Consider the following 58768-nt stretch of genomic DNA (forward strand, 5'->3'; position numbering starts at 1 on the left):
AAGTAGACATACAGATGGTGGAAAAGCACACGAAAAGATGCTTTACATCACTAATAATTAGAGAAATGCAAGTCAAAACTACAATGAGGTATCACCTCACAGGGGTCATAATAGCCATTATTAAAAAATCTACAAACAATAAGTGCTGGAGAGGGTCTGGAGAAAAGAAAACTCTCCTAAAATGTTGGTGGGAAAGTAAACTGGTATAGCCAGTAAGGAGAACAGTATGGAGGTTCCTTAAAAAATTAACAATAGAACTACCATATGACCCAGCAATCCCACTACTGGGCATATATCTGGAGAGAACCATAATTCAAAAAGATACATACACCACAATGTTAATAGCATCACTATTTACAATAGCCAAGACATGGAAGCAACCTAAATGTCCACCAACAAATGAATGGATAAAGAAGTGGTACATATATACAATGGACTATTACTCAGCCATAAAAAGGAATGAAATAATGCCATTTGCAGCAACATGGATAGACCAAGAGATTATCATATTAAGTGAAGTGTCAGACAGAGACACTAATATCATGTGATATTACTCATATGTGGAATCTAATTTTTTAAAAATGATATAAATGAAGTTATTTACAAAGCAGAAACAGACTCACAGATATAAAAAACAAACTTATGTTTACCAAAGGGAAACGTGGGGGTGCAGGATAAATTAGGAGCCTGGCATTAACATACATACACTACTATTTATAAAATAGATAACTCTACTTAATATTTTGTAATAACCTAAATGGGAAAAGAATCTGAAAAAGAATGAATACATGTATATGAATCACTATGCTGTACACCTGAAATGAATACAACATTGTAAATCAATAAAAAAAAAGATCAAACCAGATTACAATTCAAGGAACTATGCAGTTTAAGATAATATGATTTATGTTTTGGTTTTAGTAAATTAATAAACTGGAATCTCATGTTTAAAAAACCTTATATAGTTTTTAAAATTCCTCACGAAATAAGTTAAACAAGTAGTCCTGAGTAGGTGGTTTGGATAAAGTTTAACACTGAGAACTATAAACATAATACATTTCTTGTTGATGACTAAATTATATCACTAACTTTTTAAAATGAGCATATCTACACAGTAGAGCTTATTTGCTCTGAGAATATACTACTTTGTCTTTAAGCTTGAACAGAGACTTCTTGACTTCCTTGTTCCTCAGTGTGTACACCACAGGGTTCAGAAGGGGCGTCAGCACAGTGTAGAAGACTGACACAATCCCATCTACAACCTCCTTGGAGCCTGGCCTCAGGTAAATGAAAACACAGGGAACAAAGAAACAAAGGACCACTATGCAGTGGGAGGCACAGGTCTGAAAGGCTCTGCATCTCCCCTCTGAGGTGTGGATCTTCAGGATGGAACGGACGATGGACACATAGGACAGCACTATCAGGAGAAAGCAGCCCAAGGCCACCACCCCGATGTTGACAAAGATCACCATCTCGATGGCAGAGGTGTCTGCACAGGCCAGTTTGAGGATGGGTGGTGCATCGCAGATGTAATGCTGGATCCGACTGGGTCCACAGTAGGGCAAACGGAAGGTCAGTGTGGTCTGGACAGCAGACTGCAGAGAGCCACTGAGCCACGTGGTTGTGGCCAGGAGGGCGCACATTCTCCCACTCATCATGCTGGTGTACCTGAGCGGGTAACTGATGGCCAGGTAGCGGTCATAGGACATGACGGTGTAGAGGAAACACTCGGTGCTCCCCAGGAAGTAGAAGCAGTAGAGCTGGGCCACACAGCTGTGAAAAGAGATAGCCCTGCCTCCTGGGGAGACCAGGGTCATCAGCATTTTGGGCACAGTGACCGTGGAGAACCACATGTCAATGAAGGACAGGTTGGTCAGGAAATAGTACATGGGGGTGTGGAGGTGGGGATCCACCATGATCACCAGCAGGATGAGGAGGTTCCCTACCACCGTGAGGACATAGACCACCAGGAAGATTCCAAAGAGGAGCGTGTCCAGCTCTGATGCATGGGGAAGGCCCGTGAGGATAAATGTTGTCACTAGGCTCACGTTTCTCATTTCACTACACTTTTGGTCTCTCTGTGGGAATACAAAGGGCACCCAGCACTTAACTGAGAACCCATTCTCTCTATAGAAACTGCATCATACATGCTACATAATTCTAGAGTTATACTCGACTTCACTTATTACATAGCTCCTTTGAAAAAGGAGATAAAATAATCTTCTCTTTCTCTCACACACACACACAAACACAGAGGCACACACAGGTATATGCCAAAAAAAAGTAGGAGAAATCCACTGTAAACTCTTATTGGTGTATCATAAATACTACTAACTTAGCATCACAAAACAATGCAAATTTTCTATCTTATACTTTCTGTGGCTTACATCAGCTGAGTACTCTGCTCCAGGTCTCACAAAGTTGAAATCAAGGTATCACGTTCATTTGTAATCTTATCTGCAGCTCAGGATCACCTGCCTCAGTGAAGGTGTAAGTACAAAATAAGATAAATATAAAGTACTTAGCAAGTACTTGATAAGTACTCAATAAATGATAACAAATTATATGCAGCTGTTGCCCTGCTTTTAAAAAAAGCGTAGATATAGATATATGGACAGAGACAGGCAGAGAGAGAGAAAGAGAGAGGAAGAAGGAGGGAGGGAAAATAAATAAATTCTCATTGTGCTATAGAGACTTCTCAATTTCAAATTTATAACTTTGAGGAAGATTTCATCACTGGTACTGGTAATGGTATTGGTATTGGTACTAATATCACTACCTGCTTATATAGGAAATAATCTCAGAGCAGATTAAGAATCTAAGCTCCATACAGAATTCCTACAGTCTCCCATATGATCTAGAAAATACCAAGCCTCATACACTGATGGCCTCAAACTTGTCTTATGTTAGGCTATCCTTTATAAGGCTCTAAGAACATAAAGTTCATATGTGTTCTCCCAACCACAATCCACTAGGTAAGGTATGATTTCTAACATTCATATTTCTACCCTAAATATCAGAATATTTTTATTATTTGGCTTTTTTAGAGATGATATCCCTCCCCCCATCTTCCAGTCCTCATACTCATAAATTCAGGCAATGTCCTCATAAGAGAAGACAATTCCATCAAGTATGTGATTCTTACTTAAAACCTACTACCTGTGACAAGAAAAACAACCACTTTAAGAGAAAAGGGCTTCTGTTAGCTTAACATCAAGAAATTTGGAATTGTGTACAATGGAAAGTGAGACAGAAGTGTTTGTAATTTAATCGAAAATACTGTTGAGTTCAGAATTGTTACCATTTTCAAGGGAAGATTCACCAACATGAGAGAAATGAGGTTGTCTGCTAACAACGTCCATACAAAAGTGTATTCTATATCTAGACAATGTGGCTTAAGCTACATTAAAGCTATATTCTTCAAATGAAAGAGTAAATAACAGAGACAATTACCCCAGTTACCTATGTGGATATCAGAACTCAAAAAATGGAACAAATGTATCTCTAAAATTTCTACTGTACCAGTGGGATTCCATCACCAGGATAAATCACATTTAGATTAAATAAAGTATGAAATTTTTCATCAGGCGAATTCCAAGGTAGCCTGAGACCTAAGGCAGGAGTATCAATCAGAGGTATCAATATTTGACTTGTCTGTCCTTGTCATAGCAACTTAGTCCCTATTCATAGGTTCTGATACTAACTGTATATACACAGAGATGTATATGTTGTGTATACGTGTGTGTGTGTATATATATGCAGTATCTGTGTGTATGTGTGTGTATATATATAGAGAGAGAGAGAGAATAAAAATAGAGAAGAAAAACAGAGAGACAGAGAGTGAAAGAGACAAAGAAAGAGACTTGATAACCACATTTAGAAGGAAGTCTAACAATCCCCAAATATCTTATCTCTAAATGGAATTTTAAGCAGGGAAGCAAGGGTAAATGAGAGAAATCGTCCTTTCTAAGAACTCACCTTGCAGTATGTGATTCATTTCAAGATAAAACTCATTTGTGTTTACCTCTCACCCCGTCAAAATGTTTAACTTTCTACATGCTATGTCAAGGCACTTATTTTCAAGTTACTACTCAAAGAGCTGGTATACCTGTGATTGCTTGTTGAGAAAGAATGGTTCATTTCTCTTCAAGGACTCAACTAATTGAAGGGCAGAGAATAGAAACTAACATAGACAGGCAGGAGACTAACTTGATTTAGTTTCTCAGGGAATAGGGTTACTCTTGGGTCTTCAGGTTCCCTGGATGATCAGAAAAACAACAGAAAGGGACTAATTAAAGGGTTTTTTTTTTTTAAATCACGCATATATTTCCCTATGTGTTTGTTACTTGAACATTCCTGAGAAGAGTTCATGTCTTTCTGGAGCTAGTAGTTTTCCCTAAGAGGAAAGACAAACTCAGTGACCCTATTCCCTCATCAGTGATGCAGATAAAGTTACAACTGCTTATTCTCAACTTAAAATTGCCCAGAACCCAGAAATGATCATCTGTTTGTATTCTCCATCTCACTTCTCACTCTCTCTTCTGCTGTATTTTAAGGTGACTTAAATGAGCTAAATTTCCAAACATTTTTTTACAGCTGAACTTAGGTATAATTGTGGTAGTTTTTATTACATTTGTTTACATAATGATATTTTAAAGAAAATAAACAAAGAAGCCAATCACAAAAAATGATATATTGAACTAAATTGATTGTATTTTAAAATATAAATTTTGCAGCTAACTTTCTTTGATCATATGTAATAAAGCCAGAGCTTAATAACAATACTATAAGTAGAGAAAACAAAACAGTTGGGAACTTAAACCAATTTCCTAAATACCACTTCAGTTAATCAGATAATTACAACTATAGTTCCTAATTATGTAGAAAATAATAACATCATTCTATCCTATCTAAAATAAAATTAAATACAAATGAAGTAGAGATTTAAATAAAGGGGGAAAAACTCAAAGCACTAAGATAATATATAAATAAAACCTGAGAATCTAAGGAAAACTTTCATAATAACTTTTGATATCTGGTATGGTGAATCTTCTAGCTTTTACTTCCCTAGATTATCTTGGCCATTTTGGGGGCCCCACTCCATTTGAATATACATTATAGGGTCCATGTGTGTACAGAATAAACTGCTGGGATTATATTTTGAATTGCAGTAAATCTATAAAAAATTTGAGGAGAATTGGAATCTAAAATCTTGTCTTTCAAGCTATGAGCAATTTATAATCCTCCATTTCTTCAACAACTTTTATATATCTCTCAAAAATGTTTTGTAATTTCTATTGCTGTGGTCTTATACATCTATATTTACATTTATATCCAGGCCAAGTTTTCTTAACCTCAACATTATCAACATTTTAGGCAAGATGATTTTTGGGGAGCAGGTGGTGCTTTTCTGTGCATTGTGAGATGTCTATCAGCATCTGTGACCTCCAGTCACTAGATGCCAGTACTTGGGACAATCAACAATTTCTACAGACATTTTCAATGACAGTTGAGAACCACTGATCTAGATATTTAATAAATATTTGATTTTTATTTTGAACCTATACATACATAAACAAATGGGCACAAATTATAAATGCATAAGCCATTTTTACATGTAGTTGTAGAGCACAGATTCTCATTGCTGTATAGGAACCCATTGTGTGAATATACCACAATTTATTTTTTCACTCAACTATAGATAAGCATTTGAATAGCTCCCAATTTTGCCTACTAAAAATAGTGCTGCACACTATTTACAATAGCTAGGACATGGAAGTAACCTAAATGCCCATCAACAGATGAATGGATAAAGATGTGGCATATATATACAGTGGAATATTACTCAGCCATAAGAAGGAATGAAACTGAGTTATTTGTAGTGAGGTGGATGGACCTAGAGTCTGTCATACAGAGTGAAGTAAGCCAGAAAGAGAAAAACAAATACCGTATGCTAACTCATATATATGGAATCTAAAAACATGGTACTGATGAACCCAGTGACAGGCCAAAAATAAAGATGCAGATGTAGAGAACAGACTTGAGGACAAGGGCGGGGAGGGGGGAGCAGCAAAGGGGAAGCTGAGACAAAGTGAGAGAGTAGCATTGACACATATACACTACCAAATGTAAAATAGATAGCTAGCGGGAAGCTGTTGCATAATCCAGGGAGACCAGCTTGAGGATGGGTGATGACTTAGAGGGCTCTGGACCAGGCCGCTTAGGGAACAGGAGGCTGTCTGTGGCTTGTGGCTTCCTCTCTTTCTTAGGATGTGCTGATGGCTAGGTTAAAGACTAATGTTTTCAATTCTGGCTTTAAAAATAAGTGCATAACACAGGGAGATCAACTCCATGATGAGTGATGGCTTGGAGGGCTGGGATAGGGAAGGTGGGAAGGAGTCGCGGGAGGGAGGGGATATGGAGATATATGTATAAATACAGCTGATTCACTTTGTTGTACAGCAAAAACTGGCACAGCAGTGTAAAGCAATTATATTCCAATAAAGAGCTTAAAAAAATACTGCTTAAAAAAAAAATTAAAATATATGTTTTGTGTATGTGTACATATGGGATTTTCTTTGGCAATCTATATATTATACATTATACATTAGATATTAGATATGTCTTCCTTTTGGATACACATTTGGATTTGTATACACACACACATACATTTCTATCAGATATATACCTAGCAGTGGAATTGCTGAGTCACAGGGAATATTTACCATTAGTTTTAGTAGATTCTGCCACACACTTTTACCAGTTTATTCTCCCAGTAACAGTGCTTGAAATTTCTTGTTCTTTCACACATGACCATCATTTGGCATTGTCTGTCTTTTTCACTTTGGCCCTTTTAATGGGTGTGAAGTAACATTTTATCATAGTGTAATTTTTATCTTCCTGATGAAAAATGAAGTTGAATATCTTTTAACTATTTGACTTTAGATGATATTGTGAATGTTATCTTTTTGAAATTTCATTACTATTTTTCATTCTTATGTTTATCATTTTGTTCTTACAAAGCCACATTAAGAGAGTGAAAGGCAGTCTGCAGAGTGAGATATAATATTTGTAATACATACAACTGAAAAGAACTTAGATTCAAAATAAGTTGTGCCTACAAATCAATAAAAAATAGGGGCCCCTCTCAGATTAGAAAACTAAGCAAATATGGATCAGCAACTCACAGCTAATGGTTAAAATGGCCTTGAAATTTGATTAAACTCATTACTAGTCAGTGAAATGTCAAATAACGTGAAGAGTTACTAATTCATACTCATCAGATAGACAAATACTGAACACATCTCTTGGTGGCTTGGATGAAGGAAAAAGCTTTATCTCACATATTGCTGGTATAAATATGAATAGTCATAAGAAAGCAAACTGACAATAGTTACTGAATTTATATATATATATATGTATATATATAAGGTGTGCAGAACCATGACCCACAGAAGCGTGGCGATCGTTGTGCCATTTTTATAAAGCAAACAATAACAATGTGTATATTATTGGAGCACAGAGAGAGTAGTAAAAGGAAAAAAAATCATATTATTAATCATACTGAGGAGTGGCAGTGACAAAAACAGGAAAAATATTTTTAAAGATTGAAAATAATAACATGACATGTATGATATAATCTAACTAGTTTATAATTATATACATATATATATATATATATATACATATGTGTAAAGAAACCAGAAAATAAAAGGATTGGATATTGACCTACTGATCTGCAGGGATGTTTATAATATATATTTTAAGAGAAAAAAGCAAACTAAAAGAAATGTATATTTTAGTTAAAACACACCCCCACATGCACATACCATGTAAAAAGAAACTCAAAAAAGCCAAAGAATCAAACTTGTAAAAGGAATAGGAAACATGAAAGGCAGGCAGAATTATTGAAAATCATGCCTAATAAATATCTTGTGAGGGTCCATTGCTGTCTCCATGCAGCTCAGCTCCACAGAGGGCCCACCATCACCACCAACATAAACCCCACAAAAGCACTGCTGGTCTGCTGTTAATCCTGCCTTTCAAAATTCTATTTTGCCAGTGCTGTCATTGACATCATCTGAATTCATCCTCCCTTGTATGTGCTTGTTATTGCTGCTTGCTTCTGATCCAAAGTCTAGGTTGATATATCTTACTGGTCAAACTGGGTCCCATACCCATGTTCTATATTTGCTAAAGTGAAAGAGAAAGCATCTGGTATTTTGGCTTCTATAAAGAAGGAAGTCCCATTTACAGTAAAAGAGTTTAAAAGATATATGGTCAAAATATATGAATAAAGAAGTACACCAATAAAGATCCATGGCAGTCCACCTCACTGACCACATATCAGGTGTAGACACCCTTCCCCTCATATTTACGCACATGCATTGTCAACACCTAATACAATGCCACTTTATGCCTCTCGTTACTCACTTCAGAGAGGGAGCCATTCCAATCTGGAGTCTCTAAGTGATGTCAATTCCATCTCTGGTTTTGAAGTAATCTAACTCAACATTGTGTGACCTATGGACAAAATGATAAAGCTATCAGTAACCCATCTCATATATAATAATGGAGTGAGTAGAGGGGAGAAAATTAAAACACATAAATATATACATGCCAAAGCAATGTAGAAAATACATGGAGGAGATAGAATGCTAATTTTGCAAATGGTTAGGAGGTAACACCTAATATTAATGACTCTGTCTTCTTCAACACTTTTTTTAATCAGGAAAATTAGCATGCTGGTGTTGCCGAATGAATCAAGCCATTATTTCTGCAAAACACAAACATGGTTTGATCTTGCCAAATTAGGTTGCAGTCATTTACTATTCATTTTTACTTCTGGATAGAAATAAATGCAGAAGCATCCCATGGAATTACCTAGATTCACTCTCTGGGTAAGGAAGAGGGCAAAGTAGAAAATTATTGCCTTATGGGTTACTACAAGTACTTTAATAGGGAGACAAAAGCAAAGAATTCTACAATGCTGTGCTTGTATGACAGGCCATATATTTTCCATTGTGCAGTGTGCCAAGAAAATGACAACTTGGAGAGCCCCTCCATGTGAAAATAGGAATGTCATGGGAAGTCACGGCCTTCCTCCTATACCAGTACCTCCTATAAATTATTGAAACTATCTATTTCATGCTTCAGGAGTAAAATGAAATAAAAGAAACTCCAACACAGTACAAGCTGATCTTCTTGAACTTTATCAAAACTGGACCAGATTTTGCAGACTAGCTGAACTCACCCCAAGGCAACTACATTACCAGAAATGTCACTGAGGTGACATTTTATTTGTTTGCATAGGTTTTTTCCCACAATATAGTACACATATGAATTTGCAAGGCCTTTAAAATATCTTCTATTACCTATTCACCAGGTCTTTTCAGCAAGATCGTATAATATAGTCAACCAACGCAATATCCTGTAAGTTTGTGAGGGGACAAACCACTCCAGATTTAACTGTTACACAAAAATATGATCCAAAAGAGGACCTGTCACACAGGTGACAAAAACATAGCTTTGAAAAAAACATGCAAGATATAGTGAAAGATCTTTCTTTAAAAAACACAAAAAGGGTAGAGAGTAGAGTGGCCAAGATGGTGGAATAGGAGTACTATTGATCAGAATGACCTGAAAACTAGCAGAAAAAATTTTCTACAACTAAAGATATAAAGAAGGAACCACAACAAGATGTGTAGGAGGGGTGTAGACCCATACCCTCTGATAGGCAACCCATCATGGGAGCATAATCACATTGCAGAGGTTCTCCCCAAGGAGCAACAGGTTCAAGCCCCACATCAGGCTCTGCAGCCCAACGTCTTGCACCAGAAAGATCAGCCCCCAGAACATCTGGCTTTGACGGCCCCTGGGACTTGCTTTCTGGAGCGTTACAGGGCTGTAGGAAATAGAGACTCTGCTCTTAAAGGGCATACACAAAATCTCACATGCTCCAAGACCTAAGGCAGAAGCAGCAACTTGAAAGGAACATGGATCAGACCCAAATGCTGATTTTGGAGAATCTCCTGGAGAGGCAGGAGCAACTGGGACTCACCCTGAGTACACAGTTGCTGGTGGCAGTCATTTGGGGAAGCTCACTCTACCATGAGGACACTGATGCTGGCAAGTGAGCATTTTTTAGTCCTTTCTCTAATTTATTAGTGGCTGGGACTTGGCACTTCTCATTAGCTGGTTGACACCACTTCTGGCCAAGCATCCAGTTTCACTGGGACTCAGCCATACCACCAGCAGGTCGTCAGCAGTTGTAGGTCCCTATGAGCCCCCAAGCTGCCCTAGGACTCAGTCCTGCTCAGCAGAAGGCCAGGAACCCAGCCCTGCCAAGCAGCTGGCTTACACCAGTTTCTGGCCTCTAGAAACCTGGCCAGCCACCTTGGCACACAACTCCACCCACCAGAAGGCTGGCACTAGCCCCAGGACCACTGGGCCCTGGCCCCACTCATTAGCAGACCAATACCAGCTATGGGACTCCGGGCTTCCAGTCAGCACCCCAGTATCCAGTGCAGCAAACCAGATGTTTGACATTAGTCTCAGGACCCTGCCTCACCCATTAGCAAGGAAACTACAGCCCCAGGACAACCCTGGCCCTGGTGCAACCCATTAGCATGGTGACACCAACTCCAGGACACCACAGAATCTGTAGCCAGCTGCCCTGGCACCTGGTTCTGCCCACCAATGAGCCAGAAGCACTTGCCCAAGGACAATCAAGGGCCCACAGTCAACTACCTCATGAACTGGCCCTGCCCACCAGTGGCCAGCAGTTTCTACTCAAGGTAGGGGCTGCCAACCAAGAGAACCTGGGGCCAGTCATGTATACAAGACCACCCACAGTAATCAGTCCATCACAGCAAAAGGACCCATGCACCCCACATAGGGGGCACCCTTAGAGCATATAGCTCTGGTGTCTGGAGGTGCTTCTGGGTCACAAAGCACATCTACTACAAAAGATCACTTCTTCAAGATTAGGAAACAAATCTATCAAATACATGGAAATAAAAATAGCAAGTTACACAAAATGAGACAACAGAGGAACTCCACCAAATGAAGGAACAAGATAAAAACCCAGAAGAACTAAGTGAAGTGGAGATAGACAATCTACCTGATTGTTAAAGGTAGTGATTCTAAAGATGTTAAAAGCAGTCTGGAGAAACCTGGATGAACAGAGTGAGAAGTTAGAAGTTTTACAAAAAAATTAGAAAAGTTAAAGAATAACCAGAGATAAAGAATCCAATAACTAAAATGAAAAATTCACAGGAAGGAATCAACAGTAAATAAGATGATACAGAGGAATGGGTCTGTGAACTGAATGACTGATTAGTGGAAATCACTGAGGTTGAACAAAAAAAAAAATCTGAAGACACATGAAAACAAAACAAAACATAAAAAAACATAATCCAAAAACCTATGGAATGCAGTGAAAGCAGTTCTAAAAGGGAAATTTATAGCAATGCGAGCCTACTTCAGGAAACAAGAAACTCTCAAAACACATTCTAACCTTACAAGTAAAGGAACAAGAGAAAGAAGAACAAACGAAACTCAAAGTTACTAGAAGGAAAGAAATCATAAAGATCAGAGCAGAAATAAATGAAATAGAGACTGAAAAAAGTAAGAAATATTAATGAAACTAAGAGATGGTTCTTTGAAGAGATAAACAAAATTGATAAATCTATAGCCAGGCTCAAGGGGAAAAAAAAGAGATGGCCCAAATCAATAAAATTAATAAAATCAGAAATGAAAAAAGTTACAATCAACACCACAGAGATGCAAAGGATCATAAGTGTTTACCACAAACAATTATAGGCCAATAAAATGGACAACCTAGAATAAATGGACAAATTTCTAGAAATTTACAGTCTCCCAAAACTGAACCACAAAGAAATAGAAAATATGAACAGACCAATTCTCAGTAATAAAATTGAATCAATAATAAAACAATCCCCCAAAAAATGAAGTCTGGAACTAGATGGTTTCACAGGTAAATGCTACCAAATATTTAGAGAAAAGTTAAATACACATATCCTTCAGAAAGGATTCCAAAAAAATTTCAGAGGAAGGAACACTTCCAAACATATTCTCCAAGGCCAGCAACGCCCTGATACCAAAATCAGACAAAGATATCACACATACACAAAAAAATTCACAGGCCAATACCGCTGGTGAACATAGATGCAAAAATCCTCAACAAAATATCAGCAAATTAAGTCCAACAATATATTAAAAGGATCATATACCATGATCAAGTGGGATTTACCCCCAGGATTCAAGGATGGTTCAACATCCACAAGTCAATCAATGTTATACACCAAATTAACAAACTGAAGAAAAAAAAATATGATTACCTCAATAGATGCATAAAAAGCTTTTGATGAAATTCAACATCTATTTATGCTAAAAACTCTTAACAAAGTGAGTACAGAGTGAACATACATTAGCATAACAAAGGTTATATATGACAAGCCCATGGCTAAAATTCTCAAAGGTGAAAATCTAAAAGCATTTCCTTAGCACAATCCTTTTTGACCCACCTCCTAGAGTAATGGAAATAAAATAAAAATTAAACAAATGGGACCTAATGAAACTTAAAAGCTTTTGCACAGCAAAGGAAACCATAAACAACACAAGAAGACAACCCTCAGAATAGGAGCAAATATTTGCCAATGAAGCAACTGGCAAAGGTTAATCTCCAAAATATACAAGCAGCTCCTGCAGCTCAATATCAAAAAACCAAACACCCCAATCCAAAAACGAGCAGAAGATCTAAATAGACATTTCTCCAAAGAAGACATGCATATGGCCAACAAAGATGCTCAACATCACTAATCATTAGAGAAATGCAAGTCAAAACCACAATGAGGTATTACAGCACACCAGTTAGAATGGCCATCATCAAAAAGTCTAGAAACAATAAATGCTGGAGAGACTGTAGAGAAAGAGGAACCCTCCTGCACTTTTGGAATGTAAATTGATACAGACACTATGGAGACGAGTATGGCAATTCCTTAAAAAACTAAAAATAGAACTACCATATGACCAGCAATCCCACTCCTGGGCATATACCCTGAGAAAACCATAATTCAAAAAGATACATGTACCACACTGTTCATTACAGCACTATTTACAATAGCCGGGACATGGAAGCAAACTAAATGTCCATCAACAGATGGATACAAAAGAAGATGTGGCACATATATACTATGGAATATTGTTCATCCATAAAAAAGAAAGAAATTGAATTATTTGTAGTGAGGTGGATGGACATAGACTCTGTCATACAGAGTGAAATAAGTCAGAAAGAGAAAAAGAAATACTGTATGCTAACACATATGTATGGAATCTAAAAAAACAGTACTGATGAACCTAGCGGCAGGGCAAGAATAAGACATAGAAACAGAGAATGGACTTGAGGACACAGGAGGGGGAAGCAGAAGCTGGAATGAAATAAGAGAGTAGCATTGACATATATACACTACCTAATGTAAAATATATGGCTAGTGGGAAGCTGCTGCATAGAACAGGGAGATCAATTAAATGCTTGGTGATGACCTAGAGGGGGAGATAGGAAGGGTGGGTAGGAGGCTCAAGAGGGAGGGGATGTGGAGATATATGTATTCATATAGCTGATTCACTTTGTTGTACAGTAGAAATTAACACAATATTGTAAAGCAATTATAATCCAATAAAGATCTGAAAAAAAAGCATTTCCTCTAATATCAGGAACAAGACAATGATGCTTACCTCATAATTTTATTCAACATAGTATTGACAGTCCTAGCCATAGCAATCAGACAAGAAAAATAAAGTCATCCACATTGGAAAGGAAGAAGAAAAACTGTTGCTGTCTGCAGATGACATAATACTATATACAGAAAATGTAAAAATGCCATCAAAAAGCTTCCAGATCTCATCAATGAAATTGGTAAAGTGGCAGGATACAAAGTTACTACACGTAAGTTTCTGTTGTGGTTCTATACACTAACAACAAACTGTTAGAAAGAGAAATGAAGAGAACAATCCCATTCAAAATTGCATCTATAAGAATAAAATATCTAGGAATAAATCTAACTAAGGAGGTGAAACATCTGTACTCTGAAAACTATAAGTCACTAAGAAAAGAAATTGAAGATGACACAAACAAATGGATGGATATATTGTGCTCATGGATTGGAAGAATTAATATTGTTAAAATGAGCATACTATCCAAAGCAATCTACAAATTCAATGAAATCCCTATTAAAATACCAATGGAATTTTTCACAGAACTAGAACAAATAATTCTAAAATATACATGGAAACACATAAGACCCCAAATAGACAAAACAATCTTAAGAAAGAAGAACAGAGCTGGAGGAATCATGTGCCCTGATTTCAAACTATACTATAAAACAACAGTTATCAAAACACTATGGTATAAAAACAGATACATAGATAAATGGAGCAGAGTAGAGATCTCAGAGATGAACCCACAATTCTTTGGACATCTAATCTATGACAAAGGAGACAACAATATGCAATAGGGAAAGGACAGCCTCTTCAATAAATGTAGGGAAAACTGGACAGTTACATGCAAAAGAATCAAATTGGACTTCTTTGTTACACCACAAACAAAAATAAACTCAAAATGGATTAAAAAGTTAAATGTAGGACCTGAAACCATAAAAGTTCTAGAGAAAACATAGGCATACACTCTTTGACATTGGTTAGGAATATATTTTTGGATATGTCATCTTAAACAGGCAAAACAAAAGCAAAAATATACAAATGAAACTATATCAAACTAAAAAGCTTTGCACAACAAAGGAAACTATCAACAAAATGAAAAGGCCACCTCCTGGATATAATAAGTTATTTGCAAACAATGTATCTGACAAGGAGTTAATATCAAAAATATACAAAGAACTCATACAACTCTACATTAAAACAGCAAACAACCTTATTAAAAAATGGGCAGAGGACTTGAATAGACATTTTTCTAAAGAAGACATGCAGATAGCCAACAGGTACATTAAAAGGTGCTCAACAAGAATAATCATCAGGGAAATGCAAATCAAAACCACAAGGTATTGCCTCTCTCTTGTTGAATGGCTATTAAAAAGACAACAAGTAACAAGTGTTGGCAAGGATATGGAAAAAAAGTAGCATTCCTACACCTTTAGGAGCAATGTATATTGGTGCAGCCACTATGGAAAACACTATGGAGATTCTTCAAAAAATTAAAAATAGAACTATTATACAATCCAGTAACTCCACTCCTAGGTGATTTACCCAAAGAAAATGAAAACATAAATTCAAAACAATCTATGCACCTCTATGTTCACTGCAGCATATTTACAATACCAAGACAAAGAAACAACCTAAGATTGTTTCCATCAATCAATAGATGAATGGATTAAGATACATACACACATACACACACACATATAATATATATATACATATATACACAATGGAATATTAGCTATAAAAAAGAAGGAAATTTTACCATTTGCAACTACGTGGATGTATACGTGGACTTGGAGTTTTCATTATGCTAAGTGAAATAAGTCAGACAGAGAAAGACAAATACTGTATGATTTCACTTGTATGTGATATCTAAAAAACAAAACAAATGAACAAAAGTAAAAGAGAAACACAGTCATAAATATAGAGAACAAAATGGTAGTTGCCAGAGGTGAGAGAGTGGGGCACGGGGAGAGAGAAATAGGTGATGGAGATTAGGAGGTATAAACTTCCAATTATAAGATAAATGAGCCACAGCTATGACATTTACAGTGTGGGAAATACAGTAAATAATTATGTGATATATTTGTGAGGTGGCAGATGCTAATGTGATGTATCATGGTGATAGTTTGAAATGTACAGATATATCTAAGAACTATGCTGTGCACCAGAAACGAACATAGTGTTATAGGTGAATTATACTTCAGAAAAACACAAACTCATAGAAAAAGAGATCAGATTACTGGTTACCAGAGACAAATTGTTGGGGGACAGGTAATGGGATGAAGGTATTCAAAAGATAGAATCTTTCACTTTCAAGATAAATATATACCAAGAATATAATGTATAACTTGACAAATATAATTAATACCACTGTATGTCACATATGAAACTTGTTAGGAAAAAAATCTTAAGAGTTCCCATCACAAGTAAAAAGCATGTTTTTCTTCTATTTCTGTAATTTTGTATACGAGGTAATGGATGTTCACTAAACTTATTGTGGTAATAATTTCATGATGTATGTAAGTCAAATAATTATGCTGTACACCTTAAACTTACCCAGTGCTACATGCTAATCATATCTCAATAAAACTGAAAGGGAAAAAAATTAAAATAAAATAAAATGAAACAAAATGACGTGATCTAAAAAAATGCACACCAGCAATGATTTAAAATAAATAATTAAGGCATATTAAAGACAAAACATATTTAACAATTATTTATTGACCTACAGTTTGCCCAGCACCATTTCGGAACTATAAGTTCCTCTATCATCACAGTTAGGTGAGCCCATATAATGCATCTGCATAGCCTTGTGTGGGATTTTATCCACTAACTAAGCAGTATGTCCTTTCACTCCTGGAAAAGTCCATGTCCTCTGCAGAACTCAGTTTTTTCAAGTACAAAATGGGGGTGTGCTCTAGATCACTCCGTTAAAGAGCTCTCCAACTCTAATCTATATGTGTTTGATTTTTAAGGGATGGCCAAGTTTTTCATATTCCATCTAGCTTAGTCTCCTCTTTGCATATTGGATGATCTACACAGGGCTGCCTGATATACTGCTGCCTATCCTAGTGCAACTTCCTAGTAATTTACCCTTTCATTCTGTTAAATTCAAAGGGCACTTTTATAATAATTAATATAGTGACATTCATGTAGCATCTTTGGCTTTAAAGTTCATGCATATTCCAAACCCAATACTTCTACAGGATAAGTAGATATGGCAACATTATCTTCAACACATAAATGAGAAAACTAAAACCAGAGAAATGGAGGGAATGATCCTTCCTGACGCCTGGTCAGTACGTGTCCTTCATAGGATTCTCTGCTACAGGGACACAACAAGCAAATAAGCAAACTTCCTGAATAGCCATAGCTCATGCTGTGCTGTTAACAAAGCCCGCTGAAACTTATTTCCACACGAGTTAATTGCCCCTGGAGGGTCAAGCAGAAGTGATGTCAGCCCCTCGCCCCCACCTTATGGGGACTAGAGGAGGGATGAGCCTACTTGCTAGAAAGGCAGACTCCAGAGGTCAAAGCCTAGGGAGATTGCTGCCAATGTTTTCAAAAAGGCTAAAAAGAGGAGGGGTGAGCCTGGAAAAGTGTACCAAAAGAGCACAGTGCCAACACCAAGCAGGGGATGTCAGAGGAGGAGACCAGGGAACCTGCTGAGCTCAAAAAGGAGTCTCCATAAGAAAAGGCAAAGAGCAAGAAGAAACTGAGGCAAGCACCTCACCGTGGCCTCAGGGCAGACTCACATCCAGGTAGTGGCCATCAGCAGAGAACACTCAGGGAGGAAGACAGAGGTGTACTACTGGAACTTCCTCTAGACATATATTTAATAAAAGTATGTTAGAGACATTGGGAACAGGGAAGACAGCCGAGATCTCCTCCTAGCATTATGCTTTACAAATAAGTGGTCGCGGAGGGATGGACCTTATACTCTGCTTACCAAAGGCCAAATTACCTCTCAGTTTTCTGACCCAGGTGAGCTTCAGGGTTTATTTCAAGCCTACTTTAGTTCACACAGGGTTTAAATGGCCAGATAAAGCTAGTAAAGCTAGTATACGGGTACTCATGTCCTTTTCCCCAAGACCACTTGTGGAAACTGCTTCTTTTCCCATTACACAGATGAATATACTACATGCTGATAATATAACGTGGTACTTACTAAATTGTATACACCATGTAACTAGAGCAGTTTTAGGTTGTTAAGGGGTAAACCAGGGGTATTCTTCTCTGTTTCCAGGTGAAAAATGATTATTATTGTGCAGAGAGAGCAATAAATTATTGAAAAAAAAGAATGAGGACTGAGATCCCAAGGCAACAGGGAGACAACAGAAAAATTTATAGTACAGAAGAGAATTGGGGCTAGGAGAAAAATTGATTTTCTGTACTAAGAACAAAATTTTGTGTCAGTTCTTATTGATGTGTAAGAGATTGCTATTTCTTTTTAGGTAAGAATCGGCACCAACTTCTCCTCTCTCTCTCTCTCTTCATTTCTTACAAATGAGAAACCAAGACTAGGCATATTAAGAAATCTGTTCAAAATAATATGGTTAGTAATTGGTGACAGTCTCAGCATTGGAATTCTTATGATTTGGAGACGTAGATTATAAGATGTAACTGATTATTATCATAGGTTAAGTGTCTAGATAATATAGATAATATATCTATATATATAGACATATATATAGATAATATATCCAGACAAGACAGACATAGAGGAATGCATGTACCCAATAAAATGTAAAAATCTTTCTGTACAAGGTATAATTCACGGTGTAGAAGAGCTAGATGTCAGCCACAGCTGCAACCTTCGTCCTTTTGCCTACTAGGAGTCCAGAGGGGAACCAAATTTCATTCCACACTTTCTGAAGCCTTCTGATTCTGGGTGGCCCCTAAATTCTCAAGAAGGTAACACATCATTTTGGATATTTGCCTTCAGTTGGTAAACACACTAGTAGAGCTAATATCGATGGGGAAAAGGTGACGCTAAGAAGGATACACCTTCCATGACCCCTCAGTGTCTGGAAGAGCTCTAAAACTCCCTTAGCCACTTTCCTGATGTCTTCCTTTCACTGTGGCTGATGCCGTCACCAGTAGTCCTGGGAGAAAAGGCTCTTTGTGATACTGCTTCAAATTTGGAGGACTCAAGTCTACTATTGGACAACTCATTGGAAGTTACAGGTTCACGTCAGACCTGAGGCACAAATGCAATGCCTGAATTTTCCTAATACAGAACCATGACACATAGTTGATTGAAAATTAAAGCTAATGTTATTGAGTGTTACTGTGAATTATGTGAATTTATTTAATCCTTACAACAGCCCCATAAAGTAGACACTACGATTCTCTTCATTTCTAGAAATAGGCAGAGAAAGGTAAAATGGCTTTTCCAAAATTACCAATGAATATAAGTGGAAGAGCTAGGATTTTGAAACCAGGTCTGACTTCAGAGGCTATGCTCTTAAGATACAATATATGGTGCTTTACTGAATGGACAGGTGTACAGACAGATGCTTGATGGGTGGATGAACGGATGGATGGATGGATGTATGGATGGATGGATGGATGGAAAGAAGGACCGCATTTATCCAGAAGCAGAGAGAAGAGATGACAACAGGTGCCCTGAGGCTGAGATTTTTTATTGCTTCACTAACCTTAATGCTTTTAAATGGCTTGTGTATTTTTGAAATAGAATTTATTAAAATAAATATTTCTAGTACAATTTCAAATATTCTGAATATTTTATGTTTGGAGTTTAGTCCAGATAGTGCATTTTTTAAAATATACACAGATTTTTACTTGCCAAACTTCCATTGAGAAATATAATTCCAACTCTCAATAAATGAATAATCTGTAACCTAAATCTGTGGAATTAGGATCAGATGTCAAACTGAAGGAACACAACTTAAGAGCCATTTCTTCATAGATTGGTTTAGGTTTTATATGATCGTTCTTTTTTATGACATGAAAATCTCTGTGTAGGATCTTTCCTTCACTCCCCTGAACTATATCCACATAATCTGTCACTTAGGTTTTAACCTTGGAGAGAATAGCTGCTCTCTGGAACCAAGCAGAACCTCAGAATCAGGAGTTGTGGAGAGTATGGGGAGAAAGAATATTTTAGAACAAGAGCTACAGCATTATCTCTCTTTCTGAGATCCTTGTCTGCTACATTTGTGAGTGACATAGAATATATATTCCGTGTCTACAGAATTGAAAAAGCACTGATTTTTCCCTTCTGCTACTTCTTTTGGTAGATGTGAACAGCAAGGAAATGCAAAGTGGAAACCAAACTTCAGTTTCTCACTTCATTTTAGTGGGCCTGCACCACCCACAACAGCTGGGGGTACCACTCTTCCTAGCCTTCCTTGTCATCTATGCCCTCACTGTCTCTGGGAATGGGCTCATCATCCTCACTGTCTTGGTGGACACTCAGCTCCACCGCCCCATGTACTGGTTCCTGTGCCATCTCTCCATCTTGGACATGACCATTTCCTCTGCCATTGTGCCCAAGATGCTAGCTGGCTTTCTTTTGGATAGTAGGATTATCTCCTTTGGGGGCTGTGTAATCCAACTTTTTTCTTTCCATTTCCTGGGCTGCACTGAATGCTTCCTTTACACACTTATGGCTTATGATTGTTTCCTGGCCATTTGTAAGCCTTTACATTATGCCACCATCATGACCCGTATTGCCTGTAACTACCCAGCCATCGGCACCTGGTTGGGAGGTGCCCTCCACTCACTTTTCCAAACAAGCTTCATATTCCGGCTGCCTTTCTGTGGCCCAAACCGGGTAGACAACTTCTTCTGCGACATTCCTGCCATGCTGCATCTAGCCTGTGCTGACACCACCATCAACGAGCTGGTCACCTTTGTGGACATTGGATTCCTGGCCCTCACCTGCTTTGTGCTTATCCTCACTTCCTATGGCTACATACTGGCTGCCATCCTGAGAATCAGGTCTGTCGATGGTCGCCACAACGCCTACTCTACCTGTGCTGCCCACCTCACTGTTGTCATTGTCTACTATGTGCCCTGCACCTTCATTTACCTTCGTCCTGGCTCACAGGAGCCTCTGGATGGAGTGGTAACTGTCTTCTACACTGTGATCACTCCCTTGCTTAACCCTATCATCTACACACTCCGCAACAAAGAAATGAAGGCAGCAATATGGAGGCTGGGAGGTCGCAAGGATGTGCAGCCTCACTGACTCCATGCATCACAGACATGCAGGAAATACTAAAATTTAGGGCACCAGATGGGACACCAGATAACTGGGAAGATTTAGGATGGAAAGAGAAAGAAGGAGTCTTGCAGAGAGTAGAAGACTCCTAGGTATGGAGGTGGGAACCTTGGAAAGTTCCACATTGTAACCTAATTCCAAACATGATTTTCCATGTTTCTTCCTTCAGTAGCAATGGAAATCAACCAAAACAACAGGGATGGCACTTTGCAGAAAAGATCTAAGACAAGTAAAATATCCACATAAAAACTCTTTTCTCTGGCATCCATCTGCATATATATTATTGCTTCTACAAGGGTGAGTCAAAAATTATCTCTACTCTGGCTATAGTAAAACTGTAAATTTTATAGCCAGAGTGCAGATAATTTTTGAGTCACCCTTGTGTTTCCTGAGTTGATACTCATATAGCTTTTGCAAGTTACAAATAATCTTCATGCAAATCATGTGACTTGACCTTGACAACAATTATGTGAAGTAGGTATTATTATTCCCATGTAACTGTGGGAAGTTCAAGGAAATAGGTGGCTTTCCCATACTCCTTACTCTCTGCCTTTTACTTTGATAAAAAATGGTAGATGAACTTGAACTTGAGAGGGCAATTTCACCACAGGTGAGGGAGCCATTACTTGCCCACTGCATCATGACCTGAGTAATTTTGACCTTCTGAGCTTGCACAGGACTCCACTTTGGTAAAATTGAGGTGACTATATCAAGGATAAGGTTTCTTACTCCATACAGACTAGATCTTCCTGCTGCTTTCATGGATATTAATTAAACAGATCATACGAGGTGGTAGAAGAATATGAATCATATTCTGGCATTTTTTTCACAATTGAGTGAGGAGAAGAATGGAATGGGGTATGTACCTGGTTGCAAGAAGATGACTTGAAGCCTGTTTTATTGGTCTTTTCTTTGATAATGTTGTCAGGGTCTAAGTAGGGACCCCTCACTCCCAGGTTATGGGAGACAGGGTGCTAGAGATACTTGTGTTGACATTTCAAATGTACATAGGTGAATATAGCCCAAGAAGTATCATTATATTCTCCAAAATCAATTTCAGTTGTTTAAAAGCTGGCATAATGAAGAACTGATTTCTATGGACCCAAAACCTTCTGAGCCAAAATGTGTCTGGTCAGTGACTTTTCTTGCTGTCTGCTGTAACAGCAGAGATGCAAGGTTGAACATCAAAATATGCACGAATGAGCAATCCAATTCAAAACAACAAAAATGTATTCAGTATAACTCTAAAACTATAACATTGTTGTATATTCTAAATGAGTTTATCATTTTATGAGAAGAAAATACATTTATATATGAGCATATAAATAAAATCTATGAATAGAAAATGAGTAAGAAAATTGGTTTATAATTCAGTGTACAGTAAGTATTGTAGTAGTTCAGGAAAAGGAGTTAGAGAAAGATCATTAGACTTGGGATTTGTAAAGCTGGCATCTTGGAAAGTATAGGATAATCTATGGTTTGAAGGTCTTATAAAATCTAATCACTCAGGAAAAAGGAGTTTTTCATGTTATAGGAACAGTATAAACCCTAAGGATAATCCTAGGAGAAATCTCTAGAGAAGTCTAATTAACTATCTCAGGCAGAGCAGCCCTGGTGCCAGGAACAGGCAGTTACGAACTCTATCTGGCAAAGATAAACAACCGCAGTGCCATGGGCATCTCCGCATCCCATGGCACAAACGGAAGCAGAACTCAATTAATAAGCCTCCTGGGCCAGAACAGAGACCTGGAAGTTGAATTAAAGCAAACATGGGGACTTCTTTTCTCATCAACGCCAATGACACATCATGCACAAAAAAGAAGGGTTACATAAAAACTTATTTGTTGTTTAACTTTTAATAGAGAAATATAAAATATATCTCATTTAAAGTTAAGAAACCAACTCCATAAAGACAGCAAGCAACAAATTTTACTTTACCTTCTATCCACAGTTAAAACAGCGGGAAAGCTGATAAGTGAATTTAAGTCTATCTGAGTTCAGAACTTCAACCCGCCACTAGCAAGAACTATGTAGAATAATATTTTTTACACAACTTCAACTCTTAAGAGGATATTTTGTTTTCAAGTTTGTTTTGAGGTTCTCTAGCCTTAAAAATGAGAAAAAAAAATAAAGCAGAAGAGAAAAAGTAGTTAGTAGTTGGAATATTCCCCTAGTGTTGAAAATAGTAATTAAGAACGTAGCACTATTTAGAACTTAAGTAGTAGGTTGTCTTCTTTCTACCCTGTAGATTCATACATTAAAATTCAAATAGCTCTCTGGCTTCATATTTTAAAACTTAAATAATTGATCCAACTGGATTTTATATTACAGAAAAAAAACAAATTGGAAAAGTATGTTAACTATTTTTTCCCAAATGGCTAGCCAAATGCCACATTACATTTATTAAATATTTGGCTTACACACACACACATATACATGCTTAATATGCTGCCTTTTAAATATACTAAATTATTTTATGTACTTGATCTTACTTCAGAATATCCGTTGGTGTTCACAGAAGAGCAAGCCCACTCTTAGAGTAGAAAGATGTCATAGAGGAGATAAGCTTGATCTTAACCTTCAAAGTGGTTTCACTTCCTCTTTCTCAAAGTGCCATCCAGGAGACAGCAGCATGGGCACCACGTGGAAGCTATGAGGAAGGCAGAATCTCAGGCCCTACTCAGACCTGTCGATTTAGGATTTGTGTTTGAAGAGTCTCAGGGGACTCATATGCACTTTAAAGTCTGAGAAACTTTGGAGATAGTATCCAATAAAGATGAACATCAATTTCTACAAGGTCGAGTAGAGCAAAGTAGGGAGAACTGGTGAAAATTATGGTAAATTTAGGAGAGAGTGGGAAAATGCACTTGAATAGAGAAATGTACTCGAATAGAGAAATGTCATAGGAAAAAAGACTAACTGGATAACAATCAATCAAAATTTAGATACTGTTGAATTATAAACTGAGACTTTTATGTTGCACAGTAAAGAAGCATTTGACGTTGGGTAATTAGCATTTCTAGGAGGGACGAGTGAGACAAACTATTGCAAAATATTTGCAAACAGAATACAACACTACATTAAAGAAAATAATAAACCACAGTCAAGTGGAATGTATTGCAGGAATACAATGTTGTTTTAATGTTAGTTAATCCATTAATATCATATGCCATTATTAATAAATGTAGGGGAAAAGTTCACATGGATATATTTACAGACATTTAACAAGTCTGTGACAAAATTCAACTTCTGTTCTGATCAAAATATTCAAGAAAATACGACATGAGGAAAGTGAGAAATACTTAACATGATAATATATAATAATATTTTATATATGTGTACATACATATATAATGAGACACAGGCAGTTTTTCTTATTTAATTGGAAAACACTCGAGGCATTTCCAATAAAAACAGGAGCAAAGCAAGGTTGCACATTCTCTCTGCTAATATTTAACATTAATTAGATAAAGTAACTATACTCCAATTAAGGAAAAAATCAAGTAATAAAAATAACATTATATTAGAAGAGTTAGCAGGGCTTCCTAGGTGGCTCAGTGATTAAGAATCCGCCTGCCAATGCAGGGAACATGGGTTCGATCCCTGCTCCAGGAAGATCCCACATGCCACGGAGCAGCTAAGCTTGTGCGCCACAGCTAGTAAGCCTGCGCTTTAGAGCCGGTGAGCCACAACTATTGAGCCCATGTGCTGCAACTACTGGAGCCCACATGCCTAAAGCCTGTGCTCCACAACAAGAGAAGCCACGGCAATGAGGAGCCCATGCACCACAACAAAGAGTAGCCCCCACTCACCACAACTAAAAGAAAGCCCGTGCACAGCAAAAAAGACCCAACACAGCCAATAAAATAAATAAATAAATAAATTTATAAATAAATAAATTTATAAATAAATTTATAAAAAAAAAAGAAGAGTTAACTAGTACAATTAGGCAAGAGAAATACATTAGGGGAATATCAGGGGAATAAGAATGGGTAAAGAATAACTAGAACTATCTCCATACACAAATAATAGAGAGTATACCTGGAAAATCCCAGAGAATCCAAAATAAAACTAACTCAAAGAAACCCCTAATAAAGAGGGGTTTAATATACAGAAATCAAAGCCTTCATATACACAAGCAATAAAAGTTAGAACATATATTGGTAGAGAAAATTCTACTTACAAAGGCAATAAAGAAGATTCAATATGTAAAAATAAGTTTAATACAAGCAAAACCCTTATGAGGAAAATTTTAATACCTTCCTGAAAAAGACAAAAGTACACATGAACAAATGTAGACATCCTCTGTTTCTGGATAATGTGAGTTAGCGTTATAGAAATGACAGTTCTCCCTAAATTAATTTATAAATCTGACACAATCCCAATAAAAATAACAAGTCATTTATGGAGTCTGACAAGTTCATACAGAAACACAAACATGTAACAATGTACAATAAAACACTCAAAAAGTAAACTAGGGGAGGGACCAAACCTACCAGGCATTAAAACTTATGCTAAAAACTTTATACTTAAAACAGCGTAATACTGATTCCTGAATAGACCAATAGATATGTAGACTAGAATAGGAAGTCAAGAAATAGTTCCCAGTACTAGTGGAAGTTTATTATATAATAATTATGGCATCTTAATCTCTGTGGTAAAGATGGACTTCTGAACAAATGGTGTTGGGATAACTGGGTAGCCATTTGGGGCGGGGAGGAAAGATAAAATTAGGCCCATAGCTCACCCACCACAGAAAAGAATAAACTGCAAACAGATTCAGAATCTAAGCGTAAAACATGAAACCTTACAAGCAGTAGAAGAAAACATTGGTGAATTACTCTTTAACCATGGTGTAGGGGAATACTTTTGACTCAAAATCCAAAAGCAATCAAAGAAAATAACTGAACATGTAAGTGACTAAATTTAGGTAATGAGATGCAGGTTTCTCACCGTTGGAGAAAGAAATGACAGACAGCAGAAGTGCACTGGATTAGAATTTGGAAGTATCATTATAAATGAATGGCTTTTACATTTTCTGATGATAAATAGATACAGAAATAAATATAGATGCCTGTATTTGGATGAGTTAGTATTCATACATATATTTCCTATTTGTTGAAAGTGCCTAGGAGTAAAGATACGCCATTAGCAATGAGTGTACTTGGAAATGAGATTCTGGTTTCCAAATACAATTCTCCAATAAAAGGGCTCCGTAGAGAAGTCATGGAGTCTAGGTCTGGGGAAAGGAAAATGCAAGAGAAGCCTGGAACATCTTGTTGTACCAGGAAATAAGGACACGTATGAAAAAGATGAAACACGTCAATAAGGTATAGATGACAAACTGAATGAGTTCCAAATGGCCAAAATAGTAAATTTGAATAACAAAATAAATAATTATTACACTGCATTATATTTAATCACAGAATAAAATATATATCCATGAATCTCTACTGATATAAATAATTGAATAAATAAATAAATGGAAGAAGAAAGAGTTCTTCCATACAGAAAAATTCCAATTAATGATATAGAGGACAGAGGGATTTTTTTTTTAATCACCATTAGACAAACAACAAAGTAATAATGTTTCCAGGCCATACATGGATGATTCTAAAATCAGTGAGTGAAAGTTTGAGAAACAGAATATAAGCATAGTCTCCAAGTAGTCTCCCCCAAGATATTTAACGTAGCAAATAAGACATATTGACATCATGTATACCCTGAAATGATGTATCTGGAAAAGGATACCACATCAGTTCTGTGGTATTATGCCAAAAATGCATAATCTCAATCTAGTCGGGTGAAAACATCATACATACCCAGATGGAGATACTTTCTATAAAATAATTGTACTCATCGAAAGGGTAAAAGTCATGAGCTACAGGGAAAGAGTGAGGGACTGTCACAGATTAGAGAAGACTAAGGTCCTGTGCTGGGTCCTGCGAAAGAAAAAGGATATTGAGGAAACACTGGTGAAATTTCACTGTGGTCTGTAGTTGGGTTTACAATATGGTACTAATGCTAATTTCCTGATTTTTATAATTTTACAATGGTTCATAAATTGTCAACTTTAGTGCAAGTTGGCTCAAAATATGTGTGAACTCTTTTTTTAAATTTTTTTAATAAATTTAACCTTTCAAAACAAAAAGGTTTTAAAAATTAGAAGGCATTTAAATATTTTATTATACTCATCCTTGAGCAAGCAATATCTTTCCATTTATTTAAGTTACGTTTTGTATCACTTGGCAGACTTTCCTTCTTTTGATTTACTTCTTCCTTTTTTAATAGCTCATTTTTGTACACCATAAAATTCACCTGTTTAAATATGCAATTCAAGAACTGTTAGCAAATTTACAAATGTGTACAATTATTGCCACAATCCAATTTTAGAAAATTTCTTTCACTTCAGAAAGATCCCTCATGACAATTTGTAGTCATTCCCTGGTCTCTCCCCAGTCCCAGGCATCCACTGATCTTTATTTATAGACTTGTCTTAACAGAACATTTCATAAAAATGGACGCATACAATATGTGACCTTTTGTGTCTGGCTTCTTGCGCTTAGCGTCATGTTTTTGGGTTCTATCCATTTTATAACCTGCATTAGCATTTTGTTCCTTTGTATTCCTGAGTGATATTTCATTGCATGGATATATTTTTTTTAATCTATTCACCAGTCGATGAACAACAAACATGATTGTTTCCAAGCTTTAGCTATTATGATTAATTCTGTATAAACATTTATGTTTACATACACATAAGTTTTCATTTCTCTTGTGTAGATTGCTATGAATGGAAATTCTGGATCATATGGTAAATTCATGTTTAATTTTTTAAGAAACTTCCAAATTGTTTTCCAAAGTGGACTTTATCATTTTACAACCTGACTAGCAATGTGTAGAGGTTTCCATTTCTCCACAACCAATAACACTTATTATTTGTCTTTTTTAAAAATCATATCCATTTCAGTGAGTGTGAAGAGGACAAATCTAAATTTAATTGGTTGAAATACCAGGGATACATATACACAACTTATGCAAAGAACATTATAATACATCCATCTACCCAACACTGGAATGGGTTCTTTTGTAAAATCGGGATTACTCCATTGCTGAATTTGTCCAAGCAGAACCTATGTAATTTTTCATCAGGACCTTCATAGGAAATAACATTGTACTAAATAAGCTAATGAATATGAAGAAATTTAAGGTCATATGCTATGTGTGCTACTCTATCCTAAGTAAAATAATAACTGTCACAAATAATAATATCCCCATTTTAAATTTGATGAATGGAGGAACCAAGAAATTAAGCTCCATGATTGCTCTCTTTCAACTAATGAGTGGTTGACCAGGGATTTAAACTTAAGTTTACAAGCATCCAAATAAACTTGGCTCCTTGCTATTTCTACTGCTTTATCCCAAAAACATTAATCAGAAACTAGATAAGGCATAAGATATTTTCTCTATGTTCCTCTTCAGAAGACATGACATATGCACATGGAACACTAAAATAGTCCAATGCAGTACATGCTTAGGTATTATTAATAGTTATCATCAATACTATATATTTATGAATGAATACACTGGTGTGAGATAAAATATTTATAAAGGGATTCTAGAGGAATTAATGCTCAAACTTAGCCATAGAGAGTAGATTAGTGAAGGTAGAGATGAAAAGAATTCCATTCATGTTCCTAGACGGAATGCTGTGATGAGATCAGGGAGAGACTATGGCAAATTGAGATAAGGCAAACAGCATCCCTAGTTAAGAGGAGTTTCTTCAGGTGACTGCAGGAGACAAAGATTTTGTGATAATAATGGAAACAATCTGCAGATAATTTTGAATATTGAACAGAGAGTCAATTTATGCCTTCAGTAGAGAGGAACAGTAAAAGGGGGAGATAAATTAAATATGTTGTTTTGAGAAGACTGACAAAGAAGTGGAATATAGAAACATTTGATATATTACAGAAGTGAGTGGGAGTTGGGACATAAAACATCTTTGTGTAAATTTAGATATAAAATATGCAGAGGTAAGGTTAGCTAAAATCTATAGGAATTGAAGATACAACAGAAATAAGCAGTTTAAAGAAAATTTTCATATAATACAACATCTAATTAGGTTTAAGAGTTAACAGATTGAAAGAATTGAAGAAAATTTAAGTTTCATTTTAGGCTCAACCACAAAGGGATAGGAAAACATTTCCCTAAAGGCTGAAATAAAGGTTTACAGGAAGAGCATGAAATGTGCTGAACAATTTGTCCTGGTAATTATTCAATCAATTCTCTAAGGCTTCATTGTTATACACTTGAGAGTTGAAATTCTAAAGAACTCCCTCTGGATGAAGAATGGATGGGACTGCTGTGTTCCTGGCTGATGTAACAGAACCCAAATGCTGGGCAAGTCTCCCAGAAGATGAGATACAACTCCTGGATGACACAAGGCAATAAGAACCTGGTCATCCACATCTGCAGTATGGTAGAATAAATTAGGAGAGCAGAGGCATCACAGCTCCGGACTATTTGCAAAAAACATATGCTCCATGAGAGTAAGATTTATAATCCATATTTATATTGCCATTATTTAGGAAGTGCATTTTTCCAAATAATCCTTACAGTTCTTTATGTGCTTCAAAAAGATTGTGGATTCCATATCAAAAGACTCATTTTGAAAGGACAGCAAGAAAACACTAGAAAAGGCCAAAAGAGTGAACTGAACTTGTATACCCTTCTTTCATTTATGAGGTGAGATCAGGATGACATGGACAAATGGCTAATGACATTTCAGGAAAGGCGAATGGCTGTTTATTATGTCTGTTGATGTCAGTTCCCTCCTGTGTGAGAAGATGGTCATGGCGACAGAAGACCCCAACCAGACTGTGGTGGACTACTTCTTCCTAGAGAGTCTGATGTACACAGCTGAACATCCTAGCCTGTTCTTTCTCCTCTTCCTCCTCATCTATAGCATCACTGTGATTGGGAATCTCCTCATTCTTATAACTGTGGGCTCTGACCCTCACCTCTGCTCCCCTATGTACCACTTCCTGGGGCACCTCTCCTTCCTAGATGCCTGTCTGTCTACAGTGACAGTGCCCAAGGTCATGGCAGGCCTCCTGACTCTGGATGGGCAGGTGATCTCCTTTGAGGGTTGTGCTGTGCAGCTCTACTGCTTCCACTTCCTGGCCAGCACTGAATGCTTCCTGTACACAGTCATGGCCTATGATCGCTACCTAGCCATCTGTCAACCCCTGCACTACCCAGTGGCCATGAACAGGCGGATATGTGCAGGGCTGGCTGGGATCACTTGGACCATAGGTGCTGTGCACTCTGCACTCCATACCTGCCTCACCTTCCGCCTATTCTACTGTGGGCCTCATCACATTGCCTACTTCTTCTGTGACATCCCCCCTGTGCTGAAGCTGGCCTGTGCAGACACCACCATGAATGAGCTTGTCATGCTCGCTAACATTGGCATTGTGGCTGCAGGTTGCCTGATCCTCATCGTCGTCTCCTACGTCTTTATCGTGGCGGCGGTGTTGCGCATCCGCACAGTCCAGGGCAGGAAGCGGGCCTTCTCCACTTGCACCTCCCACCTCACAGTGGTCCTCCTGTACTACGTGCCTCCGGTCTGCATCTACCTGCAGCCTCATTCCCGTGGGGCAGGCGTCGGGGCCCCTGCCGTCTTCTACATCATAATCACTCCCATGCTCAACCCTTTCATTTACACTCTGCGGAACAAGGAGGTGAAGCGGGCTCTGCGAAGACTTCTGGGCCTAGGCTCCCAACAGCCTCCAGCAGGCAGCCCACCCACGTAACCTGCACTGCAGTTCTTTTTAATTTGCCAGCCAAGTAAGCATCTATTCCCATATCAAAATGGGAAGGGAACGTAATTCAAGTGGAAATCAGAAAACTGAGTTTCAGCTCCTCCAAGAACTTTCTTCCCCTCCCTTCGACCAAGTGACCAGTTTCAGTGTCTGTCACAAACTTTTTTTTTTTTTTTTTTTTATTATTATTTTTTTTTTGGGGGGTACACCAGGTTCAATCAACTGTTTTTATACACATATCCCCATATTCCCTCCCTTCCTTGACGCCCCCCCCTCGAGTCCCCCCCACCCTCCCTGCCCCAGTCCTCTAAGGCATCTTCCATCCTCGAGTTGGACTCCCTTTGTTATACAACGACTTCCCACTGACTATTTTACAGTTGGTAGTATATATATGTCTGTGCTACTCTCTCGCTTCGTCTCAGTTTCCCCTTCACCCCCCGCCCCCTCCCATACCTCGAGTTCTCCAGTCCATTCTCTGTATCTGCTTCCTTGTTCTTGTCACTGAGTTCATCAGTACCATTTTTAGATTCCGTATATGTGAGTTAGCATACAATATTTGTCCTCTTTCTGACTTACTTCACTATGTATGACAGATTGTAGTTCTATCCACCTCATTACATATAGCTCCATCTCATCCCTTTTTATAGCTGAGTAATATTCCATTGTATATATATGCCACATCTTCTGTATCCATTCATTTGTTGATGGGCATTTAGGTTGCTTCCATGTCCTGGCTATTGTAAAGAGTGCTGCAATAAACATGATGGTACAAGTTTCTTTTGGGATTATGGTTTTCTTTGGGTATATGCCCAGGAGTGGGATTACTGGATCATATGGTAGTTCTATTTGTAGTTTTTTAAGGAACCTCCAAATTGTTTTCCATAGTGGCTGTACCAACTTACAGTCCCACCAACAGTGCAGGAGAGTTCCCTTTTCTCCACACCCTCTCCAACATTTGTTGTTTCCAGACTTTGTGATGATGGTCATTCTGATTGGTGTGAGGTGATACCTCATTGTGGCTTTGACTTGCATTTCTCTGATGATGAGTGATGTTGAGCATCTTTTCATGTGTTTGTTGGCCATCTGTATGTCTTCTTTGGAGAAATGTCTATTTAGGTCTTCTGCCCATTTGTGGATTGGGTTATTTGCTTTTTTGGTGTTAAGCTTCATGAGCTGCTTGTATATTTTGGAGGTTAATCCTTTGTCTGTTGTTTCATAGGCAATTATTTTTTCCCATTCTGAGGGTTGCCTTTTAGTCTTGTTTATGGTTTCTTTTGCTGTGCAAAAGCTTTTAAGTTTCATGAGGTCCCATTCGTTTATTCTTGATTTTATTTCCATGATTCTAGGAGGTGGGTCAAAAAGGATGTTGCTTTGATGTATGTCAAAGAGTGTTCTGCCTATGTTTTCCTCTAGGAGTTTGATAGTGTCTGGCCTTACATGTAGGTCTTTAATCCATTTGAAGTTTATTTTTGTGTATGGTGTTAGGAAGTGTTCTAATTTCATTCTTTTACATGGTGCTGTCCAATTTTCCCAGCACCACTTATGGAAGAGGCTGTCTTTTTTCCATTGTATACTCGTGCCTCCTTTGTCAAAGATAAGGTGCCCATATGTGTTTGGGCTTACTTCTGAGTTCTCTATTCTATTCCATTGATCGTCCTTTCTATTTTTGTGCCAGTACCATACTGTTTTGATCACTATGGCCTTGTAGTATAGTTTGAAGTCAGGAAGCCTGATTCCACCAACTCCATTTTTCCTTCTCAAGATTGCTTTGGCTTGTCACAAACTTTTCATGTGTAAAACCAAAAGGCTGGGGGAATTCCCTGACTCTGTGCTTCCAGTCACTGCAGGGGGCACGGGTCCCTCTGCTTGGAACTAAGATTCCGAATGCCCGCAGGGTGCGATCAAAACAAAAAAAAGAAAAAAAACCACCACCACCACCAACAACAACAAAAACAAACAAACAAAAAATCCCACAAAGGGCTGGATTGGGTGATGCCCAGAGTATCTCCAATATCGAGGTTTTATGTCTCAGAATTGTATGAAATGCTATTTATAGCCTCATTTATTTTAGTAAATATATCTTTTTTACTTTTTATGAAATAATTGTATTAAATATATAATACATATTTTGAAATACTGATAACAAAAATATAGGTATAGACAACCAATTAATCTTTGTCTATGTATCTCCCAGCTTAAGAGAAGAAACCACAGCGTTTAGGATGATAAAATGTAACTATAAGGAGAAAAACAACTTGCCCAAGGTCACTTAGAAAGTGTCATTATCTTTATTCTCCCACTAAAGATGGTATATAACTAAGTGGTAGAAATTTTGAAGTCAGGTGGACCTACCAGTATTCAAATCCTGATTCCACCAGTCACTCAATATAGAATTTTGTGCATATGTTATGATAACTTGGTGTTTCAGTACACTCTTCTAATAGTAAGATTAAAATTAACTACTTGGTAGCATTTTATGAGGACTAAATAATATATTTCTCTGTTAATTGCTTGCTGCAAAATGGATGTTCCTATTTCTTACAAAGCAAACTAAAGAAGTCAAAGAGTGCTTATTATACAAGCTAAGGTTTAAACTGTCTGAAGAATTGACAAAGTCTTGATATCTTCATTAAACACGGAGAAAGCAGCTACCAAAAAAAGAGATTTCTAGACTATGAGGTGACAGATAGCTCAAGGTTCTCTTTAAAGTAGTTTTCCATATAAATAGTTGTGTTGCATTCAAAAAAGTGAATGAATAACTCTAAATTACTGTATGGACAGAAAAGGGCCTTGAATGCCAAGCTAAAGAGTTTAGATTATGCACTAGGCATTTTACCACTTTATTTCTCCTCTTCTTCTATATGCACACCTTCGTCCTGAGAAGTCACATTTTTTACTTGCTAAAACATGAGTTTAAATGAGAAGAGAGCCGGGGCGGGGCGGGGGGGAGGATGACAGGTGGTAAAATGACTAGTTAATAGACTATTATGACATCCCAGACATGAAAGAAAACATTGTTTAACTTGGATGATGTCACTGGAGATGGAGAGGCATTTTACAGAATCATATTAGAGGTGTTTTAAGGGGGGAAAATGAAAGAGAAAAGGGGGGATTGAAAGACTAATAGAACTTGAATAGTAATTATAATCATTTGAATAGTAACTAATCATTTTTGATGCACATACGTTCAAGGCACTGTGCCAGTTGCTTTATCTATGTAAGTCCTCCTTAGAACTATATTTTAAGAGAATACCATTATTTACATTATACAGAAAAGGGAGACTGAGGGAGGTAAAGTAACTTTTCTATGGCCATGAAACCTGTAATAGTTGAAGCCAGGATTTCAGCTCAGCTCTTCAGAGATCACACATTTCGATTATTCAGTAATACCTTAGAAAGAATTAAATCCTGCCCCCAACATTTTTGAACTCCCAATTACATTAGAAGTCTCAAAATCATTTTAAGCAAGGGCAGTTCTCTTTCTGATAAAGATTTCCTGACTTTTGAATAGTACCTAGTCCTGTATAAATGCAGGGTCTGAACCACTGGCATTCCTGGGAGGGAAAAATACATTGGAAATAGAAATAAATGCAGTAAAGAGGCAGCATTCATCAAAAATTCAGAGCTAATCTCCCTTGTTCTAGTATCTCGGCATTATTGATGTATCTGTAGGAAGGCCAGAAGTAGCCCAGCAAACTCTTTGTTCCCATGAAGAGTAGGCTTTAAGCACAGATAGAATATCTGGAAAGCCAAATGTAAAATGCACCATACTGCTAAAACACACTTTGGTCCTGTCCTAGAGCATCCCTCTGTCTTGTCAAATGTCTGCTTTCTTGAAATGATAGGATAAGTAATGGACGAATAATGTAGCTATGCAATCCAGTCATATTATTTCCTTCTTCTCAACTTTGACCTTGACATTTTTGTATGTGTACCCAGTGAGAATCTTTTACTCTTTTGAACTGTACTCCTCCATCTTCATATCTGCTTCTGGCAGACCCAATTCTCAATCTCATTGGTTTATTGTAGGCCTTCATAATGGCACTGATAGAAATCCTGCCTTATATTGTTATTGAATGTTTAATGTGTACACTAGATTGTAAGAACTTTAAGCTAGGAGACACTTTATATCTCATGTGTTCCAAACAAAGGTTAACTCAGTAAAATATTTGTTTAGCCCGGTATTCACAACCTGGAAATAGAACAAGACACATGCACATTTTTCTTAGAAAAGTTATCAAGTCAGAAAATTTGTCTTTTCTCCAGTGGTGGAAGGAGGAAAATTGTTAATCCCAGTTGTTTTCTCCTTTGGGTTTGATTTTTAAATTTCGATTGGTGTGTTTACACTATTACAAGTTCACTTGAAATTTAAAGGGAAAAGGATTAGAGAATTAATTAGTACTGATTAAAATGAAAACAATGCTTGATAGAAGGAGGATAACTACACAAGACTATCATTTTCCCAGCCCTCCAACAATGCCAATAGGAAACAAACATATTTTCTTTATGATGCCAAGTGAACAGGAAACAAAAGCATTATTTGGACAGGGTAATTTGCAGGGAAAGATGTTACAGGAGTGACTAAGTATTCTTACTATTGGTCATCCTATGGCATGCAGCTTCTGAGGGAGGACTTGACCAATACTCCTTAAGATAGAGTATAAAACAAAATTACGATGCATATAATTAGGTGGACTAACTATCCTCATACAACGAAGGACCTCCACAGTAGCAACGACATTCGGATAAGGAGTATGCAACTGATTTATCATTTCTGGCTGTTGTTTAAATAATGTGAAAATCTGTAAAACATGTAGTTGTGTCCTCCCTCACGGGCAGTGCTAGAATTTAATAAAATGGCATTTCTTTAAAAATATTCTGTTACTTAGAGTTTTTATTGGTAAGTTTATATTCACTTTCCATTTTAATTATTACTAATAGTTCTGCTGTGTAGACTAGAATAAATGTCTGAAAACATTAAAACTGGGACAACACAGACTTCAGAGAAGCTATAAGGAGATACTGTCTGCCCAGAATGTTATAGAAATGTGTAAGCTTTGGAGTCAGATGTTCAAGAACCAGTTTTATCACTTTTTAATCGAAGTAGGTTCTCCTTGAGATAAAGATTCTCCAAACTTTGAATTGGAGTAACCAAACTTAGATTATTCTCCATTACAGACACACACACACACACACACACACACACACACACATTCTCAAAAGTTTACTAAATTGTAAGATATTGGGGAAGATTGTATTTTTCCAAAGATGACCACAACATCTCCCATCTCAAAGTATCATAGCTTGTTCCTCCTGAAAACAAGCTATGATACTTTCCCATCAAGAGGTGGGAGTCCATACCTTCCCTTCTAAATGTAGAAGATACTCTGTGACTTCTGAGGCTAGATCATTAAAGGGAAGGCATGGTTCTCTAAGACACTAACTTGGAAGTAGTCATTGTACTCTGAGGAAGGGCGAACAGCTGCATGAAAAGGTATCGAGGTCATGAACCCTTTGCAGCTAAGTCTCCAGACAACAAAGGGTACAGACAGCAGCTGTGTGATAGGCCATCTAGTCTCAGTCAGCCTGCCCCAAGGGAAGAAGAGAAGAGCCTTCCTTACTACACCTGGCGCAAAATGCAGATTTGTGTCTAAATAAGTGATTGGGGGTTTTTTTGTTTTGTTTATCCATTACAGTTTATTACAAGATATTGAATATAGTTCCCCATGTTATAGAGTAGGACCTTGTTGTTTATCTATTTTATGTACAGTGGTTTTTATTTGCTAACCCCTCCCTCCACTTTCCCCTTTGGTAATCATAAGTCTGTTTTCTATGTGTGTGAATCTGTTTCTGTTTTGTAAATAAGTTCATTAAATGTTGAGATGTTTTGTTACACAGCATAAAGTTAGCAGAACACACACAGTTCTCTAGTGCGCATGGCCATGGCTACTAACATATATACACAGACATAGCTACAGTGCCATCCCCAGGTATCTCAAAGGTAACATTGATTACACTTCCAAATAATTTACCTACTGTTCTTTATATTCTGATCCCTCATATATCTTATAGTGACTGAAGAAGTTCCAGAATGACAGAGCAAGGACTTCCAAAAATATATTCCTCCATGAAACTAACGAGAACATTGGTAAAAAGTGTCAAAACCCATGTTTTTTCAGAACTCGAGATTAACTAAGGTCTTGCAATAATCTAAGGAGTATTAAAAAAAAGTTACATCTTAGTAAGATACAGAATTGTGTAGCATTAACTTGCTCCATTCCCATCCCCCTCTCACCAGCTTTATGTAGCTTTGAAAATAAACAACTTTGTAATCAAGGTAGCCATGAAAGTCAACAGCCTAACAACCACCAGAGGGTCAGAATGGGTTTGGAACTGCCTAAAAAGCTCATTGGCAGAGAATTGTCATTATTTGACATAAGACTATACGCATATTTCTCAGCAGAATCCATGCATACCAAGACAGAGTGGGATGGTGTATTCAAAGTGCTGAAAGAAAAAAAAAAAACCTTCCAATTAAGAATTCTATAGGGGGAAGAAAGATGGCAGTGAAGTAGAAGGATGTGGAATGCATCCCTCTCCACAGATGCATCAGGAATACACCAAAAGACGCAATAATTCCCACAGAGAACCAGCTGAACACCAGCAAACGACCTCGGACACCAGAAAGGACTGCAAGGGTCCCGACATAACTGGGTAGGACAGAGGGGAGAAAAAAAAGGAGAAAGAGGAGGAGAAGAAAGGAAAGGGATGGGTCCCATATGCTGGGGCAGGGGGATCTGAAACAGAGGGGAGATTGCCAAATTTGGAGAAATGTCCCTTATCTAACTGGGAAACCCCTTCTCCAATGGGGAATTTCCCTAGGTCAGAAGGGAGGCATTCGGACTGTTCAAAGAGGGTAAAGTGGCTGAGCTATGGCAGACAGGAAAGAGTGAGAAATACACAGCGGGTCCGCACCACAGCTCAGCATGTCCGGACTGAGACGTCGATTCACAGCCGAACAGGGGGTCTGGGAGCAGGAACATGGGAACCAGAGAACTGGTTCAGGGTTAGACACATTGTTGGCAGTGGGGAGACAGACTGTGAGGACAGGAGGGAAGAAATCCACAGCAGAGAGTGCCTACTGTGGAAAGCTGTGCGGCCATAGTGGTGGCTCAAAACTGCTGACTCACAAGCAGGGAGGAGGAGCCGCGGGTGTAGCCTCTCTCTCGGTGCCTGCATTGGACAAAGGAAGGACCCCTGTAGGCCTAGCTAACAGACTCAGGGACAGCAAAGGCCCCTGGGCAGGGCTGGCCTAGAGTGCCTACAGCCGAGAGCCAAAAGCCCGCAGAGTGGCCCAGCTCTGGAGACATTCTGTTTACACCTGAGCCGCCTGCATCCCTTTGCAACAGGCACCGCCACAGCTGACTGAGCCACCATGACCCAGGCAGGGCACATGGGTGGAGAGATAGCAGGGGGGAGGAACTGAAGTTGGAGTTGCTCTCTCGGCCTGAGCTACCCAAGCTGCCATGACCCAGGCAGGGTGCCACTGCTCACTCACTCCCAGAGGAAGGAGACACTATTGTACCCTCTCTCTCCCCACACACAGAAGCTTACAGACAAACAATAAAGGAAGCTCTACTTGTCACAGAAGAATACAAAAAGCCCAAGGTGGGTAGAAGGACATTTACAGCAGAGACCCCAAGGAAACAGAAATATTAGTATTAATTCTATTGATCTGGTCCATTCTGGGGTCAGTTCTAGTTTTTATTTTGTTTTGTTTTGTTTTTTAATTAATTACAATCTTAGTCCTAAGGGATCTACAAGTTTAATAACATTTTTTACTCTATTTTTTGTTTTATATTCTATTTTTATTTTTAGCCTTTTTATATATTTCTATTTCTAGCTAAGTTTTTTGTAGAGCTGACTGTATCTCTCCTACCTTCTTTTCATCTCTATCTTTTATACATTTCCTTTTCATATTTCCATTCACACTACACTCTTCTGGTGCCCTGTCTTCTATTCTTTTTTAGTTTATTTTATCTTAATATACTTATAAACAATATTATCAGTCTGCTTTGTTTCCTTGCTTTACTCTCCAGATGACACACTGCTCTGGTTTTTATTATTAAGCTTTGTCTTCATCATAGTTCTAAGCATAACTGTCTGATTTCATTCTGAGAATCTTCAGTCTGTCTGGTGGTACTCTTGCTCTTTATTATAATTGATCCTAGCTTTCAAAATCTCCCTGGATTTATGTTTGTGTGTGTGTGGTGTTTTGTTTTTTGGGTTTTGTTTGTTTGTTTGTTTGTTTTTGTTTTTCTTTTGTTTTGGTTTGGTTTTGAATTTCTGTTGGTTTTCTCATTGATTCTCTGATTGCATACTGGGGTTCTTCTGTCATGTCTTTCTAGTGCCTTACCTTCTACTGAATTCAGTATTTGTGTGTCTTAACATGTATGTGTTTCCTTGACTTAGTATTTGTTTTACTCAACACTCTGCCATTAGACAGCGGCTTGAACAGTCTTCTTTAAACCACTTTATTGCTGGGACAAGCAACCTCTGAAGTATGGACTACTCGATCAGAAGTCAAGTAGGAGGCTCTGGGGAGGAAGCACTGAAGCCAGGATGCTAGATTACTAGGGAGTCCTCAGACACAGGGAAGATTAACTGCAGAGAATTCTCACAGAGCCTCATATCAGAGCCTAAGACAAGGCTTCGCCCGACTCTCTGCAACTACCAGTGCTGGACACCTCACACCAAACTACAAACAAGGCAGGAACACAAACCCACTCATCAGCACACAGACTAACTAAAGCCATATTACCTCATAGATACCCTAAAACAAACCTCCTGACATGGCCCTGCTCATCAGAGAGAAAAGACACAGAGCCACACATCAGAAAGCAGACACCAGACCACCCCACCAGGAAGCCTACTCAAGACACTGGACAAACACCGCCACAAGGGGCAGAGGGCAAAAACAAGAGGAATTACTACTAGGCAGCATAGGGAAAGGAGACAGCAAATATGATAAATTAGATAAAATGAGAAAAGAGTGAAACACTGTGCAGGCAACGGAGCAGGAAAAAAACCCACAAGACCAAATAAATGAAGAGGAAATAGGAAATGCCTGAAAAAGAATTCAGAGTAATAATACAAAAGATGGTCCTAATCTCAATAACAAAATACCGAAAATACAAGAAACAGTTAATAAGGACTCAGAAGAACTAAAGAGCAAACAAACAGTTATGGACAACAAAATAAATGAAATTAAAAATACTCTAGATGGTATAAACAGCAGAATAACTGAGGCAGAAAAATGAATAAGTGAGTTGGAAGATAGAATGGGAGAAATAACTACCACAGAGCAGGAAAGAGAAAAAAGAATAAAAAGAATAGAAGACAGTCTCAGAGACCTTGGTGACAACATTAAATGCACCAACATTCGAATCATAGGCATCCCAGAAAAAGAAGAAAAAAAGAAAGGGTCTGAGAAAATACTTGAAGAGGTTATAGTGGAAAACTTCCCCAGCATGGGAAAGGAAATAATTAACCAAGTCCAAGAAGCACAGAGAGTCCCATACAGAATAAACCCAAGGAGAAATACACCAAGGTACATATTAATCAAACTAACCACAATTAAACACAAAGAAAAAATATTAAAAGCAGCAAGAGAAAAGCAACAAATAACATATAAGAGAAAACCCATGATAACAGCTGACCTTTCTGCAGAAACTCTGCAGGCCAGAAGGGAATGGCAGGATATACTGAAAGTCCTGAAAGAGAAAAAACTACAGCCAAGAATACTCTACCCAGCAAGAATCTCATTCAGATTTGATGGAGAAATCAAAAGCTTTACAGACAAGCAAAAGTTAAGAGAATTCAGCACCACCAAACCAGCCTTACAACAATTGCCAAAGGAACTTCTCTAGGCAGGAAACACAAGAGAAGGAAAAGACCTACGAAACAAACCCAAAACAATTAAGAAAATGGTAACAGGAACACACAGGTCAATAATCACCTTAAATGTAAATTGATTAAATGCTCCAACCAAAAGACACAGACTGGCTGAATGGATACAAAAACAAGACCTGTCTATATGCTGCCTACAAGAAACCCACTTCAGACCAAGGGATACATATAAACTGAAAGTAAAGGGATGGAAAAAGATATTCCATGCAAATGGAAGTCAAAAGAAAGCTGCAGTAGCAATACTCATATCAGACAAATTAGACTTTAAAGTAAAGACTATTATAAGAGACAAGGAAGGGCACTACATAACGATCAAGGGATCAACCCAAGAAGAACATATAACAATTGTAAATATCTAAGCACCCAACACAGGAGCACCTCAATACATAAGGCAAATGCTAACAGCCATAAAAGGGGACATCGACAGTAACACAATAATAGTAGGAAAATTTAGCACCCCACTTACATCAATGGACAGATCATCCAAACAGAAAATAAATAAGGACACACAAGCTTTAAATGACAGATTAGACCATCTCAACATAATTAATATTTATAGGACATTCCATCCAAAAACTACAGAATAAACTTTCTTCTCAAGTGCACACGGAACATTTTCCACGATAGATCACATCTTGGATTACAAATCAAGCCTTGGTAAATTCAAGAAAATTGAAATCATATCAAGCATCTTCTCTGACCACAACCCCATGAGACTACATATCAATTACAGGAAAAAAAAACTGTAAAAAATACAAACACGTGGAGGCTAAACAATATGCTATTAAACAACCAAGAAATCATTAAAGAAATCAAAGAGGAAATCAAAAAATATCTAGAAACAAATGACAATGAAACCACAACAACTCAAAACCTATGGGACACACCAAAAGCAGTTCTAAGAGGGAGTTTATAGCAATACAGTCCTACCTTAAGAAACAAGAAAATTATCGAATAAACAACCTAACCTTACACCTAAAACAACTAGAGAAAGAAGAAAAAAGAAATCCCAAAGTGAGCAGAAGGAAAGAAATCATAAACATCAGATCAGAAATAAATGAAAAAGAAATGAAGGAAACAACAGCAAAGATCAATGACACTAAAAGCCAGTTCTTTGAGAATATAAACAAAATTCATAAACCATTAGCCAGACTCATCAGGAAAAAAAGGGAGAAGATGCAAATCAACAGAATTAGAAATGAAAAAGGAGAAGTAACAACTGACACCACAGAAATACAAAAGATCATGAGAGACTACTACAAGCAACTATATGCCAATAAATTGAGCAACCTGGGAGAAATGGATAAATTGTTAGAAAATTACAATCTCCCAAGACTGAACCAGCAAGAAATAGAAAATATGAACAGACCAATCCCAAGTACGGAAATTGAGACTGTGATTAAAAATCTCCCAACAAACAAAAGCCCAGGGCCAGATGGCTTCATGGGCAAATTCTATCAAACATTTAGAGAAGAGCTAACACCTATCCTTCTCAAACTCTTCCAAATTATAGCAAAAGAATGAACATTCCCTAACTCATTCTATGAGGCCACCATCACCCTGATACCAAAACCAGGAAAAGATGTCACAAAAAAAGAATATTACAGACCAATATCACTGATGAATATAGATGCAAAAATCCTCAACAAAATACTAGGTAACAGGATCCAACAGCACATTACACAGATCACACACCATAATCAAGTGGGGTTTATCCCTGGGATGCAAGGATTCTTCAATATATGCAAATCAATCAATGTCATACATCATATCAACAAATTGAAGGATAAAAACCATATGATCATCTCAATAGATGTGGAAAAAGCTTTTGACAGAATTCAACATCCGTTTATGATAAAAGCTCTCCAGAAAATGGGCATAGAAGGAAATTACCTCAACATAATAAAAGCCATATATGAGAAACCAAAAGCCAATATCATTCTAAATGGTGAAAAACTGAAAGCATTCCTTCTAAGAACAGGAATAAGACAAGGGTGCCCACTCTCACCATTAATACTCAACATAGTTTTGGAAGTTTTAGTCACAGCAATCAGAGAAGAAAATGAAATAAAAGGAATCCAAATTGGATAAGACGAATTTGTAAAATTGTCACTCTTTGCAGATGACATGATATTATACATAGAAAACCCTAAAGACTACCAGAAAACAGCTAACACTGATTGATGAATTTAGTAAAGTAGGAGGATACAAAATTAATGCACAGAAATCTCTTGCATTCCTAACAACCCAAGAGCAGAAAGAGAATTTAAGGAAATTCTCCCATTTACCATTGCAACCAAAATTATAAAATACCTAGGAATAAACTTGCCTAAGGAGGCAAAAGACCTGTATGCAGAAAACTATAAGACACTAAAGAAAGAAATCAAAGATGATACAAACAGATGGAGAGACATACCATGTTCTTGGATTGGAAGAGTCAACACTGTGAAATTGACTATACTACCCAAAGCAATTTACAGATTCAATGCAATCCCTATCAAATTTCCAACAGCATTTTTCACAGAACTAGAACAAGAAATCTTATGGTTTGTATGGAAACACAAAAGACTCCGAATAGCCAAAGCAATCTTGAGAAGGAAAGACAGAGTTGGTGGATTCAGGCTTCCTGACTTCAAACTATACTACAAGCCTACAGTGATCAAGACAGCATGCTACTGGCACAAAAATAGAAAGGAAGATCAATGGAACAGAATAGAGAACCCAGAGGTAAACCCAACCACATATGGGCACCTTATCTTTGACAAAGGAGGCAAGAATGTACAATGGAAAAAAGACAGCCTCTTCAATAAGCAGTGCTGGGAAAATTGGACAGCATCATGTAAAAGAATGAAATTAGAACACTTCCTAACACCATACACAAAAATAACCTCAAAATGGATTAAAGACCTAAATGTAAGCCAGACATTATAAAACTCCTAGAAGAAAACATAGGCAGAACACTCTATGACATACCTCAAAACAAGATCCTTTTGGATCCACCTCCTAGAATCATGGAAATAAAATCAAGAATAAACAAATGGGACCTCATGAAACTTAAAAGCTTTTGCACAGCAAAAGAAACCATAAACAAGACAAGAAGACAACCCTCAGAATGGGAGAAAATACTTGCCAATGAAGCAACGGACAAAAGATTAATCTCCAAAATATATAAGCAGCACATGCAGCTTAATACCAAAAAAGCAAATAACCCAATCCACAAATGGGTGGAAGACCTAAAAAGACATTTCTCCAAAGAAGACATGCAGATGGCCAACAAGCACATGAAAAGATGCTCAATATCACTAATCATTAGAGAAATGCAAGTCAAAGCCACAATGAGGTATCACCGCATACCGGTCAGAATGGCCATCATCAGAAAATCTAGAAACAATGAATGTTGAAGAGGATGTGGAGAAAAGGGAACTCTCTTGCACTGCTGGTGGGAATGTAGGTTGGTACAGCCAATATGGAAAACAGTTTGGAGGTTCCTTAAAAAACTAAAAATGCAACTACCATATGACCCAGCAATCCCACTCCTGGGCACATACCCAGAGAAAATTATAATCCAAAAAGCGACATATATCAAAATGTTCATTGCAGCACTATTTACAATAGTCAGGACATGGAAGCAACCTAAATGCCCATCAACAGATGAATGGATAAAGAAGATGTGGGCCTTCCTAGGTGGCACAGTGGTAAAGAATCCGCCTGCCAATGCAGGGGACATGGGTTCGAGCCCTGCCCTGGGAAGTTTCCACATGCCACGAGCAACTAAGCCCGTGTGCCACAACTATTGCGCCTGTGCTCTAGAGCCCATGAGCCACAACTACTGAGCCCATGTGCTGCAACTATTGAAGCCCACGCTCCTAGAGCCTGTGCTCCACAACAAGAGAAGCCACGACAATGAGGAGCCTGCGTACCACAATGAAGAGTAGCCCCTGCTTGCAGCAACTAGAGAAAGCCCGTGTGCAGCAATGAAGACCCAATGCAGCCAACAAATAAATAAAATTAATTAATTAATTTTTTTAAAAAGGCTCAAACAGGAAAATCAGTAAACCTATGAGAAGATACTATAGGAAAGTAGGGGACTGTCAAGAGAACGGAAAAAAAATAAAATAAAAAATAAAAAAGAATATGTGGCACATATATACAATGGAATATTACTCAGCCATAAAAAGGAATGAAATGGAGCTATATGTAATAAGCTGGATAGACCTAGCGACTGTCATTCAGAGAGAAGTAAGACAGAAAGAGAAAAACAAATACCGTATGCTAACTCATATATACGGAATCTAAAATAATGGTACCGAGAACCCAGTGACAGGGCAAGAATAAGGATGCAGATGCAGAGAATGGACTGGAGGACACGGGATTGGGGGGCGGTGGCAAAGTGGTAGCTTGGACAAAGTGAGACAGTAGCATAGACAGATATATACTACCAAATGTAAAATAGATAGCTGGTGAGAAGTTGCTGTAAAACAAAGAGAGAGTAACTCAATGATGGGTGATGCTTTAGAGGGTCAGCACAGGGAGTGTGGGAGGGAGTTGTGGGAGGGAGGGGATATGGAGATATATGTATAAATACAGCTGATTCATTTTGGTGTACCTCAAAAGCTGGTACAAGAGTGTAAAGCAATTATATTCCAATAAAGAGCTAAAGAAAAAAAAAAAAAAAAAGAGGATGACTCCCAGGAGATGGGAGGCACAAGTAGAGAAGGCTGTTTGCTTCCCTGAAGTGGATGCAATTTTCAGGATAGTAGACAGGATGGACACATAGGACACAGATATTGTGATAAGAGACATGATCAGGGTCAAGCCAGAGAAGAAGAATATTATGATTTTAGTGTCATGTGTGTCAGGGCAGAACAGGGCTAAAATTAGGATCAGGTCACAGAAAAAGTGATAAATTACATTGGCGTTGCAGAAATGCAGTCTGCTCATGCAGAGCACACTGATAAAGGACTCAATGAAGGCAATCAAATAGGATCCCAAGACTAGGGAGCAGCAGTGTCTTGTGAACATAACAACTGGGTAATGCAGAGGGTTGCAGATAGCTACTTAGCGATCATAGACCATTGAGGAGAGAAGAGAACATTCAGTGACAACCAAGAAGATAAAGCAACTCATCTGGGTGAATCAGTTCATGTATGTAATATATTAGATGGACATCAGTAAGTTTTCTAAGGTTTTAGGGGTGATGACGGTTGAGTAACTGAGGTCAAGAAATGACAGGTGACTGAGGAAAAAATACATGGGGGTGTGAAGCTGGAGATCCAGGCAGATGATCAGCATCATCCCTGCATTCTCCAGCACAGTGATCAGGTAGATCAGGAGAAACAGCGTAAAGAGGACCAGCTGGATCTCTTCAGAATCTGTCAGTCGCATGAGGATGAAGTCAGACACGTGTGTGAGATTCCTTCTACCCATAGTGTTCACATGCTCTAAACTGTTAAAAAATCAAAGTTGATACTTAACAGCAATTATTTCAAAACTTTTGTGTTTCTATGAAGGACGTGATATTTATGATAGTTTAGTGTGTCAAGGATGTGATGATAATGAGGGGTGGAAGAGAATGGAGAGAAACATCTTATTCTGATTGCCAAATATACATATAGGTAGAAATTGACATTTGGATATAACATAATAAAGCTATTATATTGAATAATTAGAATAAACCTGATGCTGTTCTAAATATTCCCGTCATTAATATATTTAATTCCCATGAGATTAGTATACCATAGGTAGTACTATCAGTCACATTTTTCAGATGAGAAAAAGGGCCCGAGAATTTAGGTAGTTTATCCAGAGGCAAAGCTATTAAATACTGTCTCTGTAATTCTACCAATATAGACTGACTCCAGAGAGTATGCCCATAATGCTATATTCCTATTTATAATTAATTTCAGCAAAATCTGAGGGAAAAATGATAGATATATAATAAACAAGGATGGAAAAATAGTTTTAATGCACCACATACTGTTCTTTCATTTCCAATACTACATAATTCTAATGATAATTAAATTTCAAACTTAGTGGATTTTAGAAGGGTATATTAACATGACAGACCACATGTTAGTATTAATTTCCAAAACATATGATGTTTTCCTAACAACTATTAAACCTCAAGTTTCTTCCAAAATTATATTTCTAGAACACTGACATTGCATGTAGACCCTGATTATATCAACTCTGTATTTCTGATTCCACCAATCCTGGCACTACTGAGAATAAGGTCTAAATGATATTTGTATGTATATGTTTTTATAATGTCCCCATTTTATTTGATTCTAACTAAAATCTTCTAATTTTGAGAATAATACTTACCTGAAGCTGAAGTTGGTGAAAAAAAAAAAACACTTTCTTCCAATATTATCTCTCTAGAAGTATGTTAACCTCAAATTTTGCTCATAAATAAAATATGAAGACCATTTCAGTTGAAAATTTCTGTAATATATTATTTGTTTTCCTTGAGATAAGTTCTTTTTGAATTTTAATGCATTCATTTTTTGTTATTCTGAGGGAAAAATGTCAACCTAGAAATCTTGTTCAGCTCCTGATCAAATGTAAAATTTGCCAGTAAGCTATACATACTGTGTATTTAAGCAGAGAAGAGTATGTCTTGGCCTCTCATCCTGATAATTCCAGGGTACCTTCATATACTGGGGATTGATAAGCACTCAACATGTGGTCATCCCTGTTGGCCAATTCCAAGGAAAATTGCTTGGCATGTCTCCAAGGACAAAAGTTCAAGGACTAAATGCAGGATGCTAGCTTTTGAGAATCTAATTATCTTTTCCCTTGGAAGCCACACAGTAAAGAGATTAATTGTTTGGTCTTTCTATGTGATGCTCTAATTTTTTCCTGGGGTGGAAGAGAAATACTTAATTACTCTTTGTCTGAAACCATCTGGGATGGAATGACACATTTTTCACAATGAAACCTTTATATTTATATGTGTGACACTATTATAGGAGTAAATTAGAAAAAAAATATTAGCAATAAAGTGAGAATATAAAAACATTCAAAGAATAATATGAAAATGATCAAAATTGTTTTAACATTTTCATAAAGTTCTCCCAATTAAAATTTTACTTAGAATGCTTATCTGTATAGCTCTAGATTTGCATAATTAGTATCATACTGCATATTCAGTATCCATTCCCTTAACTAAAATTTGAAAACATAGTATAATCAGTGCTATACTAGCTTTTCATAAAACCCACAATTTCATGTGTAATGCACTGACTGATACCCCATAACCAGCTTCATTCTAGTGAAGACTTCCTCGTATGTTAAGGAATTTATTTAATATTATTTATACAAGATGAGGAAACAAAAGTCTCTGAAAAGCGATAGACTGAGAATCAGATTAAAATATTCTTGTGAATCTTTCATTAATTTGTAATAATTAAACCAATCTTCATGTAGATTTGAAAGTGACTCTTACAGGAATGTTTGCTCATACTCCAGAGTTTCAGGAGATAATTTGTTGGTGTGGATAGAGAGCTATTGTTATATTTATTGTATATTTGATGAACTTTGGAAGTGCAATTCTACTCATCAACTGTTAGTGCTGCTAAAACAGGTGTGAAACAAAATTCATATATTATGGCAAGATAAGAAAATTTAAACTTTAAAGACATTTGTTTCTTTAAACTGTGTAAAGAAATTTTAACTTTAATAAATACTTTAATACTGAAAAAAAAGAAAAAAGAATCACATAGAAATCAACTGTACTCCAATAAAAAAATTTTTAAATCACAAAAACAAACTCTGCTGCTATAAGAAAAAAAAACTTTTATTGAGATACAATTGACATACAATAAACTGCATATATTTAAAGTGTAAAAAAAAAGAAGAATTTCCCAAAGTTTGAACACAGTAGCACATTTTCTTCTACCCTGTACTCAAGAAATAGTTCTGTCTTTTGCTTAAAGAAGTACAGTTCTGAAAAGAAAAAAATGCAGTTGTCACTCTGTGACAAATATCAAACAACTCACTCCCTATAGCCTCAAAGGACTAATTATGTTGTTTATTTTTAGTAAAGTTGGGATGAAGTTGTTCCCTTTGGGGATTTAAAATTAAACTCAAAACAAGATAAAGTTAATTTTAATTGACTGGGTATGGAAAGAAATAATCATGCAAAGTTATAGGCACTACTCTTTCAACACTGCAAAGGGGTTTTACTTGGTTATCACTTGAAGCAAAAAGACCTGTTGATGTAAGAAGCCTTCTGTGTGCTCCACTGACCATAAACTGGAGCCAGGTAGGTCCTCTGAGTGCAAGTTCTTCAAACTGGCCAGGGGAAGAAGCCTGAGAAATACAGTATCAGAACAGGTATAAGAGCCAACCTTTGTCAGCCTCCTATCTCAGGAAGCTTTAATCTTATTCCTCACTCAGAACTGGACTTGCTGGAATGAAGTTTTGTTTATACTTACTTTAAGGCATATAGATTTGGAGTAATGAAAAATATAGTACATTTCATTCTTTACAGCAATATAATTTCTGCTTTTCTGAAGGAAGAGAGGAGTGAGAATCCTTCATTCCTACCTTTAGCTGTTGAGTTTTACATAGACAAATCAACACTTGAGGCAATAAGCTATAGTAGTACACCATGGGAAGCTCTGATTTTTATACTTTGAATACCCAGATAATGAGACTAATACCCTCCTCTTTTATTAAGGCTGAAGTACCAAGCTCCTGGCTTTTGGTAATGTTTATCCTTACACTCCTCACTGAAGTTTCACGTAAAGATCAAGTTTTGCATGTAGAGGAGTAACTGGTAACCTATCATATTTGAGAGAGCGCAGAACTAAGAACTCTGCCCCAAATAGCACTATTTCAGGGAAAATTTTCATTCCACAATTACTGTGTTAGTCATTATATCTTAAAGCCTTTAGGAACTAAATTATTTCTACTAAGAAGCAAGTAACTAAAAATATTTATATCTCTTTGTAAATTAACACAGTTATAGGATTATTGGATGATTACTTAAAAGCAAGAATACTGTATAATAGATGTATTGTGGCACTTCTAGAAGAGATGTGTGGCATCCAAAGATGAAGTTTAAATATCTTCTGTCTCAAGAGCCAACTCAGCTCCTGCCCCTGTGAGCCATGAAGCTCATCAGGTTTAAATCATTCTTTCATTCAACAAATAGTATGCTCTGGTCTGTCTACTGTTAAAGCAGAATATACTTACATTAAAATGTATAATATCATATATAGTAATGTATTTAAAATACTATTTTGGTAGTCAAGAATGAACACTTTTTATAATCTCATTGTCCTATTAGAAAATTCAAAATTTATGGTACTTAGGTTACTTTAAACCTAAAAGGTTTATATCCCTTCTTTATCTGAAAAAAATTCATCTTTAAATGCTCAGTTAAATGTTATTAACTTTATGAAGTGCTCCACACTGCTCCCAAATGAAATTGTACCTCTTCTCTGCAGCAACAAGACTTTGATTTTACATATACCATGGCCTTCATTGAATTTAATGGAATTTATCATTTGCATATTCAAACCCTTAGTACACTATGAGCTCCTCAGCAGCTTATTCAACCACATATGTCCAATATCTTGTAGAATACCCAGCACACAGTGTTGAAGATGGTATCTAATCTCACATGCATGGAGGTACTTAGCTAGCCCACATCTGAAAAGAATAACATCTGGAGACTTTCCATGCTCCAAGAGAAAAATTCAATAGGTTTAGATTCACCCTTGATTAATAAGGTATAAACTTTATTTAAACTTCGCGATTCCAGGAATATATAGAAAGGAAAAAAGATATGCGAACAAGCAAAAGTGTCACCAGTAGGATGAGAAGGATTTGGCCAAGGGGAGAAAGGAGAGGAGCACTGACCAAGCGGCAAGGAAGCATAGAAGTGAACGTACACAGTAAATGTCACTATATCAGCTGACCCAGGAGAAATTTACAAGACCAAATGACCCATGTGGAGGAAGGGATAGAGAAAGGGTCTGATAAGCCCAGGTTTACAATAAGTCCTGGCAGAGAGTCCCATCTCCCAGAAGGAAGATAGGATTCCATTCAAATTTAGGATAATAAGCCAAAAGTGTAATGCCATGTGGAAGGACTTACTGGAACTAATAAAATAGGTAGGTACTTGGGTATGATTCTAGGTCTATAACCAGTCCAAGTAGAATGCTTCACTTTCTACAGGATATAGATCCAGCATATCTATATGGGGTTGGGGAGTGGTGGCTGGGGCCAGGACACCTACCTTCCAGCTCCAGAGGAAGAGCTGAAAGCAACTGGAATAAGGCAAAGTCTAATACACATGCCGAGAGGTATTTTCATTTTTCAGGATCAAAGCTTTAAACTACAACAATTAATTTCTATATGTAGAATTCCTATCATTAGCCAACAAATGAAGCAAGGTAACCACTGGAAGTTGATATCAGATCAAATTTGCAATCACAAACTCTCTCTCTCATCTAAGACATTATGGCTTAGTGGTTACAAGTGCAGGCTCTGAAGTCAAACTTTCTAAAATTCCAATCCCTAACACTACTACTCACTAGATCTGGGTCCTTAATCTCTCTAACTCTAATTCTCTTTACTGTGGGATGAAGGCAATGCTTACCTTGTAGAGTTGCTGAGAGATTTAACAATGAAATGAATGAAAATTCCTGACCTATAGTAACTATTCAATAGGTGCTAGCTGTTATTATTATGAGGCATTATTATACTGTGGCATTCCAAATTACAGTGCTTTTTCCCCTGGCAGGTTCAAGATTCAAGTTCAAATAACCATATTTAGTAGTGCCATTGTCTGACCTCAGGGTCAGACAAGCTTACATGGACATCTCAGATCTGCCTTGGAGGTTTTTTAAACCGTCTGTGTTCCAATTTGCTCAAATGGTAAAGTGGGCAATAATAATAGCTATCTAATCATGTAAATTAAGTCATTATGTAGACTGAATGGAAAATGTGGGTATGTGTGTGTGTCCCTCACAGCTCTAATTTCCCTTTGATGAATCTCATCTTGCCAAGCAGAATTCTTAGCACAAAATTACTGGGAACGAGAAACCATTTTCAACAACAAAATTAACAGTTTCTAACTATGTGACTTTAGGCAAGTCTTCCTAGACATGAAGTAGGTCAACCAACAAGATTATTTTGAGCTTCAAGATCACAAAACTTTGAACATGTATACTTAAGGATTATATTGTTACTATCTGGAGTAATAAGTGAAACAGCCAGCCAACTGATGAAGTTACACTTTTCTAAACACAGCTAAAAGCTAACAGTAAATGCTTGACAGTTAGGCTTCATGAGCTACTTTTAATCATAATTCTTACCTGATATTTTGGAAAGAGCTAGGGTTAACACATTTCCTTATCTGAAATGATTATTTTATCCTGAAATAGTGCTCTAGCATCTTTTTGTGGGTTTTATTGAAGTTTTTCTTTGATTTTGGATACAGGCTCTAAGCTGGCAGAATGAAGCTGTATTATTAACTAGCTACTTAAATCCCAGGACTTATTCCTGCCAAAAGTAACATCAACAGAATATGCCCTGAGTGTGTGTCTCTCTCTTTCAGCCTTGGAACCAGGATTCCTTGCCTCAGCTGATAACTTTTGTCAAGATTGCTTCAGACAGAATTGAGAAAATACTGCGCTCCTCATTTTTAATGCTGGAAATCTGGAGTAATAGATGGTCTGGGATTAAACTTTGCCAAAACTCTCAACACTTCATTCCTTGTCAATTAAACAAAGTAACAATGATAATTTGCATTCTTCTTGTCTGACAATTTTTTTCCACACTTTTCTAACTTAGAAGCTGGATCTATGAAATTCTGAATTTTTGTGATGGATATGAAAAATGATCCTGGAACCAAGAGGTCTACTGAAACCCAATCCTTCAGAATTTAAGGATGAATTTTAAAAGATGCTAGAATCTCTAAGGACAAGATGAACATGTCTCCAAGTTAAGGCAAAAGTTGAAGAGGCAAGTTGATACAACCTATCTCCTTTGATAATGTTCCTCTCCCTCCCCGTCTTATGCCATGAGAATGTTGGGAGAGCTAGGCTGAGAGAAGACTACTCAATGTGAGACTAGGAACAGGGATTTCTTGTAACCTAAAGAGGGAAGTCATGATTAAAAAATATTAACAACAACAAAAAAAACACTTTATAACAGGATGGGGTCTCTGCACAGTCCAATCCCATGTGGCTCTCTGGCTGATTAAGGAAAATAAAACCTCTAAAGACACTGAAAACCCAAAGTTTTATTCTGTTACTTTATCTTAAGCCAGGACACAGAAGGACTGCAAACACTTAAAGAAGAGTGCTTGATACCAATGAGATTTTGTTCATGGTGCATTTATTCTATAAGGTCTTTTCTCACCCTGTACTATTCTGGATTCCCCTAAGGCCACAATACTCAGGTGGTACCCAGCCTAAGTGAAGCAGGCAAAGTATCAATAGTATGTGCATCAGGGCCAGAGAGGCTTGGAATGAAATCCTGCCTCTAAAATCGGCACCCTGTATGATCATAAAAGAGTTCCTTAAACTGCAATCATCCTTTCCTTATCTGTAAGATGGGCACAGTAACACCTGTCTAAAAGACAGTTGTGAAAAGAGGTAGTGCATGTAAGTTTCTTAATATGTAATTGGTGCTCAGTATCATGCATGTTATTATTGGTATACTGCTTGCTGTCATAATCTGTTTCTTTTTTTTGTAAGTCACTTGCAGGTAGGAATATAGATTAAACGTCAGAATGTAAGAAATTGCTAGGTTTACAATATTATGTCATTGATTGATTGAAGAATTGATAGCAATGGACTAGTTATGCTATGGACCAGTTATGAATTTCTGTTCCATTTCCCCTACCGGTGACTGGAGATGAGCCCCACAAACTGGACTCAGGTAACAGGGTTTGTCCTTCTGGGTTTCCCCAGTAGCCACATTCTGCAGTTCCTGTTGTTCTTGGGGCTGCTGGTGATCTACGTTGTAACAGCCACAGGCAACCTGCTCATCATTGGGCTCAGCTGGATGGACCGACGCCTGCACACACAGATGTACTTCTTCCTGCGGAACCTGTCCTTCCTGGAGCTGTTGCTCGTGTCTGTGGTGGTTCCCAAGATGCTTGTGGTCATCCTCACAGGGGATCACTCCATCTCCTTCACCAGCTGCATCATCCAGTCCTACCTCTACTTCCTCCTGGGCACCACTGACTTCTTCCTCTTAGCTGTCATGTCTCTGGATCGTTTCCTGGCAATCTGCCGACCCCTCCACTATGAGACCTTGATGAGTGGTCATGTCTGTTCCCAACTGGTGCTGGCCTCCTGGCTAGCTGGGTTCCTCTGCGTCCTAGGCCCCACCACCCTCATGGCCAGCCTACCTTTCTGTGGCCCCAATGGCATTGACCACTTCTTTTGTGACAGTTGGCCTTTACTCAGGCTCTCTTGTGGAGACACCCACCTGCTGGAGCTGCTGGCTTTCGTGCTGTCCACGTCAGTGTTGCTGGGTTCACTGGCAATGATCTCAGTCTCCTATGCCTGCATTCTTGCCACTGTTCTCAGGGCCCCTACAGTTGCTGAGAGAAAGAAAGCATTCTCCACTTGTGCCTCACATCTTACAGTGGTGGTCATTGTTTATGGCAGTTCCATTTTTCTCTACATGCATCTGTCAGAGACTCAATCCATGCTGCTCAACAAAGGTGCCTCGGTCCTGAGCTGTATCATCACACCCCTCCTGAACCCATTCATCTTTAGTCTCCGCAATGAGAAGGTGAAGCGAGCCCTGAGAGATACCCTGAGGTGGCACAGATCCATGACTGCAGGACACTATGATGGTCACAAGTAAAAGGAAATATTCCTACTAGATTGTCCAAGCATTTGAAGTTGCATCACTCAGGCAATACCATATACTTTTCTCAGATGATAAAAGAATAGTCTTCATAAATATACAATAAGAAATACGCAGGTCAGCCTTTACTTTCCTCCCTCCAATCTTCTTTATGCCTCCACCTCCCACAGTGAAGGCTGATCCATTTGGTCAAATTTCAGAATTCTGGTGAGGACACATTTCTTTTGAAGTACATCAACATGTGGCTTCCATTCAGGGAGGCTGCTCCTCTTCTTCCTCACATGTGTGTGCTTAAGCACACCTATTACTGCTTCAGTGTCCTAGCCCTTTAAGCCAATCGGGGATGCTAAAATGTGGAGATTCCAATACGGTGCTTAAAGGGGAGTAAGACACCCTCTGAGGCCTTCCATCTAGACTGGGTACAACAAACAAGATTACCCTGAAACTCTGTATTGGGAAATCAAACTCTGGCTGCAGTAACAAATGTTTCTTTATTTGCTGTCTGAGTCTCCTTTGCTATGCTCTTTATGTGACTAGAGGCTCCTGTAACATTCTCACAAAGGAAAATCCTGAGACCGATGAAATACTTGGATATCTCTAATTCCCAAGTCAAATTCTACCTAATAGACTCCAAATATGGGAATAATCATTCATTTAAGAAATATCATTTAAAAACATGTTTTAGGCACTGAGCTAGGCAAGGGTGGGACTAGGATGAGCCAAGGGAGATGTCTAGGGCACATGTTTTAAAGAGACACTTGCCCACGTGGTTGTGCAAGTCTAGGGTCAGGCTGTGCACAAACATGAGAGTACATGCTTCCTCAATGCTTCACCAGAGGCACCTCTGCTGCTGCTCCCAGATCTAGGCTCTGGAGCTAAGCCTTGGGGGTTACTGCAGAAAACAAGAAGGACATACCTTTCACTTTTATGGAATTTATAGTATCCTTGGGATGGCTGGGAAAAAAAAATCATAAATGAGTAAGTCAGTAGTAACTTTCATGAATACTTTTGAAAAATAGACGAGTTTTGTTTTAGGGATTAATAAGGACAAATAATCTGCATTAAAGCTCAGGGGACACATCTCTGAGGAAGTGACCTTTAAACTCAGACCTCAGACCGAGCAGGAGTTAGCCAGGAAAAAATTAGTAGAGGAGCATTCCAGAGAAAGTCAGTGGTATTTGCAAAGAAAAGAGGGGCTGAGAGAAATAAATGTAAATAAAGAGTAGACCTGGAGAGGTGGACTGAGGTCAGTACAGACAAGATCCTATCTATAAGGTTTATATACATCTTTCTTCCTTTTTAAAGGAAATGTAAAGACTTTGAAGAGTTTAAGCAAGGGACTGATCACATCATATTTCAGAAGATCAATGAGCATTGTGGGGACAATTGATTAGAGGAAGGAAAATGTGGATTTTAGAGAACCAACTAGTAGACTGTTGCATAACCCAAGCGACTGATACACTGGTTATGACCTTAGACTTGGCAAAGGAGGTTGAGAGAAATGGACAATACATGTATAACTAGGAAGCAGAGTTCTTAAACACTCTTCCTGCCCATAGATCTTAGAGTGTATAGTAGAACCAGGTTAGGAAAGGAAAACCACAGCAGTTATGAGTACCACAATGTAGAAGGCAAGGGTTCAATGGGAGGCAGAGAAGGGCATTTAACACACAAGGAAAGGGACTGCAAACACTTCCCTGAAGTGATATCTCACCTAAGACTATAGGAGTAAGCCAGGTTAAGAAGGGGGCTGAGTGATCCCTATGGCACTTCTGCAGGTAAGAAGTCCCAGAGGTGCCCCAAGTCTACTCAGGAATCTGAAAGAAACACATTACATACTGTGGGGCAAAGAGAAGGAAGACATGAGAATGGAAAGATAAGTAGGAGCCAGTCATTGCAGCTGTGTTATTATTTTCAGAAGCATCGTTTGGGAAAAAACAATGTGGAACCAGAAAGCAGAAGATCTGGGTTCTTGCTGTTTGAACTTGCTTGCCCAGTGCACCTGAAAAATGACTGTCTCATTTTCCCTTGGTTTCCTCATGTGTAAAATAAAGAGATTAAATTAGGTGGTTCTTACTATTTGGAAGGATCATGTGTCTCTTTGAGAATCTCATAAAATCTATACCTTCCTTCCTCCAAATAATTTATACAGACATAAAACAGCATATAATTTCAGATTGTTTATTGAGTGCTTCAGCCCATACCTAGAATCCTAAATTAGATAATTTCTAATGCTCCTCTCAGCTCTAGCAATCTGTGATTCTGTATGATTCTGAAAGGATTATCAATAACATCTAGTTCTATTCAAACACACTTTTACTAACATAGTATGATAGTAACTACCATCATTAGCATTATATTTTAGTAATAATATTTATAGGTAGGCAGATAAAATTACACAGATGTATGATAAATAAATAGATGATAGGCAGGTAGATAGGTAGGTAGGTAGAAAGGAAGAAAGGAAGGAAGGAAGGAAGGAAGGAAGGAAGGAAGGAAGGAAGGAAGAAAGAAAGAAAGAAAGAAAGAAAGAAAGAAAGAAAGAAAGAAAGAAAGAAAGAAAGAAAGAAAGAAAGAAAGAAAGAAAAGAAAAATAGATGAGATAAATTAATGTAGCGTCTGACACTATTTATAAGTATGTATAAATAGACATCGTGGGTAGGCTCTGTTGCACACTACAGGAGAGACCAGTAATATTCTTCATATTGCAGCCAACCCATCTGAAAAATCAGCAAACACTCTGGACATGCTAAGCTCTTAAGTTACATACACTGAATAGCATCGACATTTAGCCTGTTTCAAGAACAACCCAATGTTCTAAGTTCCAACTGCTGTCAGCGCCCATTGGGCAACTTCAGCCATAACAATTTATTATAGGAACTAGGGTAAGTAAGGACTTTTGTAGGAACAATAAGAGGAGGGTGTCTATATTTTGCTTGTTGCTTTACCAATTTTGCTGTTCCATTTACTTCAGCTAACCCTACAAAACACATTCTCCTAAACTCCTCTCCTAGAAGAAAGAAAAAATAAACATATTACAATCTATCAAGCATCTTTAAAATGCTATTTTTACTATTTAAATTTCTTTAGGTTCCTGAGCCTCCTAAATTCCAATGTAAGTAAAGGGGCTACCTAAACTCTTAGCTCAGACACACTAACACCGAGTAAAAATCACTTACTTCTTAGATCATCTTTATACTCTTCCAGAACATCTGCCATTTTACTCAGACGTATTGAACAGGAAACATTCAGCAGTACAAAGGGAAAATATTCTGTGAACAATAAGCTGAAACATTTAAATTCCCTCTTTAAATTGTGCTTTCATTAAGCTTTCTACCCCAAAGGCTTTCCCATGAGGCTCATAGTCACATACAAAGAGAAAACACAGGAACAAAGAAGAGGTCTGTTAGTTTTGAGACTTTTGACCTTTTAATCAAGATAATAGTTGTGAAATTTGGGTGTTGGCAGAGAGAAAAGGATTTTCTAGTTCCCTTTAATGCCTCCTTAACACACCAGGATCTAGGCCTGACTACTTACTAGAGTATAGAGTTTCACCTAAGGAAGTTTCTGGTCAGACAGGAAGATAAAGAGGGAAGTAATAAGAGGAAACAAAAGAATGCGGAGGTGGAGGAGGCAGATGGTCAGAGGTGTGTCTCGATATTCCTTAATCGCAAGGCCTTTGAGGACAGACTAAGGGGAATGCCAAGGGCAGAAGCCCAGGTCTTCCTGCTTCACATTTAGGCCTATTTAATGAGCTAGTCCCACAGGCTGTCTACGAAACAATCTGGTATGTGGTCACATTAAAGTCCTCTGAAAGAAGCAGGGTAGTGAGATAAAGGATAGTCTGAGAATTTAGCTTTCCAGGTACCCTCAGCTTCCTTGTGATATGGCTGGAATCCAAGATCCTACATGCTGTAAGGAGGGATACAGATGGAGTCTGAGCTGAGAGTAAGTGAATATGTCATGTGGTTTGCAGTGGCCAGGGGTGAGATGATTAAACGCTGTGGGGTGAAGAAACTGGTCTGGGAATGGATGAAGAAAGAGCAAGAGACTCAAGGGGATCTATGACTCAAGCCAAAGCTCAGGTGAGACTAAGCTAGAATGGGACCATAACCCAGCATGACCAAACTTCGAGCCT

At 37.7% G+C, this 58768-nt stretch overlaps 4 protein-coding genes and 1 pseudogene across 4 annotated transcripts; 3 read left to right on the forward strand and 2 right to left on the reverse strand.

Moving 5' to 3' along the window:
- Positions 1-1121: 1121 nt before the first annotated feature.
- On the reverse strand, positions 1122-2057 carry LOC130829258 (olfactory receptor 10G9). Its single transcript, XM_057695581.1, has one exon. The coding sequence runs from the start codon at positions 2055-2057 to the stop codon at positions 1122-1124; it is 936 nt and encodes a 311-aa protein (XP_057551564.1).
- Positions 2058-19990: 17933 nt separating this feature from the next.
- LOC130829437 (olfactory receptor 10G6) lies at positions 19991-20959 on the forward strand. Its single transcript, XM_057695966.1, has one exon. It carries the CDS (start codon positions 20024-20026, stop codon positions 20957-20959), a length of 936 nt encoding a protein of 311 aa, XP_057551949.1. The 5' UTR covers positions 19991-20023.
- An 8876-nt stretch (positions 20960-29835) lies between these two features.
- LOC130860956 (olfactory receptor 10S1-like) lies at positions 29836-30810 on the forward strand. Its single transcript, XM_057749479.1, has one exon. The coding sequence runs from the start codon at positions 29842-29844 to the stop codon at positions 30808-30810; it is 969 nt and encodes a 322-aa protein (XP_057605462.1). The 5' UTR covers positions 29836-29841.
- A 14655-nt stretch (positions 30811-45465) lies between these two features.
- LOC130829447 (olfactory receptor 8H1-like) lies at positions 45466-46215 on the reverse strand (annotated as a pseudogene).
- A 7449-nt stretch (positions 46216-53664) lies between these two features.
- On the forward strand, positions 53665-54627 carry LOC130860957 (olfactory receptor 6T1-like). The gene has a single exon (XM_057749480.1). It carries the CDS (start codon positions 53665-53667, stop codon positions 54625-54627), a length of 963 nt encoding a protein of 320 aa, XP_057605463.1.
- The last annotated feature ends 4141 nt before the right edge of the window (positions 54628-58768 follow it).

This window comes from Hippopotamus amphibius, chromosome 9 (assembly GCF_030028045.1).
Source record: "Hippopotamus amphibius kiboko isolate mHipAmp2 chromosome 9, mHipAmp2.hap2, whole genome shotgun sequence".
Classification (NCBI taxonomy): domain Eukaryota; kingdom Metazoa; phylum Chordata; class Mammalia; order Artiodactyla; family Hippopotamidae; genus Hippopotamus; species Hippopotamus amphibius.

Excerpts from the sequence above, each read along its gene's own strand:
- LOC130860957 (XM_057749480.1), top strand. The coding sequence starts at position 53,665 with ATGAGCCCCACAAACTGGACTCAGGTAACAGGGTTTGTCCTTCTGGGT.
- LOC130829437 (XM_057695966.1), top strand. The coding sequence starts at position 20,024 with ATGCAAAGTGGAAACCAAACTTCAGTTTCTCACTTCATTTTAGTGGGC.
- LOC130829258 (XM_057695581.1), bottom strand. The coding sequence starts at position 2,057 with ATGAGAAACGTGAGCCTAGTGACAACATTTATCCTCACGGGCCTTCCC.
- LOC130860956 (XM_057749479.1), top strand. The coding sequence starts at position 29,842 with ATGGTCATGGCGACAGAAGACCCCAACCAGACTGTGGTGGACTACTTC.